The sequence below is a fragment of the Pongo pygmaeus genome, chromosome 13 (genome assembly GCF_028885625.2).
Source record: "Pongo pygmaeus isolate AG05252 chromosome 13, NHGRI_mPonPyg2-v2.0_pri, whole genome shotgun sequence".
NCBI classification, from domain to species: Eukaryota; Metazoa; Chordata; class Mammalia; order Primates; family Hominidae; genus Pongo; species Pongo pygmaeus.
The window spans coordinates 91,828,235-91,895,640 of NC_072386.2; the positions used below are offsets into that span (position 1 = coordinate 91,828,235).

Here is a 67,406-nt window from a genome sequence, read left to right on the forward strand (position 1 = left end):
TTTCCTGCATCCCACTTCAGCACCCTTTAGGAATGAAGAATGCCAGCCTGACCAAATCCAGAACTACACTTTCCTGGAAGCCTGGCTAAAAGCCTCAGACTGGCAAGGGGCAAGCAGCCAGCAGTGTGTGCGGGTGGCAGGCCTGTCTGTGGCCACCTCAGTGCCACCTGCTCTCACACAAAGTGAAGAATGGAGCCACTCCGCTTCCCAGGTTATTAATCCAGTCACCTACAAATTCAACTCTCTGCCCTTCAGAAGGTTCAGCTATAAACCTTCTTGGAGTGTCAATATAATTTAGTTATTAAGAATGTGGACTTTGAAGTCAGATCAAACTTGTTTCAAATTCCAGCCCAGAGCTTTCCGGCTGGGTTACTTTGGAAAAGTTATCTAACCTTTCTGAACCTCAGTTTCCTCCTCAGCAAAAATAATAATAAAACGTACCCTACAACACTATTGGAGGATTGGGTTGAATAATGAATCAAAGCGTTAAGCATATACCTAGCAAAGGTAAGTACCACATAAATAACATGTCCTGTGATGATCATTGTCACTATGCCTTTCTCCTTTCCACATTCTCCACATTCTTCTCTCCCTCTCTGTCACCAAAGAGAAGTCCTTTCAAAACTTTTGCTCCCACAGTATTCAATCTCATTATCTCCTGTGTCCTTCATCTGGAATCTTCCATCCCACTTCCATCCTCAAAAGATTTCTCCATTTATTATGTAGAAAATGAAGCTGGACGCTGGGTTCATCTCAGAGGTTGTATACCCACATTCAAGAAGAGTACCCCTGTAGAAGGCAGTGGGGAGCTATAAATAAAGAAAGACTTCATCCCCTGTTACATAAACCAAAGGTGGGTATAACTTACATTCAGAAAAGATGGAGAGAAGCAGAAGCAGGTTTGAGGAAAATAGAGAAAATGGCAATATTATTTGTGGAAAGTGTAAAAAGGAATGAAGGAGGGAAGATAAATAAAGAGATAAGTCCTTGCACCCATGTTTCCTGAGTTAGAAGCAGATCAGGCAGCTGGAAGACCCAACCTTCCAGGCAGGCAGATAGCTGACCTCGTTAGCACCCCTCCGCCACATCATTCAAGGTGTGTGGCTGGCCTGCACCAGAGCACGCCTGTCCTCCGTGGCACAGCTGACTCTTAGGCGTGCTAGATCCCCCACTGGGGTGCCAGATGGAGGTGTAAATAAGAGGCCGGAACAAGTTATCTCTATGGCAGGGAGCCCAGGAAAATTCGTCCAATTGCTGGCACTCCAGCAGGAGGCTGCATGCTCAGTGATCATGACCAGGCAGCAGATGTCCTGGCTTCCCTGGAGGGGAGAAAAGGAGGGTATTCATGCTCTTGCAATTTATTTCCTACCCAGTCCCAGGGCAGGCCTGCCCTTTTTGCCACTCTGTTTAATGGCTCTTCTTTGGGTCATTTGCCAAGTGAGAACAGAGATCCTCTGATCCTAGGGAGGAATGGAAAAGCTGTCAGTTAAAAAAAAAAAAAAATGGGAAGAATAGAAAGGCAGTCATTTATTACAAAGTAATTATGTTTTTTACCATATGACCCAGGAATTCCACTCCTGGGTATCTACCCAAGAGAAATAAAAACATACATCCACATAAACACGCACCCTAGTATGCGCAGCAGTATCATCCTTAACAGCCAAAAAGAGGAAACAACCCAAATGTTCATCAACTGGCAAATGGATAAGCAAAATGTGATATATCCATACCATGGAACATTATTGAGTCATAAAGAGGAATGACGTACTGATACAAGATACAACATGGATGAACCTTGAACACATTATGCTAAGTGAGAAAAGCCAGGCACAAAAACTCACATATTGTATGATTCCATTTATATACAATATCTAAAATACACAAATCCACAGAGGCAGAAAATATATTAGTATTGCCTAGATCAGTTAGGGCAGAGGGAATGGGGAGTAACTGCTAATGCACATTGGGTTTCTTTTGGAATGACAACATTTTTCTAAAATTAGATAGTGGAGATGCTTGCTCAACTTTGTAAATCTGCTGAAGACCATTGGATTTTGCGCTTTAAATAGATGAATTTTATGATACGCAAATTATGCCTCATACAGCTATTAAGTAAATGAATAAGTAAAAATATAATAATTATATTCTGGGATGTTGTGGTCAGAGAAAACAAGCAGCTACCTCTTGCTCACAGTGTGTGAAGGTAAATTTGCCAGTCATTTCTCCAGTGCCCTCTCCCCTCCTCCAACCCCAAAGGCACAGTCTCTGACATCTTCTTCCTCAACGTGCATGTACTCCCTTATCCATCCTGGACCTAGGAGGGAAACTGCCTATAGAGATTCTGCAAAAGTGAGGGTCCCTTTTGACTCAGGTCTAATAGGGAAGAGAAAGCAGGATCACACATAGGTATGTACAGCTCAGATCTCAGCTGGGCTCTCCTTGCCTTTTTAGATCCAGAAAGGGCTGGCTCAAATCTTCATTCTACAACTTCCAGAAAGTTCAACGCCTTCCCCTAATTTGGGCGAACTTCCCAAGGGAGTTATGATATTAATGTCACTTTGGCTCAGAGCTTCTCATTTCACTGACTCAGTTCAGTCAAGTACCTGGCTCGTCACAGCAGACCCATGTACCAGCCCTGCCAGGACCGTGATGGGAAATTTGGTTTCCTTTATTTGATTTCCATAAAACCCCAAAACAAACAAACAAACAAAAATTTCACTTTCAAAAAGCCTTTATGTAGACATAACTAAAAGTTTACAAAGAGAAATGGGAATTACACGGTGGCAATAGATCAATTTAAAATTGAGCCTTAATCCTGTCAACTGATCATAGGAAGAGAAAAAGAAGAAAGAAAATAAACAAAATTGAGCATCAGTCATCCTTATTTGTAGAAGTCATTTGAAATACCCCACCACGTATGAGATACCATGTATGGTGTATTCCATTCACTGCTTCAAACTCTGCTTCTCTTCTCCCCTTTCTCATCTCTCCTCATCTATTTCCTCACAGATTCCACTCAGAGATCTGAGTTACTTTTTCTCCCTTGGGCAACAGTCTTCAACTCACCTTTAAACTTTATATTTCCAAACAGATCAATGTACTGGCCTATTCGACAGGGCTATCTGCTCTGCTAGCAACAATTTGACTCACAAAAACCGTTTTCTTCCTTTAAAATGTTCCATATTCTTTAAATGGCACTTCTGGTATTGCATCACAATTTTAGTTTCTCTTTTAAGTATATTCCAAGATTGTGTTGTGAGGCCACAGGCAAGGCAAAGGGGAATGCTATAAATAAGTTCAGAGAAAAGGCAGTCTCTTTTCCTCTGATACTGCGGGGAAGAATCAAAATAAGGAAACTGCAAACAGGTTGGAAATGTGTAGAGTGTTTCTGCTCCGAGACAGAACTCACAGTGTGTTTGCTTGTATGAAATGGAGGATGGAGTTGGATGCTGAGCTGTGATGAGAAGCAGTCCTTCTACGTATCTGTTTTCTCCCCTGCCCCTTTGCCCTGTGACTTTGGGAGTGAAATAGACAAGAAAACGCCAGAGAAGAATTAACAAAGGACAAGCATTCCTTTATACTCAGATGATGTAATTTCATTTTCTTGAGCTAGACATGACCAGAACAGACACTGGCCTTGTTAGCTAATCGTTGCCAGGAAGAAAGGCAAGGGAAGATACAGGAGATTTTGAACCTGAAACTATTTTTTAAATAGACATCCATCCTCTTTAAACTGGGTTATACAACTCAAAGCCCACACAAGAAAAGACACTTACACATTTGCTTGCTAAATTCAAGAATAACACTGCTTAAAATTAGGTATGTATCAACGTTTTTATCACAGGCATGCAGGAAATCTAGGCAAGACTAGAGCTACTTGGTTAGTAATATACAGACTATAAGTATCTGGTGTTTTAGGCACTCATTTGAAATAAAGTAAAGACAGTTTTTGAAATGGAGTAAAACAATGCTTGTATCAGCTTCCACACGTGTGTGGTTGTCTGCTGAGTAGAGGCTGAATGGTCTTAGGGGAGAATCTGAGCTTCACATTCAAGAAAGGCTTTGTGTTTATCTGTTTGGGTTGTGTATTAGTCTGTTCTCACGCTGCTAATAAAGACACATCCAAGACTGGGCAATTTATAAAGAAAAGAAGTTTAATGGACTTAGAGTTCAGCATGGCTAAGGAGGCCTCAGGAAACTTACAATCATGGCAGAAGGAAGAGCAAACATGTCCTTCTTCACATGGTGGCAGCCACAAGTGCCAAGCAAAAGGGGGAAAAGCCCCTTATAAAACCATCAGATCTCATGGGAATGCACTCACTATCATGAGAATAGTGCATGGAGGTAGCCACCCCCATGATTCAATTACCTCCTACCAGGTCTTTCCCATGACAGATGGGGATTATGGGAACTACAATTCAAGATGAGATTTGAGTGGTGACACAGCTAAAAGGAATTGCTACAAAGGAGTATCTGAGACTGGGTAATTTATAAAGAAAAGAGGTTTATTTCAGCTGACAGTTCCGCAGACTGTACAGGCATGGCACCAACATCAGCTTAGCTTCTGGTGAGGGCCTCAGGAAGCTTTGTAGTCATAATAGAAGGCAAACGGGGAGCCAGCATACCACATGGCAAGAGGGAGCAAGAGAGAGCAGGGGGAGGTCCCAGACTCTTAAATAACCAGATCTTGAGTGAACTAACTGAACGAGAACTCACTCATCACCAAGGGAGTGGTGCTAAGCTATTCATGAGGGATCTACCCCCATGATTTAATACCTCCCACCTGGCCCCACCTTCAGCATCACAGATCACATTTCAACAGGAAATTGGGAGGGGTCACACATCCAAATCATATCAGGCCTAAAATTCATTTTGGATGTTATCACCAAATGAGTTTTACACACAGTTATTGCTTCATGCATGGATTCAAAGCATTACTTTACTAAATGTATAAATCCAATTTATACCACAAGTTTTGGTAACTCTGGTTTTGCCATTTCTTCACTTTTATTATATTTACTGGAAACATAAAAGTATGGAAGTAGCCTGTGTGTCCCTTGGCCTTTGAAAGGCCCTGTCTTTCACCTATCTTGACTGTTTATATACATACGTATCTTATATATGAATCACACACAGACACACACACATATATATGTATATACACACATATCTTTATTCTATAGCAAAGGAAAATAAACTTGGCCTCAAGTTCCCTAATGATTTAGCAAACAATCATTGCAAAGAAATATTAGGGGAGGATTGCTTGAAGAAGATGCAGTCCATCTAGTTTGAAGGATCTCAGAGGTATCAAGAATGAGAACCTTATATGCTTGTGCCTACACCTTTCCTATTGGAATCATTTTGGAGGAATAGCGCTTGTGTGCTTTTGGTATGACACCATCTGATTTGTCTGAAGGTCATCATCAGAAAAAGGTCTATTCAACTTACTCTCGGGCTATTGTCCAGTAATCTCTTCATAGGCTATGCTCTTTATGAAGTGCTCAGAGATCCCCATCTGATTAGAAAATTAAGAATAGTTGTGCTATTCTTAACACTGTTTTATTGATTGTAGCTTTATGATGCATTTAGACATCTGAAAGAATATATTCCTCACAATCTCCTTCCAATATTTCTTGCTCTTATTACCTCTTAATTTTTTAAACAGTTTAGAATGATTTCATGAAGTTCCCAATTTGATATTTTGATTGAAATTATACTAAACTTATAAACAAATTAGGAAATAATTGATATGTTAGTGAAACTTGCCATCAAGAAAAATAATATGCTTCTCTATTCACATCTTAATTTTTATAATTCACTAAATGTTTGTAGTTCTTTTGACAACTGGCCTTGTGCACTTCTTAAGTGTGTTTTAAGAAGATTTCTGTTATGTTAAATTGGACATTTTCTTATTATATTTTTAACCTATTAATGCTGTTGGAAAATCTATTTTTTTATTATAGGAAAGCTTGAGCCTAGGAGTTTGAGACCAGCCTGGGGAACATGATGAAACCCTGTCTCTACTAAAAATGCAAAAATTAGCCAGGCGTGGTGGCACATGCCTGTAGTCCCAGCTACTCGGAGGCTGAGGCAGGAGAATCGCTTGAGCCCGGGAGGTGTGGCTGCAGTGAGCCAAGCTCACGCCTTTGCACTCCAGTCTAGGCAACGGAGTGAGACTCTGTCTCAAAACAAACAAACAAACAAACAAACAGGAAAGAACAAAAAAAGAAAGAAAAAAGATACAAAGGAAGGAAGGAGAGAGCAAGGGAGAGAAAGAAAGGGCAAACAAACAAGAAAGAAGAAAGAAAGAAAAAGAAAGAGAGAGAAAGAAAAAGAAAGAAAGGAAGAAAGAGAAAGAAGAAAGTTGAAAGGAAGGAAGAAAGAAAGACGGGAAGGAAGGAAGAAAGGAAAGAAAGAGAAAGAAAGAGAGAGAGAAAGAAAGAAGAAAGAGGAAAGCAAGAAAGATAAAGAAAAGAAAAGAAAGAAAGAAAAAAGAAAAGAAGGCAGGTGAGCGGGCGGGCGGGCGCGCGGGCAGGCAGGCAGGCGACTGACAGTTTTAAAACATTAATAATCGCTGAACCGCTGTGGAGGCAGCTGCTCCGGCCGGTGCGAGGCCGCGGCGCCGGGCGCCTGCAGGAGGTGCTGGCGGCCCAGGTTGGAGGCGGGGACACCGTCAGAGCCGGGTGGGGCATGCAGGGCCGAGCTGGGCTATCTGTTTAGGCCGGGACGGGGGTGCAGGTCTAGCGCGGGGACCCTGTCCCGACCGGGTCACTCTCGTGGGAAGAGGGCGGCCACTGTGTCCGGCAGTCAGGAACAAGCGGCTGCGAAAGAGAAACGAAGCGCACAGAACCGAGAGCTCCACAGGGAGCGGACTGACCCTTTCCTAGTCCCCGATGCCCGCACTAAACCCGTCACAAGGCGGCGCACGGCTACCTGGTGGCCGAAGAGGCAGCGGTGTCCGGTGAGTTGGATTCTGGAGGCGGCGGGAGCCAACACTTGCTGCGCATCAGTGAGCAGAGCTACAGTCAAATCCATGTGAACTTCCAAGAGCAAGCACAATTGTCCTGTGCAAATCCCAAACGGATGTTCCAGAAAAGAGAAATAGCAACATAAAAACCATATGTCTCCAGGCAGCTTAGTAAAAAGTATAGTTCATAAGTAACCATAATTCTGGGCAACAGCACAGTCTGCTGAACTAACCTTACAATAAAATGTGTCATCTTAGCGTATTAAAGCAACATATTACCAGGCAAAGAACAGGTGCTCAGACATATATAAATATCTCCAATGACAAACGGAAAATGCATCTTTATAAAAATCATTTCCAACATCATCAAACAGCATAAAATATTTATAAGTAAACCTAGCAAATAGGTAAGATCTCTATGGAGAAAATTAGAAAATCATTTTAATTTTAAAACTTAAATATAATTAAAAATGTAGTACCATAGTCACTCTAATCTCATTTCAAGTGCTTACTAGGCATGTGTTGCTAGTGGCAAGAGTGTTGTGCAGTGCAGTATTAGACCTCTAAGGTTATAGAAAACTAAGGAAGTTTTTTAGTTTGCTGCAGAGAAGTATGATATGGTTATCAATAAAACTTCCAAGCCTAAAAATATATTACATTTACATAAAGTTCTGTGAGGGCTATGGAACCGAATAATGTAAATGTTCTGAACTTTAACACATAATTTTCTTTAATGGGTATTTAATCATTATCTTGTTTAAGATTCCATGATTTGTACTTAAAAGGGTCACCAGTGTTAAAACATACTGGATATGACAGCCTTTGGAATTATTTACATTTATAATGAAACATAGATACTCATTTAAAATGCAAAAGTGTATATAGTCTCTCAAAATTATTTTTGAGAAGAATGCAGGTTTTTTTGTTTTTGTTTTTGTTTTTTGCTTTTTGTTTTTTTTTTTAGAGATGGGGGCTTGCTGTGTTGCTCAGGTTGGAGTGCAGTGGCTATTCACAGACACAGTCATTGTGCACTACAGCCCCAAACTCCTGGGCTCAGGAGTGATCCTGAGTGATCCTCTTGCATCAGGCTCTGGAGTAGCTAGGACTACAGGCTCAGGCCACCACTCCCAGCCTGAAGACTGCCGTCTTAAGGGTACTTAATAATTTTTTTTCAGTGGATATATATATCTTAAATGTTTCATCTGTCAAAAAGAGAAAAAGAACAGATGTTGAGTATTATCAAAGTCTTTGGGGCCATTACAAATAATTTTTTTGTTTTTCACTGCTAATATGAAGATTTTGATATCATTAATTACTTTATATCATTTGTATCCTTGGAATATTACTTGATGATAAACCAAAGTCCCATGGAATTCAGTCCTGCCATGAACACATGCAAAGTCATGTAATCAAAAGTAATGAAAAAATAATTTAAAAGCATATTTGTGTTTCTCAAGGTACATTAACAAAGATCAGATTCATAAGTACAGTAACACTTCTTTATACCCACTTTTCTTTGATTTTTCACTCCATAAATACTCCAGAGTCTCTCACTATCTCACGCCCTCCCTTTCGTCTCTCCCAAAGGTCACCCAGATAAGTCTTTAGAACAGATTATTTTCGGTACTCCTTCCCTGTGCCACACCACATCTCTTTTCCACAGGAAATTGAAGCCAACACTAGTATTTCTGCTCACAAGCTGCACCAGGGCTCCTGAAAACAGCTAGAGGACATAGAAGCTCTATGCCTCCATTTGTCTGTAATTCTTTACAGAGAGAAGTTAAGACCCTCTAAGAAATGTAGTTGTTGTCTCACTCTGGCTGCTTTTCTCAAAAAATCCTCTTGGAAAATTCCTTAAGAATAGAACCATCTATCTTTTTGCTGGACTGAAATTTCCTTGGCCATGCTGTACTATCATCTCTATATATTTATATCATATATATGAGATGATATATATAATTATATATACATAGATATGCACACACACACACACACACACACACAGATATGTTTTCACTGTGTGCCCACCCAAATCTCCTCTTGAATTCCCACATGTGGGAAGGACCTGATGGGAGGTTATTGAATCATGGGGGCAGGTCTTTCCCATGCTGTTCTCATAGTAGCGAATAAGTCTCATGATAGCTGATGGTTATCTAAGGGGCAGTTTTCCTGCACAAGCTCTCTCTTTGCCTTCTGCCATCCATGTAAGACGTGACTTGCTCCTCCTTGCCTTCTGCCATGATTGTGAGGCCTCTCCAGCCACATGGAACTGTAAGTCCATTAAACCTCTTTCTTGTATAAATTACCTAGTCTCGGGTATGTCTTTATCAGCAGTGTGAAAATGGACTAATACTGTAAATTGATACCAGTAGAGTGGGGCGCTGCTGAAAACATACCTGAAAATGTGGAAATGACTTTGGAACTGGGTAACAGGCAGAGATTGGAACACTTTGGAGGGCTCAGAAAAGACACGAAAATGTGGGAAAGTGTGGAATTCCCTAGAGACTTGTCGAATGGCTTTGACAAAAATGCTGGTAATGAGATGGACAATGAGATCCAGGCTAAGGTGGTCTCAGATGGAGGTGAAGAACTTTTTGAGAACTGGAGCAAAGGTGACTCTTGTTATGTTTTAGCAAAGTGACTAGCAGCATTTTGCCCCTGCCCTAGAGAGAGATTCATGGAACTTTGAACTTGAGAGAGATGATTTAGGGTATCTGGCAGAAGAAATTTATAAGCAGCAAAGCATTCAAGAGGTGACTTGGGTAAGGTTAAAGGCATTCAGTTTTAAAAGGGAAACAGGGCATAGAAGTTCAGAAAATTTGCAGCCTGATAATGTGGTAGAAAAGAAAATCCCATTTTCTGAGGAGAAATTCAAGCCAGCTGCAGAAATTTGCATAAGTAACGAGGAGTCAAATGTTAATCACCAAGACAAAGGGAAAATGTCTCGAGGGCATGTCAGAGGTCTTCACGGCAGCCCCTCCCATCACAGGTCGGGAGGCCTAGGAAGAAAAGATGGTTTCATTGGCTGGGTCCAGGGCCCCCCTGCCCTGTGCAGCCTAGGGACTTGGTACCCTGCATTCTAGCCACTCCATCCATGGCTAAAAGGGGCCAATGTACAGCTTGGGCTGTTGCCTCAGACTGTGGAAGCCACAAGCCTTGGCAGTTTCCATGTGGTGTTGAGCCTGCAGGTGCACAGAAGTGAAGAATTGGGGTTTGGGAACCTCTGCCTAGATTTCAAAAGATGTATAGAAATGCCTGGATGCCAGGCAGAAGTTTGCGGCAGGGGTGGGGCCCTCATGGAGAACCTCTGCTAGGGCAGTGCAGTAGGGAAATGTGGGGTCAGAGTCCCCACACAGAGTCCCTACTGGACAGCTCAAGTGGAGCTGTGAGAAAGGGCCACCATCCTCCGGACCCCAGAACGGTAGATCCACTGACAGCTTACACAGTGCGCCTGGAAAAACTGCAGACATTCAACATCAGCCAATGAAGGCAGCCAGGAGGGAGGCTGTACCCTGCAAAGCTACAGGGGCAGAGCTGCCCAAGACCATGGGAACTCATCTCTTACATTAGTTTGACCCAGATGTGAGACATGAAGTCAAAGGAGATCATTTTGGAGCTTTAAGATTTGACTGACCTGCTGGATTTCGGACTTGCATGGGGCCTGTAGCCCCAATGTTTTCGCCAGTTTGGAATGGCTGTATTTACCCAATGCCTGTACCCCCATTGTATCTAGGAAGTAACTAACTTGCTTTTGATTTTACAGGCTCATAGGCAGAAGGGATTTGCCTTGTTTCAGATGAGACCTTGAACTGTGGACTTTTGAGTTAATGCTGAAGTGAGTTAAGACTTTGGAGGACTGTTGGGAAGGCATGATTGGTTTTGAAATGTGAGGACATGAGACTTGGGAGGGGCCAGGGTGGAATGATATGGTTTGGCTCCATCCCCACCCAAATCTCATCTTGAATTTCCATGTGTTGTGGGAGGGACCTGTTAGGAGGTAATTGAATCATGGGGGCAAGTCTTTCCCATGCTGTTCTTGTGCTAGTGAATAAGTCTCACAAGATCTGATAGTTTAAAAAGGGGAATTTCTCTGCACAAGTTCTTTCTTCTCTTGTCTGCTGCCATGTGAGACGTCCTTTTACCTTCTGCCATAATTGTGAGGCCTCCCCAGCCATGCAGAAATTTAAGTCCAATAAACCTCTTTCTTCTGTAAATTGCCCAGTTTGGGGTATGTCTTTATCAGCAGTGTGAAAATGGACTAATACACACACACACTCACACACACATATATACACACACACACACATACAGTTTATGTCACTATTATACCTCATTGTAAATGAATAGCTAGTCTTCTGGATCTATGTTTTTATCTTATGATCCTGGTTAAGATGATTCACTCGAGAAATGTATCTGTTCTGAGCCTATAAATAAAATCCAGATATGATGCTGCAGGGCTGTAGTTCAAACCACATGCCATGAGAAATTTACCCTGTGAGGCCTGTAGTCTTGTCCTTTTGATTCCTGAATAAACCCAGACACTACCCCCATAGTTGAAAAAGTGCCACTAAATTGCATTATATGTAGGGTTTTGCTTTCTGCTTTTTTGTGTTCCATTACATCTTGAGCATTTTCCTATGACATAATCATAGAAAAACCATATCTGAGAATGTAATTTTTAATAGGTCTATAATATTCTAAGAGATATATATATATATATGTATATATGCCTTTATTTATTTGACTGGTAGTGTGACAAGTCCTCCACCAGGATACTTAAGGGTATATGTCTGCTGCCTGAACCCTGAAGACTGAGCAGTGACTCACAGTCATGATGCCCTGCAGAGAACTAAACAAGTGTCCCTGAAAACCCAAATAACCCGGAGAGTATCTGAGAACCTACCAAGAAAAACAGTCTCATTGTTCAAACACAGCAGGCAAAGAGCCAGAAATTAGCTTAAAAGCAGTTTAGAGATGGGAGGTGGTGCGGATCTCTAGATCTGTCCCGCCACCATCCAGGACTGCCCTGTGCATAAGTCCTAATAAACTCATCTACTCGTTAAGCTGGACTCGTTCAAGTCATTCTTTGGTCTCTTCATTCCTTCTCAGTTTGGAGGGGACATTAAAGTTCCAAGTTTTTCTTGTAACAAACCAACTTCTGTTATTGGAAGTCTGCCTATTTCGAATTGTTTGTTGTTATTATACATAAAGATGCAATAAATAACCTTATAGGTAAAGCTTTTTATACACCTCTGCTTTTTTCATTCATAAAATTCTAGGACCAGAAATATTAGATCAAACTGAATTAATTCTGTGGCCAACTGCAAATTGTTCCCCAATATCCATTTTCCCCTTCTAAAGTAGTAGAATTTTAGCTGGGTCTATAGCTACTTCGTTAATGATATTTCTATATAGCCAGCCTGGCAGCTAGATGTGCCTGTGTGACAGGTCTGGCTAGTGGGATGTGAGTGTAATGAAATGATGTGGGCCCATTAAAGAATTATGCTTTGCCAGGCATGGTGGCTCATGTCTGTAATCCCAGCACTTTGGGAGGCTGAGGTGGGAGGATCATGAGGTCAGGAGTTCAAGACCAGCCTGACCAACACGGCGAAACCCCATCTCTACTAAAAATATAAAAATTAGCCCGGCGTGATGGTGCGCACCTGTAGTCCCAGCTACTCAGGAGGCTCAGGCAGGAGAATCGCTTGAACCCAGGAGGCGAGGTTGCAGTGAGCAGAGATTGTGCCACTACACTCCAGCCTGGGTGATAGAGCGAGACTCTGTCTCAAAAAACAAAAACAAACAAACAACAAAAACAGCATGCCCAATTCAAAATGCCCCAAACCAAACTCATCTCTCCTCCAATATCAAACACAGACACAAATGCAACTAATATTTATTTAGCTTTTAACATGTACCAAGCATTTTGCAGGCTTATTTCATTTATTAGGTATCATCATTCATTGTAGCCATTTTCCAGATGAGGAAATGGAAGCTTATGTAACTTACTGAACGTAATACTGAGCTATGATTCTAGTGTTTATGGTTCCAAAGCCTATGAGCATAACCACTTCTCTCTCCTTTTCTATGAAGGCAAGATAATTCCTAAAACAATGGTGGTGTGATTCGGAAAAGAAATGTTTTTCTTTACATCTTGCAGTAAATCAATGTCTACAATAAATTCAGAATTCTAGTATCCTGTCAGATCACTCTGTTCCCATCATTTCTACCATTGCCAACACACCCTGAAAACTAGTGTATTCACCTGGGAGAGTTTGCTCAGGGAAGCAGAGGGTTTTTTTTTAATCCCCCTGGTGACCTCTTGTGGCTGATGGACACCCTGCTGAGACCCTGCCTCTGGAATCTACCTGGCTTGCTGCTTCATGTTCATCCCTCCCTGGGCTACAGAAAAAGGGCTCCAAGGAAATCAGAGTTAGGAAATGGGTCGTCCCTGGTTTAAACAAAGGGCATCATTCCAATATGTGTCCAAAATAAGCTCAGAAAATTTGTAAGAGAGACGGGTTTTCTGTTTCCTGGACTTGCCTTTCATATCTTTTTTTTTCTTTCTTTCTTGCATCCTCTCTCATTTTTCTTAATTTAGGTGAGGAGAAAATGTTGTAATAACATGTTAATCAGATTAGATAAATAATGATGCTGTAACAAGCCTGGTGGCATAATAGTATATACGAAGGTGTTTACTGAAGTAGTGATTTTAACAGAAAATCTATCTATCTATCTATCTATCTATCTATCTATCTATCTATCTATCATCTGGAGGAGATTTTAAGTGATTGTATTACCTTTATACAATGAAATACTATAAAGCCATTAAAATGTATATATGAGTACACACTACAGACGTACAGACATACACATACAGGTGAGGAAAAGGGTGCAGGTAAAGAAACTAAGTTACAAAACAACTTGCATGTTATCCCTTTTTTGTAGCACTGAATGTATGCTTCAATGTAAAGAGAAGATAAATTCACCAAAATATTAACTATGGTGATCTTCTCAGAGTGGTGGAATTACAGATTTTTTTTTGAGACTGAGTCTTGCTCTATCGCCCGGGCTGGAATGCAGTGGCATGATCTCGGCTCACTGCAACCTCCGTCTCCCTGGTTCAAGCAATTCTCCTGCCTCAGCCTCCTGAGTAGCTGGGATTACAGGCGCGCACTACCATGCCCGGCTAATTTTTGTATGTTTTAGTAGAGACAGGGTTTCACGATGTTGGCCAGGCTGGTCTCAAATTCCTGACCTCAAGTGATCTGCCCGCCTTGGTCTCCCAAAGTGCTGGAATTACAGGCATGAGCCACCGCACCCGGCCAAGGAATTGCAGATTTTTAAAAAATTATTTACAGTTTTCTGTATTGCAGTGGTTCTCAACTTAGTACATTAACAACCTATGAAAAATCTGAATGCTCAGCCCACTCTAGACAAATTAAGTCAGAACTACTGGAAGTGAACCCAGGTTCTAGTAATTTTTAAAATTACCCAGATGATTCAGTGTGCAATCAAGCTTGAGAATGAGTATATTGTTTGAATGCTTTACAATCAGTGATCATTTTATAAAGCAGGAAGAAGGGAGAGCCAGAAGAAGTTATCTTCATTTTGCTAATTTATGTGCAGTGTGCATGTGTGTATAGTGTGTATGCAGTGTGCGTGTGTGGCGGTTGCAGACAAACTAAGGCTAAAGCTGGTAAAAATCCAAAGGAACACAGTAAAGTCACCTAGTTGATCATGAAATCTGGTCAGAAAAACCTGGCTTTGTTTCTTTGTTCTAATACTTCCTGGCTATGTTACTTTAAGCAGCTCACTTCACCTGTTTGAATGTCGGTTTTCTTTTCCAGTAAGAGCAAAAGGGAAATTCTATTCCCATAGAATTGTAGGATTCAGTGTCATATTGCATGAACAAGGGCTATGTAAGTTGCTAGTTATAATATGTGGTAGAATAAAGAAGTAGAAAAGAAAGCAGGAGAAATAACTGAGCACTGAAAGACAAAATATTAACATTCCAGGAATGTTAATATTTTTTGCTTCTCATGAATGCTTTCATTTCCCTAACAAACATAGTTGCTGAGGGCCCGCTTTGCACCAGACACCATTTTAAGGGATAGAAGAGAAAACCTAATGACAGTCTGATTGCCGTCAAGAGGCTCACATGTGTAAGGGAATGATGAGCTGCAACAAATAGCACAATGTGGTAAGTGCTGTAAAGAGGTATGCCCAAGGCAGTAAGAGGCGCCAGTGCCTCTTTCAGAAAAGGGGAGGCAAGACTTGTGAAGCCTACAGAGAGCTAAGATCAGGAAGTACTGACTACATGTTTTGTTCTCTAGGGGGAGCTCAAGGCTTTCTCCTTTGATATCTGAATGGAATCAGTACTTCCAGTGAGAAGGGTGTAGATAGATATGTTGAACTGGGTTAGGATAAATGCTCCAATGCCACTTAGTCTTGGAGTTCTCTCTTGTTAGGTATTTTCTATTGAATGGCTTCTTCCTTTGTTCCCGTGAAGCTGGTGCTATGGAAAGACATTGGGTTATCCCTCCCAGTTAAAAATGTTGCTCCCTCCACTTAGAAGACTAAGGAAGAACCAGAGTGAAGGAAGCCCCATGGGCAGGAAGAGGACTCATTTGGGCTCAAGACATTCAGTCCAGCCTAGCTCACAAGGATGGATGAGATCATGATTCGGGACCATAACTTGTCACTTGTGCACATACTCTAAACGGTGGCATTTTTCAAGGTATTGAAAGGAGGTGGCGGGACAGGATTAAGAAATTTGACCCAGACAGGCTTATCAAACTCACTACAACCAACGTATGGTTCTAGATTTTTTAAAAATTAATGTTTCATGACTATGTGCTCTCTATTTGAAGTTTCAAGGTCCTCTTGAAGTTTGTTTTTTTAGTTTTTTTAGACAGGGTCTTGCTCTGTCACCCAGTGCAGTGGTGTGATCATCGTGGCTCACTGCAGCCTCTTACTCCTGGGCTCAAGTGATCCTCCCACTTCAGCCTCCCAAAGCATTGGGATTACAAGCATGAGCCACACACACCTGTCTCAAAGTCCTCTTGAATCTGGCAAAAATTTGATTCGGAATTTTCCAAAATTTCTCTTATTTGTTGTAGCAACTGTATTTCATGGGAAGATATTTCTCTGATAGATTGATGCTTTTCTTTTTTATCTCTTTGTATCACCTATAAATGCTCCCGTTTGCACACTCTTAAAGAAGTAAGCTTAGGATAGTTTCTGATTGCCTCACATGGAAAGTTAAAATGTAATCTCTCAGAATTTTTGTGATGTCTAAATGAAAGCTATATAGACAATTTTGATTTTTAAGTTGTTTTTCTTTGCTACTTTTGGAATCAAACTGGGGACAGTGTGGAAACCACCAGTTCCTGAGGTAGTTGTGGCTAGGAAATTCACTTGTATACTAAAAAGCTTCATTTTTTTGTTTGCTGTGTAATTAGAAAGTAACTGGGTCTATGCCTTTATTCTTTGCATGGCAAGGTTTGCCTTGTTAGATACCAGCCAAGGTAGCACCCTGGATATTTGCCAGGCATATTTATCTTTGTCAAAGGCACATTGGCAGTAAATGACACTGAAGGATCCTGCTTGGTATGACTTCCGGTATCAAATAAACTGTTCCAGAGTTGTTGAGGGGATCCAGATATACCCCCAGATCATCTCTTGCTTCACCCTCATCTCTGACCCTAGCCCCTGAGTAAATAGGTGGGTTCTGCTGGGGTCCACTTCTTGGTTAGCTGTTCCTTCTTGTGACTGAGTTGTAATATATAGGACTGGCCACTTTTTCAAACTAATCCCATCTGTATTGCATCTTGCAAAAATTCCCCTGTCTGTAGCATGTGACTGTCCCTTTTCGTTGATTTCTAGCACAGTATAGTGTTCTTCGTACTTTTATCTTTTGTGGCTGATAGAGGGAATCTAACCGTTTGCAGTAGAGGAGATTAGATAAGACTGCTGATGTCAATATTGTGCTCAGAAGATGATTCTTCTGAATCTCAGTTGGGGGGGGCGGTCAGAAACTTGTCACCTCTCCAATAGCTTCCCATCACACTGAGAATAAAATGCCAGCTCCTAACTGTGACCTAAAAGAGCTTCCTTCTCCCACTTCATCTCTGACCACTCCCTCTTTCTCTTTGTACCCCAGCCATACTGACCTTAGTGCTCCTTAAACAGGCCAAGGTATGTCCTCCTGAGGAACTTATGCTACTTGCTGTGCTTTCTTCCTGGAATGCTACACTCTAGATTTTTACATAGTTTAAGTATTCATATCATTCATATCCCTGCCTAACTGTCATTTCAGAGAAGTCTTTATAACACCTTATCAGAAATAACCCACACAAGTTCTACATCCTTAAGCAGCTTTGCTTTTCCTTATAGCACTTATCACAATCTGAAATCATATTGTGTTTTTTGTTTTGGTTTTGTTTGAGATGGAGTCTCACTCTGTCACCCAGGCTGGAGAGCAATGGCACGATCTCCGCTCACTGCAACCTCCACCTCCTGGGTTCAAGTGATTCTCCTGCCTCAGCCTCCTAAGTAGCTGGGATTACAGGTGTGCACCACCATGTCTGGCTAATTTTTGTATTTTTAGTAGAGACGGGGTTTCACCATGTTGGACAGGCTGGTCTCGAACTCCTGACCTCAGGTGATCCACCTGCCTTGGCCTTCCAAAGTGCTGGGATTATAGGCGTGAGCCACCATGCCCGACCCATATTGTGTTTTATCTGTATACTTTTTAAACATTTGTTTTCTTGCTAGAATGTAAGCTCTATGGGGTCAGGGACTCTTGTCTGTCTTGTTTCTTACTCTGTCCCCAGACTCTAGAATAGTGCCAGGTGCCCAATAAGTTTTTGTTGAGTGAATAAATAAATGAATGAAAGTTAGCTTAAATTCTTAAGAGTTAAATGGGATTTTGGCTATAACCTCACCATCTACAAAGCCTGGGAAAAGAAAAAAAAAAACTAGTGCTGAATCCAATGTTTAGGGTTTTAGTGTATTGCTTCTTCTTTAAAGGAAGGAGATGGTGCCTGAGACTAGCCAGGGTGCTGAGACCACAACTCAGGCAGTTTAAGTTTATGAAGGCCGATCCCACCCACCCCTTTCCAAAACTCTAGGACTACTTGCTGGAATGTCTATTCTAAAACCATACTTCTGAATATTTTTGAAATTGAAGTGCGTCTTATAATAAGTATACTCTTATTTCTTTTGCTTTTTTCCCCTAAAAAGCTGTTAAGGAAAGCTAGGGATATGGTGTGTCTTTTATAATTGAAGGCTTCTTCAGTTAAAAAAGACAGTATTTTACAAAATTCCTCATTTATAGAATCTTAGATTGATAATGTTACAGCTAGTAGGCATTAAAGAGCCAGTGAATTTTAAAGCCTTTTCCATTTTTTCCCCCCCTTAAGCCTGGTCTTTTTGGAAAGGAATCTTTAGAGAAACCATAAACAAACCAGTGGATAAAAGCACATGGGGGTGATAGGTGACTCAGCACGCTCACCCCTCCGCTATGCTGACCTACACTTTCAAGGGAGATTCCGGGAGAGTAATTTGAAACTTAATGGAAAGATACAAGCCTGTTCCTTCATCTTTGGCTGGTGCAAAAACCACTGTTAAAAGTCTTTTATTAAACAACAACTTTATGAGATATAATTGACATAATAAAGTGCATATATGTAAATATAACATTTGGTAAGTTTCAACATGTGTATACACTCACGAAGCCATCACTGCAATCAAGACATTGAACATATTCATCATCCTGAAAAGTTTTCTTATGCACCTTTGTAAATTCTTCCTCCTTACCTCACCTCACCTCATCCCCATCTCCAGGCAACCCTTATTTGCTTCATGTCACTATAGTGATTCGTTTGCATTTTCTACAATTTTACATGAATGACATCATACACACATTTTTTTAATCTGGCTTCTTTCAATTAGCATAATTATTTTGAGATTTATCTATATTGCTGCACATATAAATAGTTTTTTTCCTTTCATTGCTGAATAGTATTCCGTGGTATGGGTATTCTCAATCTGTTTGTCCATTTGCTGCAGATGGACATTTGAATGGTTTCCAGTTTTGGGCTATTACAAATGAAGCTCTATGAATATTCCTGTATGAGTCTTAATATGGACACATGTTTTCTTTCATTGTTTTTGTGTAAATACCTAGAAGCCGAATGACTGGATCTGATCAAATGGTAGGTATATGTTTAACTTTTCAAGCAATTGTCTACTTGTCTTTCAAAGTGGCTGTACTGTACAATAGTTTCAGTGGCTACATAATCTCACCAACACTCAGTATGTTCAGTTTCCTAGAAGTTTAGCCATTCTAATGAATGTGTGGTAGTATCTCATTGTGGTTTTAATTTTCATTTCCCTTATGACTAATAATGTTAAGCATCCTTTAATGTACTTATTTGCCGTTGTTACTGAGCAAAAGAGGCTTGTTTCCCAATGTGCTAGAAGCCAATGCTATGATGATACTGGGTTTTTGAGAAAAGAATAACTTTTTAACTTTTTTTTTTTTTGAGACAGAGTTTCGCTCTTGTAGCCCAGTCTGGAGTACAATGGCATGATTGATCAATCAATGGCATGATTGATCTCGGCTCACTGAAACCTCCGCCTCCCGGGTTCAAGTGATTCTTCTGCCTCAGCCTCTCTAGTGGCTGGGATTACAGGCACCCACCACCACGGCCAGCTAATTTTTTGTATTTTCAGTAGAGATGGGGTTTCACAATGTTGGCCAGGCTGGTCTCAAACTCCCAGCCTCAGGTGATCCACCCGCCTCAGCCTCCCAAAGTACTGGGATAACAGGCGTGAGCCACCGTGCCCAGCTAAGAATAACTTTTGATTGCAGGTCGACCAACAAGGAGACAGGAGTCCAACTCAAATCTATCTCCTCATGCTGGCTATAAGGCAATACTTTTATTAAGGTTTAGGGGATGGATTCTGGGATTTACCCCTGATTGGTAGAAGGAAAGGGGAGGTCTGGAAAGTCCTCTGGCATGCAGTTATCTCTTCATGCTACCTCATGGAATACATGTACAAATTTGGGGGAAGTTAGTATGAAACATGCAGTGGAAATTCAGGCTGTGATGTCAGCAAGTTTGTTCTACACAGACTCCAGCTGGCCATAATGGTTCCAACCGATTTCAGTCAGTTGTTATTCTACAAGTAGAGAGAGTTTTCGTGTTTCAGCGAGTTGTTCCTTTTCTTATCTGCCATCCTGAAAACTGAAGAATTTCTGTGTTATTTGTCTCTTTAATCGTTTGAGACACTGTTCCACAATCTTCTCTGGTGGCGTGTTTGTAATCACTACTTATGTTTTTAATTGCCCTCATTTTTGTTTTCGTTTTTAAGATTCTGCAGTAATGACAATTTTTTGAAGCATTGTCTATGCTATTTGTCTATTCTAAAATTTTGTTGACAGAACTACTAAATAAATAGCACAGTTAATGGGAAACGAAGGAGAACTGTGTTAATCTAACAGATAACTATCACAATAGGTTATTTATGGCACAGACAGAAGCTGTTTACACTTATTCAGGCTGGCAGAAGTGACGGTGAATGGGGGGAAATAATGGCATATTATTGGGAGGCAATGGGAGATAGTGAAAGAAGCCAGAAAGGGGAATATTGATTTTTGCCCCAACCAAAGTCTCCCCTCCCACACTGCCTATATTATGCCAACCCTTCGTAGTCGTCCCCCATCTCCCCAATTTTTTCATTATTATGGATTTTTTATTTTATAGCAAATATGTTAAGGAGATGAAGACTAGCTTAGCAGCAGAATCTAGCTATTGGCTATTCATTGTGATAAGCTTGCCAAGAATTTTCAATAGTGGACCACATGATCAGAAAGAAATCTATGTGTTGGCAAAATAAAGTTTATATTGATTTCAGTATTAGTGTGTAGCAAGTTTCATATTAAAAATAAGAAGAACTTTATACAAAAGTGTGGTTATAAACCTAGAGTTTGAACTTGTCCTCTAGGAAGCACATAGTAGAGTGAGGACACTGACCTAGGTTGGGGACAAAACTGTCATTTTGTCATGGAGTAGAATGAATGTGATCCTGGGGAAAGGACTGAAGGGCTTGGGCAAAGGGGAAGTGAAGATTACATTCAAGATGAATAAGAAGAGCAGAAGCCAGCTCTCCTCCCACTTCCACTTTGGTCTGGAGAGGAAGAGGCGTTTCTGCCACCCCCGTCCCCTCTGTCTTCCTTACTTTTTAGCTTCTTCCAGAGGGAGGAGGAATTACTCAAGTACTCAAAGCACAAGGCAATTACCAAACCACATTTCACTAGAGGGCAGGGTCTCTAAGCTGATGTTCCCTCATTGGCAATTACAGTCCCCTTATGGCAGCACATTGGGAAAGGGCGTGGCCGTTCTCTGTCCTGTGCATATGTACTATGTGCATAAATTGTATTTGGTCTGTTCCAGACCTTTTCATCACCCAGGGTGGAAGTGAGGGAAACCTTCCTTAGGTTTCCAAACCTACATGGTATAATCTGATTTGGTTTAACAAAGATCTCTGCCCTGGGAGAGAAATGGGCACTTAGTTAATAAAAAGGTATTTTATTTTCTATTTGGTATTATTCTCATGTGCATATTCCTTAATTAGAAATCCCTGAATGGTAGGATTTCAGCTCCTAAACTGAACCCCTGACACTAACATAATTAATCTTAAACAAAATTTCTATCCAAAGGGAGCCAAAAAAAGAGGCAATCTTTTTCTAAGCTTGTATCTAAGCCAGAAGGACTACAACTAGGGTCAAGGTAACAGGTCAAGTTCACAGGGTAGATAGTGAAACCAGGTTCCCTTCATTGCATCATCTATGGATAGAGAGGATCATCATTTATCCATTCACCCTCTCATCAACCAATCCATTCTTTCATCCATTCAGTCATTAACACACTTCTGAATTCCAGGCACTGGGCTAAGACTCCATAATACAGTAATAAACAAGTTGGTTATTGTTTGAAGGAGGATGGAAAAAAATGGGGAAAGAGGGTGTATGTAAATTTGTCATGAAATATATATATATATATGAGTCAGAGAGACTGGCTCATGGCTCATACATATATTATATATTATATATATATAATGACTCATATATATAATGACACACACACACACACACACACACACACACACACACGTCAGATAGAATGGGAAAGATGGCACAGCATTTTCTTCCACCCTTGACCTATGTTGGAGCCTACAATAGAGTGTACTTATGAGAAAGTTTTTGAGATTCTGGATGTAAGCCGTACTGATTGGAAGATCAAGTGACAAAACAAAGCAACAGTTAGAAAGAGGGTCATTGTTTCCACTTTCCCCCAGGACCAAGTACTGACCTGTAAAGTAGATATCACTAGTATTCACCAAAATCTGTTCTTCTCCCTTTTCATATACATGAACCACTCTGCACTTTTTAGCCCTCTTGCAGTTAAAGTAGAGCCATATTGATTAGTTCCAGCATTTGCAGCCTGAAGCAAAGAGCTAGTGAGTAACCACCATCAAGTTATCAGTTTAAACCTGCTTAGTTGACCAGGGAGGCTTCATGGAAAACAGCTATCCTGAAGGGTTGCCCAGATCTCTGTTAGATTTTGTGCCAGCGAGAAATAAACTTCTATCATGGTAAGCCACCGAGAAGACACTGGGTCTTGCTGCACCAGTCTACTGTAGCCTGGAGAACTGATATTTGGGGAAGCATTAAAAAATAGTACCCCTGGCATAGGCACTGGTGGTTTCAAAATAGCTACTATAAGTGGGGGTAAAAGAGAGGCCTTTCGAGTTACTTTGCAAGGCAGTGTGGAGCCAGAACAGGAAAGGAAAGATAAAATAGATGCTCTGTAATGACTGTAGCTAGCAGACTTCTTTGTGCGTACATACATGTAAGGTAGCTTTTTGCAGACTCCAAGAAATATTTAGTAGGACTTTTGGGGCTTGAGAAAGAGTGTTATCAACAAAGGAAACTCTGCATTATTTAATCTTAACATGACTGCTTACATCCAAAGACTGGCGACACATGGTGTCTTTAGGTGCTGAGCTGTGGGATCGATTTCATTAGGGAGAAGTCACATTCTGTTTCTAGTTGGCAGGAATGATTTTAGTTCCTATCTTCATCCTTACTCCTTTCTTGAAGAGTAAAGTGTCACACATTGCTCAAATCTCTAGAAATTTCAGGATCTCCTGGGATTCATGTCAGACCCCTCTATATCTTTTCTGGGATACTGTGTTTTTTTGAGAACATAATTTAATTTCATTATCATAGTTTTTCTCCTGGAAACTGAATACAGACAGGAAAATACTTTCTGATGCAGTTGTATTAACATTTGCATTCCAAAAAGAGCTTCAGAAATTTACAGCATGGTTTACACTATACATCAAAATCCATATGACTACTTTCTAAAATTGTGAATTTATTTTCAGAAAAATAAAAAGCTCTTCATGGGCCCCAAATCAACAATTCAAGACAATTCCACAATATGTTGAAAATAAGCACAAGCTTCCGTTGCTATCCGGTCAATCCCATGTCCAATCTGAATTTGATTATCTGTACTTCCTTGAAAGTAGCAACAATGATCTTATTGTTTCCATGATGTTTCATGTTCAGCTGTTCAGATGTCCTATCATGTGAGAAAGAAAATGCAATCTTACAGGCCGCCAGGAATCTAAGAAGCTATGCCTCTCAAAGCCCTTTGATATCTTCAAACAATTAATCTTGTAGCAGCTAGAATATATTTTCAGTAATGTGCCTAACTTAACTATATGACTATATTAAAATAAATCTCCCTGTTACTTCAATTTCTAAATAAAATGGCATGAGCAGAAAGGACATTAAAAATCTTGATCACTTCCCCCAGCAACAGAGCAGTTGCTGTTCACATTTTACCCAAGAGCTATCTATGTGCCTCTTCTTCCTAGCCAACAAAAGCCCCATCTTGTTTAGGTGGTGGGTAGGGAGCCACTGAGATCATAGAAGATGGGCCCCTATCCAAGCCCCAAGAGAATTAATTGTAACTGGGCTTGTTCTGTTTTCCTTTGTCTGTGATTGGTCTAGGAGTGGGCATGTGGCCTATTTCTGGCCCTATGAAGCAAAAGGAGAGGTCTGCTGGGAGACTTCCTGAAACTGCTCTTCCTGGAAGGAGGAAAACAAACAAAACAACAACCAAAGAACTTTACAAGAGAAAGCTTTTTATCCCAGCCCCTTCCTACTCCCATTGAATGCAGCTCTGTGAGGACACGATATTTGAAGCTGCAGTAGCTGAGGTGGCAAAAGATGGCAGAACAGAAGAGCAGACAGAATCTGGGTCCTAGATGACTTCATTGCACTGCTGCAACTGCCTTCTCCAGACCTCTTGCCAGGTGAGAAAATTAAATGTCATTATTGCTTAAGCCCCTGGGGGACTAGATTCTGTTACTTGCCATTGAATGCATCCTAATGCTGTAACCATCTCTTGCACTGAAACCAACTTGCAAAATTTACAGCACAAACTCTGCCCATGTATGAAGAGAATGTATAAAAGCATTCCAAACATCTCTTTTGGGAAAATAAATGGATAACACCGTTTTTTCTTTTCATTTGAGTTGTCCTGTCTTTAGCAAGTGAAAGCTGAAAAGCAGAATTTTCACATATAAATCAAATTTCCCCATTTCCCTCCTGTCAAGGGGTAAGAAACTCTTAGCCCATACATGCTTTGTAATTAGTTAAGAATTGGATTTCAAGCCCTACTCTTATTGTTTGGTTTATTCTGCTTTGTTCATTCAGATAAGAGAGTCCTTGAAGGTAAGGTTTAGGGTAGTCAAACAGTTATGAACAATGGTTGTGAATTATGACATATTCCAGCATTTTGGAGCAGCAGCTTAGTCAGCTATCCTCAGAGCCAGTCTAAGGACTGGCCAATACCAGTCTGGGTTGTCTAAACAAATTAATTTTTAAAAGTAAGGAATGTGTCTTTTCAGGCCTGTGGGTCCCTATGGAAACACTGACAAGAACAGGTGGAATAAATATGTGGTCTTCGGTTAAAAACTCTGCAGGGTTCAAAGAAGGGCACTCTCATATCATGTGATGGGTGAGCTGTAGTCATTCTGTGAGGGGAACTCCAGCAGACTGGATCCAACTCGCAATCAGCTATAGTGAAGTTATGATATGAGAAGCACTGACTTGGCACAAGACTTGGGAAAGGCAATGAGGCAGCAGGCAAGCTTTAAGGGATGACACTTACCTTGAGGGAGCAAGGACAAGTTGTGACCTTCCCAGTCCTCTCTCCATTTGCAAATCAGCAAGCTTCTGTCAGCAAGGAGGGGTGGACAAAGAAACTGTTTGGGTTCAGCTTGATTTGTTTTTTGAGACAGGTGTGGCAAGGGGCTGCCATCAAGGTAAGTCACCTTTGGACAAGCCAAGTGCTTTGGGAGACAATTGTTTCTGAAAATAAGTGTTTGTGTCAAACATTCTCTTTGTTAGTAGGAGACATTTTTGTTGGATCATGTTGTCCTCAGCAAAAGAGGTTGCAGAGAAGCTAAGAAAGTTGGGATAACTTAGAGTCTCAGTGCTTTGGGGCAATTTACAGACAGCACTGTGTGATCCTGCCATCTCAGGACTTACATCATGTTGCTAACTCCCCCACCGGGGGCCAAGGTTCTGAAAGGAAGAAAGCATATCTTATTCACTCACGTTTGAATCTCCAGCACTGAGCACAGCACCTGTCACTCAGTAGGCACTCAATAAATGTAAATTGATATGAAACATGACACGTGGTGCCTTTTACAGAACAAAAATTAATTTGTCCTAAAGGCCTCCTGGGATGCAATTCTGAATTTTAGTATGTGTCTACCTTGGGGTTGAGGTTAATGTTTAAGTGTGACAGGAAGGGGTTAGTTTGGCTGAAATAGTTCTTCCTGTGGTATTAACTGGTAAAATGAAATATAATGTCATTCTAATCTCTTCCAAGCCTCTCCTGATTCAAACATGGAAATGTGTTTCTGCAGATTGGGGCGTTTCAGCTAAAAGTTCAACAAGATTAAAAAGGAGAAAGCTTGAGTCGTTTGAGTCAATATCGCAAACAGTGTTTAGGTATTCATTAAGATAAGGATAAACTGCTAAATTTAGGTTTACTCATGATTAATTTGTTTGATGTATTTCCTTACAGAATAATACATGAACTAGATTTTGAATGTGATACAGACACACACCACTTTTTACAATATATAGCTTTTAAAATTTAGATGTATTCTATGTGTACAATCCAGAAAGGAGATGAAATCCTGCCTCCTCTTTTATAAACTTATTTGGAGGGGGAGCTAAATGGAAGCCAAATTTTTGCTGAACTCAAATTGGCCATGGATTCTGGATACACTGGGGCTAGAGAAGGGTATGGTTGAGAAGGACAAGAGGCATTGCACAAAGACATTCCTGGAAATAAATCTACACAGACTGGTTGACTTGAAAACTGGTTAATCAGAAATTTTGCCCTGCTTGGGGTAAAGCTAGAAACATTGAATCCCAACCTCTGTGAGTAACATGCCTAATAGGAAAACTGAAAATTCTGTGTATTTCTTTTCCAAAATTAAATGGCAGCCAACATTTGCAGAAAAAGAAAAAAACCCACAATGGGGAATTAGATTACAGCTGTTTGCTTAAAAATTGATAACTGATTTTGTTTTTTCTGTAATGGAAACATTTGTATTGTGCATTCTTGTTGTTGTTTGAAGAAAAATGGTGAGAATATTACAGTGCAACTGCAGAATACAAGTTTGATAGAACTAATCTGATTTACCTTAGATACACTCCTCATTTGGGAGAATTTATTTAACTGGTAATTTAATTTAGGTGGAGAGGCACTTTAATTGGAGTTGATTACTGTGGGATTTTTACATACAGTACGATGCACTCTTGAGTTACAGCACCACATGATGTAAAATTGGGTAATTTTAAGCCACTGGATATTTTTATCCCAACTATAATAGAATTTGCTGAAAAATGCTTATTAACTGAAACTGTTTTCTAGGTTGGATACTATTTGGAAAATCTTTGGGACTATGTCAAAGATGGTTGGAAATTTAATAAAGCTAGCAGACCAAAAAACAAAACAAAACAAAACAAAACAAAAAGACTTAATTTATTAGGACTGCAGTGGTGATGTGTTGTCACTTCAGGATACCCCACTACCTGAATTGCAGCAGTGTTGCGAATCATCACTCTGCAGTGAATGGGAATTTTTGGTTTAGAGTTTAACAGATTTTCCTGGTCTTTGTCCTAGCAACTGACACAGAAATATGAAAGAATAAAATGATTCCAAAAAAAAAACACCTACGTCAACCATTTGGGGGTAAAAATGATGAAAATGTAAAGGCAAATGATGAATTTATAAAAGAGAATGAAGGAACAGATAGCGTATGTATGTAGGAACACAGTAGCTTTAAAATATCAGAAAGATGAAGGACAGAAATGCCAAGTGAAGCAGAGGGTTTCTACATTTGTCATCTGCTCTTGCATGTCCCACGTTCCCTTATGTAATAGATCTTTAATGGATTCCCTACTGTCACAGAACCTTTATAAGACCAGCCTGTGGAGAATGCAAAGGAACTAAATAATGGACAGTTAACGTTCTGGAAAAGCAATTTATTATCTTGCTAGGAGCTGGCTTCTCATTGCATTTTGAATAAACTTTAAACAGCGATATCATCTTCCAGGCCTGATATGATCTGGCCCCTGCAAACTTACCTTCCCGTCTTCCCACTCCCATGCTCATTCTTCAAGCTCTAGCTACACTGGCTTTTTTTTCATCCTTGGACTTTTTACACTGGTTCTTTCTGCAAGGTCTTTGCACTGCCATGCTCTCTCTCTGGAATGCTTTTCCTTTGGCTAAATTTTTCCATGTAATTTAGGTCTTAGTTCAATTTTAATCTCCCCCAAGAGATTTTCCATCCTATCTAAAGCAGTCTATGCCCTTCCCTATCCCTAGGTCCTGCAATCACATTACCTAGTTAGATTTCCTTCAAACCTCTTGAAATTCCCTTATTTATTCTTTTGAGTTTTTTTCTGCTTCACCTTCCCCATAGAACATGAGCTCCTCAGTGTCAGGGGTCTTCTGTTTCATTCACTGCTATATCCCCAACACCTAGAATAGAACATGACACATAGTGAGCAATGAATGAATGAGAAAGAGTACAGGACTCACAGTGGAACTGCCTATGAACAAAAGGAATACTGGACAAAAAGAAATGGACTAGGGAAGAAAATCAGGAAGAAGAGGAACAAAGAATGGGATCTAGGGACTGAGAATTGGTTATAGTGTACAATTTTAGCCCCTATAAGAAAGTTTTTTACATGCATTCCAAGCAGAAGGAATGGCAAGTGCTAAGAGGAAGTCTTTCCATCACCACACACAGCTGTTTTTTACTTTGTTGTTGTTAGTGGTTTTGTTTTCAGTGTGTGTGTTGGGAGTGGGGGGAGGATGGGTGTGAGGGATCTCTGTGTGTTTCTCTCAGGGGAAGGCTGGGATTTCTCTTTCAGCCTACAGGTGTTGCTGCATGTTCTTGGAGTTGCCAATGGAGCACTAGACAGGAATACCACCCATGGCAGCTCTACAACTTATTCTAAGACTTTTAGGCCAAGAGGCAGGAAACAGTGAAGGAATGATCATCACACTGTACCAGGGGTATACTGGTGAGAGGTAAGATGATCGGGGTGGTAGCAGTGACCCCCAATTTTTTTACCCAGAAAAAGATGGATAAATGCTCTGACATTGCTGTGACCCAGGGATCTGTGGCCACGGTTGCTTGTGCAGGCAGCAGCCAATACTTCTGAATGGCTCCCTTGGGACTACAAAACTCTGTGTGGAGGCAGGGAGCCCATACTATTTGCCGCATCAGAAAAATCCATTCATGAAAAAGAAAGACAGAGAATGATAAAAGTCTTCTCAGAAAGCCTTAGCAAAATGGGTGCTTTTATTTTCACAGACATGTCTATGCAATACACTCAGTCACGAGAGAGCTTCTTAAGCCTGACCATAATTTGAACTCTGAAAGGTGAGTTAGCCTGTTAAGAGACCTCCACCCTTCTAGTAACTTATGTCCCTTGATATGGGAAGGATATCTTAGTTCTCCCTAGCCCCTTGCTTAGGATTAAATGAGAGACTTCAGCTTTGGTGTAAAGCTGTCAGCTGCCCTAATCAAGGACAATACATAAAAATTAGACTCCTTATAAGAATAAGGGATTAAATGGAGGGAGATCTAGAAGTGGATGGGAACAAAAGTGCAGAACTGAGCCTGCATCTGCAGAAAATGTCCAAAGACAACTGGCAGAGTTCAGCTCCATGGGGAAAAGGCATGTTAGTGTGTAGGTAGAGAAACTGGACAAGGAAGGATGGCCTTAGCCTTCCATAATGGAGAAGTCAGGGGAGGGGATGTCTGCATGCAATAGACAACTGAATTAGAAAGAGCAGAAATGTAAACCAGCAGTGCTTCCCTATCTTGGGCCTGGCTAGCTTAAAGTGGCTCCACTGTCATTGGTCAAAAAGGATCTCATTGAGGAAATCCAATCACTAATGCAACAAACTCTAATGAGTTCTAAGCTGGAGAGAGTTCAGTTCTAAAGCTTGCGGGTAGACAGGTCACTGAGAGAGAAGGAATGAAGGAGTGGGATCTGAACAGTGTAATAAGTCATCTAGTAGCTCTGATCACTTTGGACATTGCTGGGGGATACATAACAGCACACTATAACATTACAACACATACTTATATCTGTTTGTTCCTCCAAACTAACATGACAATGTGTTTCTGCCATCGTAGCTTACAGAGACATGATTTAGTCCAGGTTATACTCAGATTTTACAAAAGAGACTTTGACCACATAGATATTCATAAAATTAATGTGGTTGAGAAAAAAGTGCAGGGGCTTGAAGTCAGAAGAGCTCTGTTCCCATTCTGGCTATGCTGCTGTTCAGGTTTGTGACCTGGAGAGCAGTTTAGCATCTCTGGGTCTCAATCTGTTCATCTGTAGAGCATGGGTGATCAACATTTATGTAATCCTTCTGTGTTGAGTGGGTCTCAAGATAGAAGTTCACTGTGGGAATTTAAAAGCAAACTGTGGCATCGAAACAAACTGGACAATTGCTTGAACTCTAATATCATCATCCATCCTCATTAAAGGAACTTGTTGATCACTAGTCTGATAGTACTGTTAAAAGACACTTATTTGTAACTTTTGAGAAAAGTAATTTTCAGACTCTGATTTTAGAATAAGCTCATGAGGAGTCTCATTTCCAAGCTGGAGATCATTTCCAGTTTGAATGAACAATTCTTCTTTTTGGCTTGGCTGAAGGTGGGGATAGATGAAAGCTGAGCTGCACATCCTTCACAGGTCACAATGAAAAGTCAGTCTTTATTCTAGCAGGGCTTGGTCATCTGGAATAGCTGGTACATAGGTGGCAGCCCCATGCCCTATCTCATACTTTAAACAACATCACCAATATCTTTTTCCGAAATAAGCTTGAGTTGTATATGTTTATCACAGGAGAGAAAAGTTTGCCAAGTGTCTTCTATGGACTAAACACTTCCTAGGTGTTTTACATATACTCTGCCATTTAATCCTCAAGGCAACTTTAACAGGTAAGTATTACTGTCCTCATTTTACAGGTGAAGAAATTGAGACCCAGAGTGATTATATGACCTGCCCAAGGTGGTCACGTTGTTAGGGCATGGCAGAGATCTGAAATAAAAGTTCAGGTCTTCTGACTTCAGTCCATGCTTTTTTTTTTTTTTTTTTCTATAACATCATGCTACCTAGAAGAAAAAGAAATGAGGGTAAGCAGGCAGCCAGGAAGGTCAGGAAAAATGATATGCTACTTTTAAAGAGGTCCCCTATACTGTATCATTCTGAAATGTCCAATTTTCAAAGAGTCAGAGTAGTAGAGAAATGTTCAATGTTAAATCACTACTCAACGTAAGCAATCTGACTTTGATGGTTCAGAAGCTCTTCCAGATCTTGTCGTGCCTTAAAGTTCTCACTAACAATATCAATTATCAGTGCACTACAGATATATAGGAAAAGAAAATGCCAGGTAACAGAAAAGCCAGATCACCTGCCTCCAAGATGGCGGGCACTGCATGGCTTTTATCAGTTTTTATTACATCAGGTCAAGGAAACAAATGGAATCTATCCACATGGTCCTGCCTCGTTGGGCATATATTCTAAACATACATCCATTTTCATACCCAATGAGAAAGAACTCAATTCCAAAGGATCTCACCTTTCACAGAATTCTACCCTTAAGATCCTAAAACAGTCATATCACTGTGCACAAAATTTTTGGCAGTCACAAGCTCTATCACAAAGCAGAGCTTAAAAACAAATGGAGAATATAATCAGTGTTCAAATGCACCCTCACTGGGTGGGTCAGACTGCATGAGGCAGTGTGGCTGTGTGGAGGGAGAGGTCCGGACCTGTGGCAAACTGCTGCTCCTGCCAGGAGGCTACCAAAGCCAAAGCTCTTACTTACTGATGTTCCTCAGCTGCCCCAGTGCCTATATCTCTAACAACAGTAAACTGTGAAATACCTGCAGGCAACCATGTCTAAATAAAGAGATCAATGTTTGAATCTTCAAGAAGTGGCCAACTTCAGAAAGGCATCTCTTGGCACCCTAGAGGAGACTGGGATGAAAGTTGTACCGGAGACTGGAGAAGAGCCCAATGTGTTTCACGAGGTTCGGCTCCACTACATAGGCCCTCTCTCCCTTGGCCCTCAACAGCGAGTACAGTGCCATGTCCTTGCCAAAGCCCTTGTGGCAGTATACTTGGGACAGGTAGGTGAGGGTCCGGCGGGCCGCAGGTGCCGGGAAGAGCATGGCTGGGGTGCAACACTGAGAGGCAGGAACCACACTGTACAGGGAAGGACTCAGCCGCCGCAGTTCCAGGAAATAGTGCCGACCCACCAGCTCCACCAGACCCATGCTATACAGGGAGAAGAAGAGCATTACAGGCCAGCTAAACCCTGGGCGGCTGGCAAACCTCATGTATATCCAGGTTAGTAAGGGCCCCAGCAACATGCCTACACCAACCCACTCCAGGATCCGCATGGGCTCTGGGTTGATGTAGTGCTGGAGCCTCTCGGGGTGATAGAGCTTGAGATAAAGGGCATCTCTGAGATGTGGCTCAGAGAAGCGAGCCCGCAGAAGGTGCTCCAAGACTGGGAAGATCTGCTCTTCTGGAACAGCATCGTCTTCTACCATCAGGACGTAGTCTGGGTTGTAGGTCTGCAGGGATGACTCCAGGCAATAGACATAGTCCTGCTTCTCTTTCTCAAACGAGTTGGTCGAAGGGTCATCACCATAATCATCCTCAGTGCCCTCATAGCGATTGGCCACAGGGACGTACTTGGAGAGCAACTTGGCATCAAAATGGCTCACACTACGCTCCACGTTGCACAGGAAGAGTTGGTGCCCCTCGCACTGGGGGCCACATTGCTGAAGAAGCCGGTGGAACTGGGACACCACCTGCAGGACGTAGTGGAAGCCAGGCTGCCTGTCCACAGTGATGATGGTGATCACCAGCCAGGGCCGGGGGGTGGCCTGCCAGACAATAGGCACTGAGCCATTGGCAGAGGGAAGCTCCTCAAAATAGTGGAGGGCAGCCTCACCCTCTTTCAAGCTTTGCTGCAGGAACTCTTGGCTCATTTGGTTCAGATGCCAGTGGCGCAGGTAGAAGTAAGAGTGTAGAAGTCGGTGACAGGCCAGGGGGGCCAGCAGGCCAAATGTCACCACTGTTAGGATGAAGAGCTGGACAGCAGTGCTGCCCCAGGAGAGTCGCCGCAGCCTCCGGAGGAGCATGGCAGCTGGAGAGGTTGAAGTGCTCATGAGGTCAACTTTTGTTCATGTCTGGTCCCAAGAAAAAACCATCCTGGAACTCAGGCCAGAGTCATCAGAAATCAAACCTAAAGAGAGAGGAAGTAGGGAATGGTAAGAGTAACTTAAAAAAACAAACAACAACAACAAAAAAACCAAAGGGACAAGAACTGAACTCAGCACATATCAAACCAGAAATTATAATTCCAGGCCCTGTAGCTTCTAGAGACTTTAAAGTATTTTCTGCAGTAAACCGTTCTTTGGTTGTGTCTGCTAACAACCTCTGGGATGTTTTTATTATTTCTATGAGTAATACGATCTCGGTGCATCCAATCAAGTCTCCCTGCCTAAAGATACTTAGTTAGGTTTACAATGTGCCAGAAAATCTCCAGGTAGGCTGTTAGGATCATTATTTCTATTCGCCAGCTACACAGACAATGGGTTCTTAAAACGGGGGCAAAAAAGCAAGGCTTGGCACAAAAGAAATATACACATTTAGAGCAAGTTCCAGCATAAGGGCCCAGAAAATACTTGTCGATTAACTGTGCATATAGCAATTTCCAAAAAAAACTTGTCCAACAAGAGAAGGAATACTTAGGATTCTCTGAAGTATCTTTGTTATTTAATGTCATTTTCCATTCATATGCTTCTAATCTCAGACAACTATACTTAACATTGCACATTAATTTAATCCTGATTGTTCTCCCATTTTATTTTTATAGATCATGGGAACCAATGAGAGGAAGTATGTCCCATAAGCAAGCAAACTCTAGAGCCCCAGGCTTGGGGAGGGAGGAAACATCTGGAGGAAGATCCATGAGTAGCTTTTCAATGAGGGAGTCGGGGGAAAGGCAGAGGTGAATATGGAAGAGACAGTTGCCTTCAGTTTGGTCCAGGAAAAAATGCTGTGTGATATGATGATTCAGAGCATGGGCCTGAGGCCAGGCTCATATTGGTGTGAATCCTAGCTCTTCCTCTCACTTGGTGGGAAGTCAGTTTACCTCTCCATATCTTATATTTCTTAGCTCTAAAATGGAAATAATAATACCTGTCTCATAGGGTTACTGTGAATATTAAATGTGTTAGAAAGCAAAATAATGCAGAGTAAAAATGCCATTAAAATCTATCCATGTGTTCAAACTCACAAAAATATTTTAGAAGTAAGCAGGTCTAATGTTCTGATGGAAAACAGACTAGTGCCAAAAAACAGAATTAAAAGGGCAAAACCAGCATAAAATAATAATTGCTAGTAAGGTCAATGCAAAACTAAATGGTGTCTGCAGTACAGAAAGTAAATCTCTTGCCTCAGAAGCATAATAAGGTTTACACACATTTGGAGGAAAACTGTGTAGTTTGTGAGTTATTGCAAAGGGAGGATTGCCCAGGAACCATACGAGGCTGCTGTGGAGCAGACTCAGCCAGTGCTCTCATATCCACGGTCTCCCCTTGGGTACACAGAAAGACCTCATTTCCTAGTTTGCCTTCTCCAGGTGGAGTCATGTGACTAGGGCTTGTCAGCAAAGTGACAGGTGTGACACCTGGGACAAGGTAGTTGAGAACAGATGTGCCATCTCGACTTTCTCTTTCCCCATCTGCCAGCTGAATGGAGAGCCCTGGTGGATCTAGAGGAGGTACAGTCACCAGATGGCAGAAGCCTGGGTCCTTGAATCCTTTACATACATATCCCAGTGTTGGGACGGCATGGAACAGATGTCACTTCCACTGCCCACCTCCCAGTACCCTCCCAAACTAGAGTGGACTGTGTTGTGAGCAATACATAAACCACTGTGTCTAGACACCAATAATTTTTGGACTTTATTACAGCAGTTAGCCTACTCTGCCCTCTACAGTTGTGTAGAATACCAAATGTGCAGTGACATGGTTAATTTCTCAAGTAGAGAAACAAGTTTCCTTTCAGCCACAGAAGCAGATTGTACTATGGGACTCCAAAGGTGAGACAGACTATCCTAGAACTAAGAGATCTGGATAGTACCCAAAGAGGGAACAAAGCAAGGAGAGGTTTGAATTATGCAACCCTAGTCTTGATGGTTTGTGAACATCCAGCATATTGCAGACTGGTTGCTTCTTCCTCTGCTCTGCTCAGCGCAATGGAGTTAACAAACCATGTGGTTGCACGTGATTGAACGTGGCCTCACCATTTCCACATCACTGCTAATGGAAGCCAAATACTAGAATTGGGCTGATCTCACACTCCTGCAGTATTGGCCTTGGAAAAGGAGGCATTTGAGTGGCTTTCTGCTCATACTATTATCGCTGCCTTTGTTATTACCACAAGGGAGCTGGATCAATCTAGAGGAGGGAACTAGAGAAAATGAAATAGGACAGGCAGTTTGGAAAATGCCAGACACATAGTAAAGGCTATTACTTACTATGATATGTTAAGGGGGAAAGAAATGGAAACACCTAGAACTGACATCAAGAGAACCTTTGGTCCCAGGGAATTTATCCTACTGGGGACAATAAAATCATTAACATCTCACATAGTCCTTTACTTTAAAACTACGTCTGTGAGACTGCTGTTCTACTGACAATCAGGAAAAGAGAGGGATTCGGTTCAGAGGACACATGGTCCCTACCTATATTGATCAGCTTTGCTGGGGTGATTAACAGCCTCAAATGTTTATAACTTAGAGTAATAACATGTATTTCTTGCATACGGCTGTGTGGATAGCTGTGGCTCAGTTGGGGTCAGCTCCAGAATGTAGGTCAGAATTAGTTCATGCCACATGCCCCTCCTTCTAGATCAAGCTGCAGAGGAAACAGCCACCTGGGGCGTGTTCTTACGTCGCCTGGAAGCTGCACAAGAGGCCAAGTCAGAACATGCAGGTACATTTACATCCTTGTTTCAGTGTGCCACAAATCAAGTCCACTCATCATCCATTGGCCAAAACAATGGGACAGGAAGATTTACTCCTCCCACAGAGCAGAAGGAGGGGAAAATGAAGATTCAATAGAAAAAAAAAAAAAAAGCAACAGGCCAATGTCTAAATCCTCAGGAGAAAAGAAAGCATCTAGCAATCTGCTCAGGGAGTATGGAAACTATTTTTAGAATGCTCACAGGGCTTCAGACCCAGCCCCCAACCCCAATCATTACACACTGCACGAATAAGGACAGGCTTCAGTAATGATCCCCAAAATCTCAGTGGCTGATAAGAACTAAGGTTTAATTCTTGCTCATATTACTTGTCCTTTATAGGTCAATTGTGCCTCTGTTGCCTGTTGTTTGTACTCTAGGACCCAGGCAGATAGAACTGTTTTTTTGTTTGTTTGTTTTGTTTTTTTTTTTAACGTTGCTGGTTTTGTGGTAGAGAGAAAAAAGGGGAATAGTGCACCACAAGCTGGCTCTCAAAGCCACTGCTCAAAAGTGACACAGATCACTTCCACTCACATTTCACTGACTGGAACAAGTCACGTAATAACTCAAGTTCAACAGAGCAGAGTTATGTCATTTTCCTGCAAGAAGGGAGTACCAAAAGATACATGGCCACACCTGATGCCAATGACTGGAGAAATATATGTATTCCAGGGAGGGGCAGAAAGTGTACTCCAGGGAGGGGCATTTTGAACAGTAATGCAATCTACCACACCCACCTAGGACACAGGAGCTGGGATCAGATCCTTCATTCAAGATTAGATGACTGCTTTGCTGAAAATCCAACCACATGGAGTTATGTAGTCATTCAGGAGTATGTTCTTGTTTACTTTTTAAAATATTTTCTTAAAAGATTTAACCAATTGTTGCACAGTAGGCTGTGGTGTCCAGTGCCACCTATAATTTATTTCACCTTACTGATCTGGTTTTAAGAAGAATGGCCAGCTGGATGCAGTGGCTCAAGCCTGTAATCCCAGCACTTTAGGAGGCTGAGGCAGGTGGATGGCTTGAGCCTAGGAGATTGAGACGAGCCTGGCAACATGGCAAAACTTAGTCTCAACAAAAGATACAAAAATTAGCCAGACATGGTAGCATGTTACTGTAGTCCTAGCTACTCAGCAGGCCGAGGCAGGAGGATTGCCTGAGCCCCAGCAGGTCGAGGCTGCAGTGAGCTGTGATCGCACCACCGCACTCCAACCTGGGTGACAGAGAAAAACCCTGTCTCAAACAAAAACAAACAAACAAACAAACAGACAAAAGATAAAAGATAAATGGCCTTAGGGGAACAGATATAAAAACATAGGATTTTTCACTGCTAGTTTGGGGAAGGAGTTTTTTTACTCCCAGCCCAATCATAAAGGTGAGACAAGAGGGCTATGTCTATGTTACCACTCTGATTGTCTTTTTCCAGAATTCCAGTTGCCCATGATGTCACAGGCTGAGGCCCACACTCCAGAGACACTGTGGACTGACTGGCACCTATGAGCTGACCTAATAACAGTCGCACCATTACAGCTCCAATTCTACAGAACAATACATACCCAGTTCTTATCTCTGCTTTGCATGTGCTCTTTGAAACACAACCCTTCCCTAAACAGAATTCTCTACCGGTTACCATGTCTAGAGTGTAGGGCTCAGGGAAGACAGTAAAGGGCACAGACTCTGAGAAATGAACATGAACTAGGGCTTAGATGAATAAATGGAGCGACAACAACGGTTATATTTTAGTGCAACTTCTGAAAATTAAACTAAAGGATCCACCGGTGTGGAAGACACAATACCAGGGTGTGAGTCACGGGATGAGTGCTCAAGAATGTTCTATGTTTCCCAAATCCACTATATGAATGGCATGACCACTTTCCCAGGCAACTCAGTCTAAAACACTAGTTAGTTCTAACTTCTCACCTCCATGCGGTCACTTCCTAATCCCACCTCTTTTATTATGCCTCTCTTTTCTCGTCCCCTTCCCCCCGTCAAGCCTTCCTCCCTGCCACACTCTAGTTCCTCCTCAGCACCTCCAAGCCAGCTGATTGCAACAGGCTCCTAACAGAGCTTCTGACCTCCAGAATGAGCAACACAAGCCAAAAGATCTAGGTCCGGTTCTCGTCCCAACACTCACTAATTTGATCAATTTGTATAAAAAAATCATTTATCTCTCTGAGCCTATTTTATTTCTCTGTGAAACAGGAAAACAAAAGATACTTCAGCTAGGTGCAGTGGCTCACACCGCTAACCCCACCACTTTGGGACGCCGAGGCAGGCGGATCACGAGGTCAGGAGATCGAGACCATCCTGGCAAACATGGTGAAACCCCGTCTCTACTAAAAATACAATAATTAGCTGGGTGTGGTGGCACGTGCCTGTAATCCCAGCTACTCAGGAGGCTGAGGCAGGAGAATCGCTTGAACCAGGTAGTCGGAGGTTGCAGTGAGCCAGATTACGCCACTGCACTCCAGCCTGGCAACACAGTGAGACTGTGATGATGAAGAGACAACAGCTATGATAGCCCTTTGTCAGGCATAGGACACTGTGCAAATGACGGTGATGTTTTACCTGATCAGCATCCATCTGACACTCTGAAGCATAAGTCAGAACAGAGTCTTTTCTGTAAAACTATTCAATGATTCCCCCATGACTGTAGAATAAAGTCCAAATTATTTGCCAAGATTCTTCACAATCCAGTTCCAACTATCTTCCCAGCTGCATTTTTGCTCCTCACACTGTCTAACTCAACCATCAAGAATCAGCTCAAAAGGTACCTCTTCCAAAACACAACCCTGACCTTTCCAACCAGAAAGAATCTCTTTTATTCCCCTCAAGTACTGGGGCCCTTTCTATGAACTTTTCCTCCAGGGCATTCATTTGTCACTTTCTACTTCAGATTCATCTATTTATAGCTACCGCTTATTAAGGCCATACTACATATCCCAATGTTGTGCTAGACTCTTGCATCTATTTCTTCTGAACAAAATAGCAACTCTCAAATAGCAATGGAATTAATCCCATTTAGTTGACAAAACTGATGCTACCAAGTTGCAAGCAGGAAATTCAAGCACAAGGATAAATTTCAAAGCTCATATTTTTCTATAATGCCTGTTGTCTTCCATAGCCTTGTTTATGGCCCTTGACTTATGATCTGATTGGACTCTTGAATCCTTTTTTAGTAGATTCAGTCTGATTTGTCTTTGGTATCCCTCACAGACCCAGCACAGAACTATGCATAGAAGATGCTCAATGCTTGTTGAGCAAATAAATGGCCTCTTTTGACCTCTATGGGTCTCAGGTCCTCAGCTATAAAATTGGTAGTATCAAAGAGCTGGTCATATACTGTGTAGAGATCGACTTATTTGTAAATGTTTGCAGAACACTTATGTGCCAGGCACTGTTCTAAGCATCTCATCTATCGATCCTCATAAAAAGCCTCTGAGAAGTATGACTATTAAGCCCATTTTATACTTTAAAAAACTAAGTTTTTAAGCAGGGTGACAAAACTTGAACCCAGGCAGACTGTGTTCAGAACCCACATTCTCAACCAATATGCACTACTGCCTATATAAATTTGGAGCCCAGGAAAATCAACTGAAAAACCATTAGAAATGGCAATAGACTCAAAACATGGTTGGTACCAGAATTAATATGTAAAAATAATATATAATATACATAGCAAGTATATATACACATGTACTATATATATGCATTACATATCCATATCTGTATCTATATTATCTATATTATAGTGATTGCTTTCATGTAAATGATCACCAATGAACTAAGGGAACAAAAGATCCCAGTCAAAAGGGAAAAAAATAAGCAACTCAAATATCTAGAACTAAATTTCAGAAATATGCAGAATATACACACATACTACAAAATTCTACCAAAGGGTAATTAAAAAGTCATTAATAAACAGAAAAATAATGCTTAGGTGGAAAGACTTGGTAATAGAGCTCCCTTTCTCCATAATTAATCTCTATATTTAACATCTGAATTTAATTTACTTCAAGGGGGAGTGTCACAGTTCAACAACTAGGCACTTTAATATAAATTGGTGCAATCTTTGGAGGAAATGTTGGGGTGTTGGGGCAGTATCTATAAAAATTTTATAAGTGCATCCCCTTTGACAAACGGTCCTACTTCTAGGAATCTACTCTGCAGAAATGCCAACACATGCTACCAAAGCTGGATAAGAAATGTTGAGTGCTGTTTTGTATGCAGTAGGAAGAAAAAGAGAGAAAGAGGGGCAGAGGAATGGAGGGAGAAAGGGAAGAAAGGAAGGAAGGAAGAAAAAGGAAAGAAGACAGAAAGAGAGAGGGAGAGAGTGAGGAAGAGGGTGGGAGGGTGGAAGGAAGAAAGGAAGAACTGCAGGCAAATGAAATGCCTAGCAAAGGGAACAGATTTTTAGAGAATCATAAAAGGGTATGCTGTGGAAATGTTAAGAAGAGAAAGGTTTAAATATGTTGACATAAAAGAAATCTTAGCTAGGTTTGTGCTTTGGACTGAATGTTTGTCCTCCTCCTGCCCAGCCAAAATTCGTGTTATAAATCCTAATCGCCAATATGATGGTATTTGGAGATGGGGTCTTTGGAAGGTAATCAGGTCATAAGGGTGCAGACCTCAGTAATGCATGCCCTTTATTAGTGTCCTTATAAGAAAAGACAGGAGAGATCACTTCTTTTCTCTGCCCTTTCACATGTAAACCAGAAAGAGGGCCCTCACCAAAACTTGACCATGCTGGCACCCTGATCTGGAACTTCCAGCTTTCAGAATTTTGAGAAATAAATGTGTCTGTTGTTTAAGCCACCTAGTCTTTGAGAATGTGTTACAGCAGCTCAAGTAGACTAAGACCAGAAGGGAGAAATGCAAACTATATCAGTGCAAATTACAGAAAAATGTACAGAGATATGACCATTTTATTTTTAATGTGGAGTATAATTTAGTGAAGGAGAAAGGAAGGGTATGGGGATGGCAATTTCCTGTTTTGATATCTACACTTCTGCAACGAGCATTACTTTTATAATCATAATTAAGCATTTGATTCAACATTGAGTTTTGTGTTAGACACTGGGAAGGTGAACATGACAGTCAGGGCACCTGTTAAGTCCATTTTTTTATTTGTGATTTAAGTTGCTATAGCTATAATAAATTAAATTACATATATCTATCTGTTTGTGGATTTTGGCATCTATCTATCTCTGCATTGCGGTGCCAGGGCCATGTTATTTTCATTATGAAAACTTTATAACAGGTTTTAATATCTGACTAGGCAGATTCTCTCTCATTACCCAAGATTATAATTTTCTAGGCCTTTAAAAATTAATTTTATTGAGGTACTGTTTACATATAGTACAATGCACCACTTAAATATATATATTTCGATGAGTTTTGTCAAATCTATATGCCCATATAACCATCAAAATAAAAAATTGACCTAAGTATCCAAAAGATCATTTGGAATTAGAACTAGTAAAAATTAACAGAAAATACTCGCTATAGTGCAACACGTGACAAAGAATTACTACTTCAATGTGTAATACATATAAAGTGTTTAAAAATCAGGAAGAGAAAGATACTCCAACTGAAAAATGGGCAGAAGAATTAACAATCAACTCACCTACAGAAATGCAAAAGGCTGCTACACAGAGGAAAAAGTATTAATTCCCATGGGTAATCAAAGACATGCAAATTAAGACAAGATACCATTTTTTGGTCCACACTTTTGATTTAAAACTTCAAATGTGTATATATAGAGAAAATTTTAAGATATGCAGAAAATCTAAACCATCTAGAAGTTGAAGTTTTAAATTATTTTTATTTTGTTTCTCCTTTGGATTTTTGTTTCCTGGATGTTTTCTAATAGTGTATCCTTACAACATTCTAATAATTCTAATAATGTTGATTTTCTCTTCTTACCTCATAAAGTACCTAGTGCAGTGCATTCTAGAAATTCACCCCTAAAAAAAAAGCTATTTCCCCTATAGAAGGATTAGTTTTCTTGGAGAAACACACACATGCACGCGCACACACACCTGCATGTGTTGCTAATGGTCCGCATGGTGAGATCATCATTAGGGCCGCCCTGCGGTCCCCCGGAGAGAGCGTGGGCTGAGCAGGGGATGCGGGTCACAACGACCCTGCAGGAGCTCACGCCCCAAGACACCGCGAGCGCAGTGCGACACTGGCGACGCCCGAGCTAAGGGCCAGAAAGAGGGCGAGACACACCCAGGTGGACCTAACTAACCCTCCCTCTTGGAAAAAGAATGGGGGACGATGTCCAGGGCCCTGGATGTAGTGTCTGTCGCTGACCTTGGGCAGTCCCTGCCACGCTTGAGCCTCAGTTTCCCACCCGTAGGCCCAGCTGACCGTCTCCATCGCTGCGCTCCTTCCCTTCTGCTGGTTTTTCCTGGTGCTGGGAGGGAAGCCTTCCTCTGCCCAGTCGCCCTCCCCCAGCCCTTGGCTGCGAGGTCGCCCGCAGAAACTCAACACTGCGGCCACGCTCTCGGCGCGCCCGGCGAACCTAAGGTGTGGACGCGCCGCGAGGGTCCCCTGCTTGCGGGCGGCCATTAGGCGCCAGGCCCCTTGGCGCTTCGGCCCTGCTAGGCTCGGCGAGGGTCTTACCCAGACTGGCACGCGCCCCGCTCGCTTCCTTCTGCTGACCTGTCAGCGCAGCTGGCGCAGGCAAGGGCCAGGGAGGCGCCCCCGCTACACTCAACCATCCCCGCACTGATGTGGGCCCCTGCCGCGCCGGGGACCGCAATCCTCCGGCAGGAAGCGGTCGGAGCTGCGGGCAGGGCCGCTAGGCAACCCGCCTGCCCGAGGCGCACTGCCCGGGGCACAGGCCCTCTGCGACGCCTCTCCCCAACCCCCAGCTGCCCTGCTTGTGCCAGCTGTGGCCACCCCTAATCCTTGTCCCCTGGCTCTACTGTCCGGGGCTCCGACCACCGCACCAGAAGGGCTGGGCAGATCGTGCGCAACAGAAACCTACCCGGTTGGGGCGATCAGCTCGGTCCCCTGCGCGCGCCGAGGGCCGCCTCTGGTATTGCCCAGGCTGGCTAGCTCATCCCGGTGGAGGCGCCATCGCCGGGGCCCGGAAGGAGCGGGCGCAGCGCGGTTTGGGTGTGCGCCGGAGCCTCACCTCCTCCCGCCTCGCAGCTCAGGCGCAGGGCTCCCCTTGCTCAGGCGGGCCATGTGACCCGCGAGCTGCGGAGAGACCGCGGCCCCCAAAGCGGCTTGGGGAAAAAGGATGGCAAAAGGCGCCAACTGATGGGCAGCCAGGGAAAAGCAGGAGTCGCCCCCAAGTCACGCAAACAGGAAGCCTGTTTCTTTTGTGAGGGGACTAGAAACCAGCATTATATTTGATCAGGTGTGTATATAGAGACTTATTCACACCAATGGGACGATATCTCTCAATGCGTGTAAACGCTTCATGAGAAAGCTGTTACTTTGGGTCTTGAATGTTTTTCAGTCTTCCCCAAACCCTCAATTTAAACACAAATGGCCACGAGAGACATAACGCCTGAGGTGTGAGAAAGTATGCACATTGAGAACAATCCCGGCAAAGCAAATAGGAAAAAAGATACGGAATGATCCGGGGGAGGAAAAATGTGGGGGTCAAAAGAAAAGTAACAGCCTCCTACATTCCACCCTGGACTTTCCCTTCTGAATGGGTTTTCACCACACAATTGTACGGCCTTACTCAGTGCTTGTTCTAATCCTAGGTTTGCCTGTCTAGGCCACAGGTTAGCAACTACAGCTTGCTGACTGTTCTTGTACAGCCCACAAGCTAAGAATGTTTTTTGCAATATTTCATGGTTAAAAATGGAAGAATATTTCAGGGCTACGAAAATTATATGAATTCAGAATTTGATGATCATAAACAAAGTTTTATTGCAACGTGGTCATCATTTACATATTGTCTATGGCTGCTACCATGCAAGAACAGCAGAGTTGGATGATTGTGACAGAGACCTTATGACCTACAAAGCCTAAAATATTTACTGCCTGATTTGCCAACACCTGCTCTAAAAGGTCTGTTCAGTGGTCACAAGACAAAGCATTAAAGCCAGTAAATGCTCATATGATTTCTTCTTGTGTAAGTAAAATTGATACTAGATATTAACTTCCTTTAGAACCTTACAAACATCCACCTGAGAACCCATTCATCATCTACTCTTTCAGCCAGCATTTACTGAAGAATGGTTCTGACATAGTGCCATCACTATAGATGACAATGAAGTAAGAATGAGGTGTGGATCCTTCACTCAAGGAATTTGTCATTAGGAATGTTGGAAAATCTATATCTGAGGCTGGGAAGTATGAGAGCTGGATATAGCACAGAAAGGGAGCTTGGGAAGGTAGTATCATTTCCTGGGAGAAAAACTGGGAGTCTGATATTCCGAAATTGGAGGATTGTAACCAACCTGAGTCGAATTCAGTTCACTGTCATTGGCTCAGTGCTGGGGTCTAATCTATTTACTGGCTATGACAAATTAACTCCTCTGTGCCTCAATGTTGTCATCTATATATTGGGGACAGTGACATTTCCCTCATAGGTTTGTTGAGAGGTTTACATGAGATAATATACATAAAGTGCTTAGCATTCTACCTGTCAAAATATCTAGCTTTCTATAAATGGTTGGTAGTTATTCACTTGTTTAACAAAAATTCGTTGAGTACCAGTTATGATGTTCCAGGCAATGTCTGTGCTGTCCAATCTCATGGTCACTAGTCACATGTAACTACTTAAATTTTAATTAATTAAAATTAAATAAAATGTAATAATCAGTCCCTCAGTAGCACTAGCCACATTTGAAATGCTCAGTACCTACATGTGGTTAGTGCTACTGTATTAGATAGTACAGCTATAGAACATCCCATCATCACAGAAAGTTCTATGAGATAGTGCTTTTCTAGAGAGTAAGGATTCAGCTACGAACAAAACCAAATCTCTGCCTTTAGGGAGCTTACATTTGGGTGGACAATAGTTAATAAGCAAATAAATGCATACTATATCAAGTATTGATAAATATTTTAAATAGTAAGATCAAACACTTCCCTAGTACTTTCTATGCCTGATACTGTCCTGAGTGCTTTTTACTAACTCTTAATCACTCCAACAACCCCATGAGACAGGTAAGCTAAGTAACTTACCCAAAGTCAAACTGCTAGAAAGAGGAAAAGCCAAAATCCAAACTGATGAAATCTGGCTTCAGAGTCCATTCTCTTAATCAACGTGCTATATTTTTTCTCAAAGCAAAGCAAAAATAGAAAAAAATAATAATAATAAAATAAGAGGTTAGAGAGTAGTAGTGGGTACTATTACAATTATTATAGTAAACATCTTAACCTCTATGCAAGTAGGGTATTTTATTGGTTAGGCTTTGGCCAGAAATAACACACTACAACAGGATAATGCAAAAAATCTATTCTCAAAGGTGTGGGTGAAATTAAAGAAAACCAATAAGGCATAGTGCAGTGCATACCCTAGGGCTTGATACAAAGGAACTATTACTAATCCTAGGCCTGATGAGCAAAGTAAGGAAACAGTTATTAAAACAACAAAAGAATAATTGTAAAAAGGGAGACATCCTATAGGACCTGTCACTAATAGAATGAGGCAGTGAACCTATGGTGACCCATCAGGGAAAGAGCCAGGAGAATAAATAGCATAACTCTACTTTCTTCTGCCATCTTATCTCCTGCTAGTGTCTCCCATTGGCTGAACCCAACCAGAAATCAGAGGGCAAGAGAGCCCTTGATGCAATCCATGTAACTCAAATTCCCAGGACACAGAGCTGACTGGATGACCAGGAGGCATAAACAGAAGATATCCAGTAAAGTCTTCTTACTCTAAACATCTTCTCTTGTACTTTGTTCATATAAAAATTGAACACACCTTTTGGGACAAAAAAAGTTCCAGTAACTATGGTGTCATAATAGAGTAATTGAATTTGAACATATACCTGAGACATAAAATATTAATCATTACTATTACCCTTCCTAATGGGAAGAGTGGGGATGGAGGACAAACAGTGTGAAACATAACTGTTAGAATCCCTACTTCTATGGTTGGTCATGAAATTTAAGTTGAGAATCACAGCTTTCTTCTTCCACTACCCATTGCATATTCCCCTTTCTGCCAGCACTTCACTGTATGAGCCTCTTTACAGAGTGACCCAAACTTTTTTATTTTATTTTATTTTTTTAATTTATTTTTTGAGACATAGTCTCAGTCTGTCGCCGAGGCTGGAGTGCAGTGACGCAATCTCAGCTCACTGCAACCTTCACCTCCCAAGTTCCAGCAATTCTCATGCCTCAGCCTCCTGAGTAGCTGGGATTACAGGCACGTACCACCACGCCCAGCTAATTTTTGTATTTTTAGTAGAGCTGGGGTTTCACCATTTTGGCCAGGCTGGTCTCAAACTCCTGACCTCAAGTGATCTGCCCGCCTCAGCCTCCCAAAGTGCTGGGATTACAGGCGTGAGCCACTGCGCTTGGCCCAAACTTTTGATCCTACAAAATTTAGGTTCTTGGTGCATCTCTTGTTACTGAGTTCCTTCAGTCTTCCACTGATCAGGACCATTGGATATGTGTGTACTCACATGGACTTGTTAGTGAACTTCTAGGTTCTAGATATAGTCCTCCTTGACTTGATTGTATAGCAGCAACTAATTTCCCATTGGTATTGTAATCAATTACCTAAGGCTGTATAGTGGTGCCTTTCTTCTTGTCCCAGTTTCCAGCTCAATAGGCTGTGAATTCCCTGGTGGAAGTACTTCTTCTTTGGATATTAGAGTTTCCAAATCTGCTAAGTTTGTGGGGCTTGGAAGAAAAAATATCTCTGTAGTAAGTTTTTTGCTGTAATAGTGAGAAGAATATATCTTTGCTTCCTGGATGTCTCAATTCTGGCTATAGGCAAATTATGCCACATGTTGGCTATTGGTTTAAGGAATATGCTGCATTCTTGAGGATAGCACCTCAACTTCTCATGGTGCTGTCTCACAGCTGGTGTCATAACTGAGCCTTCAGAAGACCATTACACCATTTAATAATACCAGCTTCTTCTGTTTGATGGGATCCGTGGTAAGACCACTGAATTCCAAAGATATTAGTTAATTGTCATACTTCCTTTGCTGTAAAATGGGTCCCCTGGGCAAAAAGTAATATGTGGTAGAGCAAGGCAATGGTACGCTTATTCTGTAAGTTCATGAATAGTGGTATTAGCAGAAGTGCTGTGGCCTAGGAAAGAAAATTGGTACCCAGAAATCTCTACAGAGGACAAATGATTATTCCCCCCATGATAATAGAAGTGCAGTATAACCAACCTGGCACCAGGTAACTTGTTGGTTCTTCTGGGAAATAATGCCATATCACAGAACCAGCATTTGATCATTGCTGTTGACAGTTTGAGCACTTAACATGAGCGGTAGCAAAATCAGCATATTATTGAAATTGATCAGTACCATTATTGAAATCATTCAGAATCTGTCCCTACTGACATGGCCATTTTGTACATAGGCCCATTAAACAAGCACTACTTGACTAAAGAAGCTGATTCACATCTACCAGACAGGTCATATTGACTACCTGATTCAGATCAAAATATTTTCAATTTTTCCTTGTAATTTATTCTTTATGCATGTTATTCAGACATGTATTTTTAAATTTTCGAATATTTGGGGCTTATCTAGGTATTTTTATTGATTTCTAATTCTATTCTTTTAATATATATAAAATACATTAACTATATGTATAAACTCAAAGAATATATATTAAATATTAAAGGATATATAAATATTTTTAAAGAATGAAATCTTAAAGGATATATATATATATTCTTTTAAAATCTGTTGGGACATTTTTTTAGTGGCCCAGAATATAGCCTGTCTTGGGGAATATTTCATATGCACTTAAAAAGATGATGCGTTCTGCAATTGTTGGGGGTAGTCTTCTTTAATCATGAGCTAAGATCTGTGTAGGAAATAATGTCATTTACATCTTCTTCTGTACTGATTTTTTTCAGTTCTATCAATTATAGGAAAAGTCTGTTAAACACATAATTGTGAATTTGTCTATTTCTGTTTTTAGTTGTATAAGTTTTTGTGTCATATGTTTTTTACTTTGGCACATATACGTTTATGATTGTGATATCTTTTATCATTATGAAATAACTGTTTCTGGCAGTAATTTTTTTTTTTTTGAGATGGAGTCTCACTCTGTTGCCCAGGCTGGAGTGCAGTGGCACGATCTCGGCTCACTGAAACCTCTGCCTCCCGGGTTCAAGCGATTCTCCTGCCTCAGCCTCCTGAGTAGCTGGGACTAAGGCGCATACCACCATGCTCAGCTAATTTTTTGTACTTTTAGTAGAGACCGGGTTTCACTGTGTTAGCCAGGATGGTCTTGATATCCTGACCTCGTGATCCACCCGCCCGTCTGGCAGTAATTTTTGTCTTAAAGTCTCTGATATTAACATAGCGTTTCTAGCACTCCCATGCTTCTTTTTCTTTGCACATCTAATAAATTTGGTTAAGACTGGACATTGTAATGTATTGTAGCAACTCTGAATTCTGTTACATTTTCCTGAAGATTGTTGGGTTTTTGTTCTAGTAGGCAGTTTGACTTGCCTGGTCTCAAATTTCAATTTTCAAACCATATGTCTCCTGTAGCTGCTACTATCTCTGTTGGTTTTTCTTTCTTCCCTCAGCTTCTGATTTATTAGACTGTTGCCCTAAGTATCTTTCCTGTGACTGAGTAGATTAGTCATTAGTCAAGCATTTGGGCAGAAATTATGCTCAGATTCTGGGCTTATTCTCTCTGTCTTTTTGCTTCTGGAGTTTTCTCCCTTAACTCCCCCTTAAACTGTTCTTCCAGTTTTAAGCTGCTCTCTGATACCTCAAGCAAGTAAGGCTTCTGCTTTCTGCTGCCTGAGCTGTCCACATTTAGTTTTAAAAAATCGTAAACTTAAGGCTGGGCATGGTGGCTCACACCTGTAATCCCAGCACTTTGGGAGGCTGAAGTGGGTGGATCACGAGGTCAAGAGATCGAGACCATCCTGGCCAACATGGTGAAACCCCGTCTCTACTAAAAATACAAACAATTAGCCTGGTGTGGTGGCAGGCGCCTGTAGTCCCAGCTACTCAGGAGGCTGAGGCAGGAGAATCACTTGAACCCGGGAGGCGGAGGTTGCAGTGAGCCAAGATTGTGCCACCGCACTCCAGCCTGGTGACAGAGCGAGACTCCATCTCGAAAAAAATAAATAAATAAAAAATAAAAAAAATAGTAAACTTATAAATCTCACTAAGTGCAGTCTTATCTTTCAAAGGTAGACTCTCTTCTGATTTTTCTCTGCTCTTTTTTTGTTGGCCTCCCTTGGATGTTACCCACAGGTGAGTAGTTTAGCAGTCAGCCATGGATTTGGGCAGAGTTTATACTCAGATTGATCATTACACATTCTATGCATGCAACAAAATATCATTCTATGCATGCAACAAAATTTTACCATGAATATGTAAAATTTTTTTTTCAGTTTAACTAATGGATACTAAATGATTTCTTAGGTTAGGTTTTGTGAAATTACCAGCAGAAGCCATTGATTGTGAAATTTTAATTAAACTATGATCTTGCCAAGTGAGAAAGGTAGCGTTAAGGGGACATAAGTTTCATTATGATATGAAATCTTATTTAATGTCTTGGTCAAAGCTGTTTACAGCATGGAAACATTAACTTTTCTTTTTGATTTGTACTTTGAATGTCTCTGGTCATGACATTGGGCAGCTTGGTGAACTTTTGTGTGGTCCATATCTTAGGCATGAGGCTTGTTTCTTAAAATCCATTTAGTTTTAGTTTATAGAGCTTTAGGAATAAGGCAGTTTTTGTTTTGAGTTGGAGAGTTGTAGCCAAATATTGGGGGAGATTGGGAGAATGTAGGATCTAATTCAGTCCATAGGTAGATAACAAGATCTTGAAAACAATGTACAGGGATATAATCTAGTAACAGGTGTATCATAGGGTTTTTTTTAAGAAATATAATTTTATTTTTTAAAATATTGATCATATAAGAACTTTAGATTTAAAAACTGTTTGAGGCTTGGAAGCCAGAAGAAGGCCAACTTTAGATTTTATTTATAGTCTTAAGTTCTTGAGCCTGACAGGAAGTGACAATTTTTATTTACTCATTTTAAGGCTGAGAATTCTTGAAGATAGGCATTTTATGTATATTTAAAAATGTGACATTTTAGTTAAAGCCTTGTTAATATAACCAAAGTTTTAAAGTGTATTTTGTTTATAAAGAGAGAGAGCAGATTTTAATTGAAATTATTTAAATAAAAATAAAAATACTTATGAATGGTTTTTACATTTTTGGAGAATCAACTAGGGAGAAAAAGCAAATGTTTTCATCTTTGTTTACAAAAGTATACTTTCCCAAGTTTTTGTAAACTACAGATAGGTTATGAGAGAAAATTTTCTTAAATCTGGAAATAAAAACATTTAAGTAAAGAGCCAACAATTCTTTAAATAAAAGTCATAAGAACATTATTTGTATCAATTATTCAATTTCATGTAATTAATTTTTTGTTTTGTTTAATCCTGATTAGTAGTTTTATAAGTCCATTAGTTTTTTATTAGAGTTATGGAAATTTTTATTTAGTTCATTGATTTAAAACTTATCAGAAATCTGTGTGAGTACTTATTAGAGTTCATTGCTTTTCCATGAAAAGCAATTTTAGACTATAGCTGATTGCAAAAACTTTTAAAGGATTTAAAGCAATAACTGTGGATAACAAGGACTCAGAATAGCCATGGTCAAAATTTGATGAAAGTTTTCAGTTGACAAGGAAACTAGTTATTTTTACTGTATGTAGCATTTTAAGATAACCAGAATCAGGACTGACAGCATTACACCAGGACCATTAGACTTTTATAAATTTTATATATTTTTTCAATTAGTTACTGAATAGCATATTTATATAAATATAACTTTAGAAAAGATTAATATAACAATCAAATGATCACTGATAACATTAGATTTTTATGAATTTATATAATTTTTGGAACATTTATATCAATACCATATCCCTAAACGTAACTGAAAGAAGATTTACTATCATTTATTATTTGACAATGTCTTTTCTGCAATTTATCAAATGCCTAATTATTTACTATTTCTATAAGATTTTATATATATAATATACATATTTTATATATACGATATATATATTTTATATATATAATATGTATATATTTTTTATATATATATAGGCTTTCTGTGGCTCAACTGGAAAATTTTAAAGTTAATTTTAGGTCAGAAAGACCTAATTTAGGATTTTGAACCTAGGGAAACCTACCAAAGATGTCAAAAGGTTTAAAACACTTGTTTAAAACAGAATTACAGGTCATGGCTAAATAAAATTTATTTATTTAACCAGAATGATAACCAAAACACTTAAAAAAAATAGAGTTTTAAAGTGGTTAAAAGGGTTTTTTTTACATCCATGTAGCTTTCTTTATTACTTTTAAAGTAATCCAAAACCTAGTAAATTCAATGCAGCAATTATCTTAATAAAACATAAAATCTTTGAGTTTTTTTTTAAGGCCAGTTACAAAAAGGTAAAAAAACCAAACCAAAACAAAACAAAAAAATCCTCCCATAGTGTGATTACGTTTCCTTATGTGAAGCTCATTTAAATAACTGGAAGTCAAATCTGAGGAAATGGGTACTTGAATTTAATCAGACACCAGAAAAGTGTGTTCAGACACCAGAAAAGTGAGTGAATTATATTATAGAGGAATGTAAACAGGAAAATGCCTTGAGCAGGGAAATACATTGGCTCTTACTAACAGCATGGAAAGTTTTGGTTATATGGAATAATTTAGGCATGTCAAGAAAAGCCAAGACTAAAGAATCAAGTTACACTGGAGCAAAACAGTGTTTTTTTAGAAACTTATGGCAACATCTCAGCATTATGCCAGAAGAGCAGGGTTAAAACCAGAGAAAGAAAAGTTACAGGAGTTGACAAAGGTTGAGAGAGAGAGTTATCACCTCAACTAAGAAAAAAGATAAATCTTTTTTTAAGGGGAGAAAGAACTGAAGGCAATGATGTGTGATCTGCAAATCATGTGCAGCGAAGTACAGCAAAAGTTGAGCTTTTGAGATGTAAATCTGAGAAGTTTAAAAATATATATTTTAGAATTAAAAATCAAAACTTGTAATTTTAGTAAGAGCAAATTAATATTTTAAGAAAACTTTATTGTTTCAATGTAGAAGACCATAATTTTTAGTTTTGTTTTGGTGTATTTTTAATATCAAAGCTTAATCTTTAGAGAGACTTTTAAATAATTTCTAAAAAGTTATAATATCACTTGATCACCCACAAAAATTTTTAAATACATTTTTAATGAACTTTATTAGAACTTGTATACACCATCGATTACATGTTTAGATATTTTGCTTTGTCTTACATGTTCTTTAAAAAAACAAAAATAGTTATTTTAGTTTAGGACACAAATTTACCATACAAAATTTTTTTAATACAAAGTTATTGCTTTAGCTGTTATTTTTACCAAAAATACATTTTTATAACATGTTTTACATTCTTTGAATTTATTGGTTTGTTTTTATTGTTTTTTAATCTATATTTTGAAACAAATTTAAAATGACCTTCAAATTAGACAAAATTATTTTTTCAATAAAGAATGTTTTTTCATAATTTTTTAATATTAAAAACATTTTTTGTACACTTTACGTACAGAATTATATATTAATTAGAATTTTTAACTGTTAGTAACTTTAAATTTGAGTGAAAACTTAGAAAGCAAGAAATCTGGAATCACCTATCTCATTTATAGATGAGAACTATTTTATAATTTTTAGAAACATTTTTCTATAACAATTTTTAAATTTTATTTGGAAATAACTCAGACATTTAATGAATATCTATTATTTAATTTAACAAAACTTTAAGATTTTAAGTTCTATGAAAAGTTTATTTATAAGCATTTATTTCATTTATATTTACTTAATTTATTTTTAACAGTTTACCTAGATTATTTATAAGAACTGAGATATTAGACAAAGATAGCCACTACTTTAAGTTACTTTTTTTGTTAACAATTTTTATAACATGTAAACATTAGGTGTTCACCTAAGTGAGAACCTTAAAGTTAAATATATGAGTATTATCCCAATAACTTAGAAGAGTTAGCTGTTGCTTTAAACCAACAATATTAATTTAGTTTTATTTATCAAAATATTACACAAAGGTCATTTTGTTTTAGGCTGGGTTAATCGTTTCATAACTCTCATGCCAAACCCTGACACCTTAATATATATAAACATATACGTGTGTGTGTGTGTATCTATCTATGTAAGCAAAAAATATAAATCTGTCTGACCAGTAAATCCAGGCAAAAATGTATGTTGACAATTTTGGAGACATTTTTATTTTTATTTTATCAATAATTTAAAAACCAGTTTATTTATTAAAGATTTACTTAAGTCATGAACTAAGAAGCATTTGGGTTAATAACTATATATTCGATATTTTATATGAGTGCCCATTTATCTAAATAAAAATTTTTAAGGGAATTTGGGTCAACTAAGCCAGATTTTGCCAAGTAGACACAACATACAACACAATACATGTACATATGTATAAATTTATTTAAACACATACATACACAAACAAAGAGCTTATAGTTTTTATTTTAGAATTTTAGTTAGGGGATAGTAATATAAACTCATCAGTTTGTAAAAGATAGTTGGATCCAAATTATATTTTTGACAAAATTGGAACCTGTTTATATGGCTAAACCTTATTTGCCCCAGTAGGTAAGACTGTGGACCAAAATTTTGAGTAAAGCATTTTTCAGGGCAGTTTGATTTTTAAAAACCTCTTTTACTACTTTTTGCCCAGTTTTAGATGAGTTTAGATTTAAACTTTTAATATTTGCATTATGGTGAGGACTAGCTGAATTGTATGAGAAAAACGTCTCCCAAGTTGCTTTGAATTAGTAACAAATCTGTCTTTTGTTTGCCAGTCTGATTTGTTTGATTAGCGCATGAGGGCAGGGAAGCATTTTAATAGTTTCTTTTTAGATTATTAATTTTTGAATTAAATGTTTTATTATTGTACACAATTGCTAATCAGGCAAACCTAAATTTATATTTTTGGAAGGTGTCCATGTTGTTAGTTACTGTGGAGCTGTTGTAATTTGTAAAGCCATTAATATGGTAGCCCTTTAAGAATTTTTTTTTTTTTTAAATCTTGGCTGGAATGCCAGAGCAGTGAGATAGCAGTGAGTTTTATTTCACCACTAGCAGAAAAGCCAACACATTTAAAGTAGGAAGAAAAAAATCGAGAGACATAGAACTTAAAAGACTACATGTTCACTGTATAGTTGCAGATTTTTAAAATAATGGCCATTTACGTAGCCAGCTGGAGGCCCAGGAAACCTGGCATGCCTTAATATTTGAGAATTCCATTCTGTTTCTTATTAATCCCTTAAGAGCAACAAAACTATAAATCCTATAAATCCAGGGAATATCGGGGGTTTAAATTGGTGTTTTAGATGGTGGTGACTGCTCTGGTGGCTTTTAATTAGCCATCTTGTGTCTACTGTTTAGAATGTTTATTTTTTTCTTCCCAGAAGATTTTCAGAAATAATAAGGGAAAGGAGTCAAACGTAATCAAAAGAAACCAAGGTAAGAGTGTTCACAAAATTTTAACCAGGTGTGCAGATCAAATGAAATACTAAACTACACATGGAACCCAGAGAAGACGTGCCTCACAGACCAAATGTAAATTCTCTAGAAAGCAAGAGTACTCAATCGAAAAAGACTTGTCTTTATACCAGGACTTACCAGAAAAGACTGGAAAAAAAAAGTATTTTATAGCCCAGAAGGGATGTAAGATTTCTTATTAAAGTGGCCTTATTTAAACTAGATCCCAAATAAAGTAAAAAAGCCCCTGTCAAAAGGAGAGAGGCTCAGCTCATAAGGGCCAAAATGGTGAGCTGTGGAAGTGGAGGGATCAAAGGGCTCAAGTGAGTACTGCACACTGGTTCCAAAAGCCATCAATTTCTTCCAATAGTGACCTTTTTCATATCCCACTTCTGATATCATATATGTCAACCTAAATAACAAACAGTCTCTCAAAAAGAAAAAAAATTGCGTATTTGAGAATAGAACATTGCAGTGGGAATATGCATGCCATAGTAAACTATGTTTGTACTCAAGGAGGTAAAGGAAGGCTAAGGTTTTTAAAGAAAAAAAAAGGAGGCTTTCATAATTGTTTTGAAGTAATTATTCTTGACTACTAAGATCTGTAACAAGCACAACACCATTTTGAGGTTGGACAGGCAGTTGCTGGACAGATGTCTGTGCAGAAATATTTTTTGCATAAGGTTGCAATGGCCTTTGTGCAAAGTTGTGATTTTTGTAGTCTTTTGTGTTATCAGGCATACAAATGTGAGAACTCTCTCTTCATGGCCTTCCGTGGCTTTATTTGTTGGAATTTTCTTGACATCAGTGACTCCATTTTTATTCTGACAACTTTCACAATATTTGTGTGTGCATAAGGGGGTGACTACTTGAGATTAAGTTGCAGACACAATGTTCCTTTATCTCTAACTAGCTCCATGTCTATTTTATAAGCACAAAGACATTCTAGACATTATATACAACCCTAATTTAATTTTCAAAATTGAGAAATTAATATGAATAAAATATATTATCTAATATATAGCCCTTGTTTAAATTTCATCATTTGTCTCACTAATATACTTTTTACCCGAAGAAAAAAGTTTAGTTCAAGATCAAATCCAGAATTACGTTTTGCATGTATTTGTTTTGCCTCTTTAATCTCCTTTAATCTGGAACTGTTTCTTGGTCTTTTTACTAGTTTCCTACTTCAGCTATAAAAATTATCGCAACTTTAATGTCTTAAAAACACACAAATTTATTATCTTAGAAGTCCGAAGTCAGTCCCAGTAATCCAAAGTCATGGTGTCAACAGAGCTGGTTCCTTCCTGAGACTCAGAAGAGAGAATCCATTTTCTTGTCTTTTTTAGTTTTTAGGACTCTCACACATTTCTTGGATCATTGAGCCTCTTCCTCGCATTACTGTAACCTTTTACATACATCACCACATCTGTGACTACTATCTCTGACTCTCCTGCCTCCTTCTTACAAGGACACTTGTGACTATAATGGGCCTACCCGGATAATCCAGATAATCGCTGCATGTCAAGGTTCTTAATTTAATCACATTTGCAAAGACTTTTTTTTTTTTTTTAACTATGTATGGTAACATATTCACAGGTTTCAGGGATTAGGAAATAGGTATCTTTGGGGGGCATTAGTCAGCCCACCAGAGTGCTCATGATACAGTATGTTTTTGAAAGTCATTGTGAGTCCCTTTGAAAATAAGGTAGATGGAAATGAAGACAGAAAACCAGGGAGAAGAAGATAATGAGTGGGAAATTAAAAGAAGCTCAGGAAAGGGAGGAGACAGGAAGATACACCTATTAGTTTGCATTTCTGGTTTGGCAAACTGATGAAGATCTAGATCCCCTTCTTGATAGAAGTAAGGAAAAAGGCAATATGCCCTTTTCTGGACCTATTTTTTAAGTGCTTAAAGTTTGGGAAAAAGTTGATGTCTGATGTCTGTGGTGGGGGACTGTCATGAGAAAAAGTGATTTCTGATTCCTTAAATTCTATCAGTGTATAGACTATAAATTTCAAAAAATATACACAGCTATACACCTGTGGAATTATTTTTCTGCAAGTAGATACATTTCACGACTTCACAACTCATTGTAAAAAAGTACTTGGTTTGCTTTATGTGAAATAGAAGTTGGAGCTTAAAAAGAAAGTCAACCTTTCCTCTCTCCAGGATATCCAGCATGAAGCCACATTACCATTCCTCCCTTTTGCACATACACATCTGACATTTTCCTGGGCCTACAGAATGCAGTTTGATTCTTCTTTGCATTTCCCAATTTGTGCTATAACTGCTACCATAGTGATGCTGTAGCCACAACAGAAAAACTTACCCTTAGAATTAGCAATGATTCAGAATATGAGCTGAGCTGGATCTGATGGCTGAACAACATGGTACCACGGAAAGTGAATTCCATTGACAAGCAGGAAGAAGAGCCGCATGAAAAGAGGAAGGTGATATTTCAGATTTCCAGACTCCAGTTTTCTGACTATCAAGTTGGAGAATAACTTTTTTTTCAAGTTTCAGTTATTTATTAATCAGTGTAATCTCCCCAGTAGATTACATCAACATGATTTCATGCATTTAGAGGAGAAATATTTCCTGGTTAAGTGGAAAATTGTGTGGATTGCTTCTGGAAGACCTTCATTCTAAAGCAGCTTTATAATGAAACATTTCATTTAGAAATCTGGACCTTCTTTCTTCAGTTTGCTGTAATCCACATTCACTGAGTAGAACTTGTATAGATCATTGGGACCCAGTTGGATCCAGGGCTCTGGGTTATTCTTTCTGTCCCAACTAACATCTGGATTGAACAATGCCAGACACTAGAGATACTCTAGTACCTCCAGCTCCAGTAAATACAAAAAGGGGATCCCTTTTTGCAGCTCCAGATACACAAGTGCTGCTCTAGTACCTCCAGCTCCAGTAAATACAAAAAGGGGGATCAAGCTCAGATGTATCTTGGCCTGACTGATGATCTGGCGGATCATGTTTGCGGCAGAGGTCTCCGATTGGAAAGGAAGGAACCAGCATAGCCACCAGCCCCTGGGCTAAGTAGTATCTGCTGGATAATAACTTTTAACATCACAAAAGACACCTACACAGATAAAACAAGGTTTTCCTTTCTCTATCCTCTCTCATCACCAAATGTCCAGCTTATAGTTGCCCTCTTTCAAAAATACCAAACACATCTCAGGGTAGGTCATTTCCTGTGGTCCCCAGTGTGGGTAAAATCCTTGGCTCTACAGATACATTTCAAATGGATTTGTTTTGGAGGCATCTTCCTCTCTAAATCCTAAATACTCTGTTGACACTTTTAATCTGGAAATTTTTGAGGGGTAGAAAAGGGAAGTGCGATCTGAAATGTTATCCCAGTTTCATGTTTGAACTTGCTAAGAAAATACCTCTGTCCTCAGTGAAGTACTCTTTTGGGTTTGGATGTGGTATCCTAGAAGTTCCAAATGATGAAAACTTTAAATGGATGAGTTCTTATGGGGATAATTTCTAAATACTTAAGCAGTTAAAACTAAAGCTATGCCTCTGTGATTCCAGTGATGAGACTCTTCCCCCTCACCCAGCCAAATACCTCCAATGACAGACATTGAGATTTATACTATAAAACAAAATGTCGCCCCACCATCCTGATACCAAAAATCTGATCTTATGGTAGAGCATTAGGAAAACCATGAGGAGCCCAAAAGAAGAATACATTGTGTACCTTTACATTTCCTGTTTGGGCATCCTTCCATCCCCAGATAACTAGTTTTGGATGTCCCTTGCTCTGGTCTCTGTGCTATCTCCTAGAGGCCTGGCCACACCTGCAGCATTTTGCAGGTCAGAGATCAGAAGAACATGAATCCTGGCTCTGTCAGATTCTTCAGAAAAGAACATCTATAAGAAAGACATCTTTTTCTTGTCACTTCTCATAATCATAACTTTGAAGCACTTTGGGTGGAAAGTTCCTTTTTTTCATGAGGAATGGAGGTGAGTGAGGGAAGAATAAAGATGTGGGTTGATAAAAATATTTTTCAGTGTTGAGCAGCATTTGTGCATGAAGCATGTGGCACAAGATTGCCAGGTGTCAATCCAGTAGCAAATACTCCTTTTCATCCTTTGTGATAGATTCTAGAGCAGTGTGCCCGAATGAAAAACTACATTTCTCTCTCACTTCTCAGGGTTGGGGTGTGAATGAGATATAAGCTGAAATAGTTGGGTGAGTTTTCCAGGAAAGCTTCTCCTGCTGTCTGGAATGCAGACGTGAAGCTTGGAACTCTTACAGCCATCTTGGACTAAAAAGCGGTCTTGCAAAAAAAAAGTTTCAAGTTAAAGATGGCAAAGCAAATGAAGGAAGTCTCAGATCCTTGATCACCGTGGAGCCTCAATCTTGGTCCTCCTTCTTCCAGACATCTTTCACTTGAGAAGGTTAACTATATTTTTTTTCAAGTTATTGTTACTTTGTCTTACTATATGCTATTAAACAATCCAATATGGGTTATGAAGAGGAATACCCAGTTATCTGAAGTTGTTTCATACTCAGTTTGTTAAAATCACAAGGTTATAATTTTCATGTTGGGTGGTAGTTTCAAGAATGTTTATTATTATAATTTTATACGATTATTGTTATGCATAGATAATAATAATTACATTCTCTACCACAGGGAGCCACTTTTTTTCAGATTAGAACCCCAAATTGAAAAGCCATCAAGGTCTTTTATAAAAGAAAATGAATTGAAAAGTTCTGGGGTGGGAGGTGGAGGTAAGAGAGGTGGTAATCTGGGAAAGCCCGGAAAAAGTCCTGGGAAGACAAGCTTATAGCATCCTGGTTCCCCTCTGGAAATCCCCCTTTTTGGTTCTACCCTAATCTTCTCCCCTCCCCAAATCATTCACTGGGTACCGATTGTAGTAGGAAGAGTTTGCTATGTTTCCCCATTCTTTTGTTCTGTTCTGCTTTTAAAAAAATTGGACTTTCGGCGTTGTTAAATAAAATTTATAGGAGGCCATTGTTTTGGACTGAGCTCCTGCACTAGACCCGAATGGACCAAACCAAAATGTAGTCCATGCTAAGTACCACATGATCAAACTGAAACTCAAAGGAAGGAAGACAATCCCCCAAAAGGCCAGTTTTTTTTCTAAAAAAGTGGGAGATTCACAGCAAACAATCAGAAAGGGACCAATCAACCTGAGCCAGCATGATAAGGAAGTCCTCTCTACTTTATCCCTTACTACGAAAGTAACCTGATATTAACCAATCTACTTTCTGTTTTTTATTTGTTTGTTTGTGTGTGTGTGTGTGTGTGTGTGTGTGTGTGTGTATGGGTGGGTGGGTGTTTTTGGTTGGTTTCTTGGTTCTTGTATTACTCTCTTTTCTTTTTCCTGTTTAATCTACCTTACAAAAAAACCACTGCTCTGTTATGTTCAGTGGAGCTTCCCTGTATTTCTAGGTGGGATGCTGCCTGGTTCATGAGTCACTAATAAAAGCCAATTACATCTTTAAATTAAATTTGTTGAAATTTTATTTTTAACAATTCTGGCTACCACAAAGGGACCCAAAGGAAAGACTGCTGATACCTTTAAAGTCTACTGTCTTCTTCATAGAGCCTGGAAGTCATGAGCAACTTTCTCTCTCTTTCTGTCTCTCTCCGTTTCTCTCAGGTCCAAGCTCTGCTGTCTCTTACATTTGAGCACCCTGATCTCTTTGGATTTTTTGTCCCAAGAGTTTGTTTGTGCTGTCATAGGGCATATGATTTTGGGTGTTAACAGTGATCAGCGGGCTTTAGTTTTAAAGGTAACTGAGAGCAATTGCAGTAAATGGCAATTACTTCCAGAAGGTGACTCCATCTTTCACAAGTTTTCAGAAATTTGGGTTTTCTTCTCTTCGTTGCTTTTATTCTTACGGGCTAAGGTAAGGAAAAATCACTGGCTAAGTTGGTCAAGGGAATCTGAGAGCCAAGCCGCAACTTGGCTGGTGGGCATTGTGTTGGGCACCAAAAAGCTGCCAGTGGACCCTGTCACCTACAAAAAGACTCCTGTGTTAGGATAAGTTGGTCATAGGTGGGTTAGATGATGCTAGGTCACCCGCCAACCTCAAGAAAATGTCTATGCAATGAAGAACACGATGAAAATAGCACACAACTGAACCCTATGACATTTCCTCCTTAAGCTTTTATCTCAGCTCCGAGAGACCCCAAGATTCAATGTAAAAATGGGATCCTACTATCTAAAGGACTGAGTACTCCACTTCGCAGTATGCCTATCTTTTTCACATATGAAAATTATGGCTCCAGAAGCTGTGAATACTTACAAAAGTGGCAATTTTTTTACCAAAGATAATTCAGAATTACAATAGCCATATGTGGAACATTCCAAATGGAGAAGATTATTCATCTAAAAGGGGTACTTGAAACCCAGGTTTCCTGAATTAGGAAGACAGAATAGGATGCATATTTTAATTGACGGATAGAAGCTTCTAAGAGATTACAAGATTCTAAAATGGATATTTTAGATTTATTGCAAAAAGCTAATGAAAAATTGAAAATACAAGCTATCTCCCACACCAAGGATGGTATGATTGATGGGAATCCTACTGCCCCTCTCTATTCTCCTTTTCCTGGGTATTTCCAGCTTACTGACCCTCTGTCTGAATTACCTTTCTTTTCTGGAAAAAAAAAAAAAAAATGGTTATATAGTTTCCTTATAAGAAACAACCACCTGAGAATTCAGGAGATAGTCCTCGAGTGACTTATGATCTTTGGACAAAAAATGAGCTTAGGACTATAGTTAAAGAATTTTCAGGCCGGGCGCGGTGGCTCACGCCTGTAATCCCAGCACTTTGGGAGGCTGAGGCGGGCGGATCATGAGGTCAGGAGATGGAGACCATCCTGGCTAACACGGTGAAACCCCGTCTCTACTAAAAATACAAAAAGAAATTAGCCGGGCATAGTGGCGGGTGCCTGTAGTCCCAGCTACTCTGGAGGCTGAGGCAGGAGAATGGCGTGAACCTGGGAGGCGGAGCTTGCCCTGAGCTGAGATCATGCCACTGCACTCCAGCCTGGGCGACAGAGCAAGATTCCGTCTCAAAAAAAAAAAAAAAAAAAAAGAAAGAATTTTCTAAACCCAGGGAAGCTCTTTTCTTTAGCATTCTGCCTTCTACACAGTGGATAATACAACCCAACCAAACCTACCCACCCCTTTTGTAAATGGACTCTCCCCTGAAATTATCTGGTTCGTAAAAACACAAAAGATAGGGTAGGAGGCTACAGGTTTGGCTGAATTAGTGATTATAGCTGAATATTTTGAAAGGACCTTAGAATAAGATAAGAAACAAAGAGCTTCCAAATATTGGTTTTGCAATTTCAGCAACTCCATAGCATCAACAATTTAAATGACCTTTGGACCTACCACGGTGCTTTCTTAAGAAGTTACCCTTAAAAAAGCAGTTTCCAATAAAATGTTGCCATTTGTGCAAACACCTGGGACATTGGAATAGGAACTGTCCTCAAAGATTTCAAAGGAGGCCTCTAAACACAGACTGCCCACCCTCCAGAAGTAATCTCCATGTTACCCACTAGGACTGATGGGCCTCTGTGGAAAACTATGGTAAGCCACTACCAGTTATGCATTTGAATAGTCAGGAGCAGACAAAGATAAAAATCTATGGGAGGTCTCACCCAATTTTGGTAGACACTCGGGGCACTCTTTCTACTTTACACCCCACTTTTACAAGATAGGCTTTCTCTTGGAACAAAAAGGAAATGTTAGCTGTGGAGGTATGAAATCAAATTCAAGAAGAATTTGCTTCTCAACCTATACAAATGGCTCAAGGCCTTTTTCTGAAAAACATTGTATTTTGCTGTGTAACACAACCCTGGTCAAGTTATTGGGCAGAGACCTTCTGTCTGAGCTAAAAGGCCTGATATGATTTGCCTCTAACGGAGACTTGACTCTGAAATTTCCTGACTCACCTGAGTCAGATCTCCTGTACACTTGACCATCTGTCCTAGATACAGAGGAAGAGAACAGTCCACAAAATGCTCCTGACTTAACTGAGAAACTCAGCGGCATATTGCCCATGTCTAATACTAGTATTGAAAGAATAAAAAGTGCAGAGCCTATTAAAATTTAAATAGACCCCACTAAGCCTCTTCCCAAATTCCCTTAACATCCGCTAAAGCTGGAGGCCATACAAAGTCTTGAGCCAATAATAGAAGACTCAGTTGCTCAGAGATTAATTATATCATGTACCAATCCTTGTAACTCCCCAATCTTCCCTGTAAAAACCTAACAGTCAAAGGTAGCAATTTGTTCAGGATTTACAAACCATTAACAGGATAGTTATTTCCCGTTTGCCAGTGGTTCCAAACCCTACTCTTTTGTCACAGGTTCTCCCAAATTCTAAATGGTTTACGGTGGTATACCTATGATTAACCTTCTTTAGCATTCTAGTTGACCCCAACAGTCAATATCTGTTTGCTTTCACCTGGAATAGTCAATAATATACCTGAATGGTCGTGCCTCAGGAGTTCACTGAAGGCCCCTCCTATTCCTCTCAAGTGCTTGAGACTTGAGTGCTCTCCATTTCCTAGAGGCTTGACTCTCTCTTGCAATATGTGGATGGCCTCTTACTGTGTTTACTGACTAAGGAGGTATCCCAACAGGACTCTATCTATCTGTTACAATGGTTAGTAAAGAAGGGACATAAGATTTCCCAAGACAAATTATAGTTATCATCAGATACTGTTCACTATTTGGGACATGATCTAAGTGCTGCAAGTCTCCAACTGTCTCCTAATAAAGTTAGGCTTATCCAAGATTTGCCCAGACCTGTAAATAGGAGACAACTTTGCAGGTGTTTAGGTTTAGTTGGATATTGCTATCTGTGAGTCCCTAGTATTTTCCTATTAACATTTATGAAGTCTAAAAGCTTGGTTCTTGAACCCCTAAAAGCTCAGTTCTTGAACCCCTTCCTTGGGAAGAAAAAACACGAGACAGCCTTTGTAGGATAATAAGGGCATTACAAAATAACAAATCTCCCCTGCTTTGGGATTGCTCAGTTATTCAACACCTTCCACCCTGTTTGTGCAAGAGAGTAATAACCAGACTTTGGGAATGGTTACACAGCTACATGGTGGAAAGCTTGGGCCGTAGATTATTACAGTGCTTAATTAAACTCAGTCACTAGGGCATACTCAAATTGCCTTAAAGCCAGATGCAGTGGAAAAACTGGTTGTAGCTTCTGGAAATCTGATCTTAGGTAATGCTGTGTATCCCCACACACCACTTGCAGTAGAGTCTTCTCAATTCTAGCTGTGTCCAACATCTTTCTGTGAGCAGACTAATCTCATATGAAATCCTTTTAATCTCACTGTTTAATCTTCATTTGAAATGCTATAATGCTCCCAATCCTACTTTGTTGCCCTTATCTGTTGAAGGTCAACCACATGACTGTAAAATGGTAACCTCTCAATCAGTCATTATTTCCCATCTTGATTTGCAGGACATTCCTTTTCAAAATCCTTTTTGAGCATTTTTTTTTTTTGGATGGATCTTAGTGTTAAAGATCAGGAAGAAAACTTTTGTGCTGGATATGCATTCACCATCCAATATGAGCTCATTGAAAGTGGCAAACTTTCCTACTTGAAGTCCGCTCAACAGGCAGAGCTTTGTGCACTTGCCCGTGCCTGTATTTTATCTAAAAACCAGTCTGACTGACAGTTGCTATGCCTTTGTGGTGGTTCATAACTTCGGAATGCTTTGGAAACAAAAAGATTTCTTCACATCTGCAGGCACGTCAATAAAAAATGACCCATAAGTTGATGAGTTCCTTACTGCTATACTGCTGTCTAAAGAGATTGCTGTCATAAAAAAGAAGTTCCTACAAAAAGCCTCTATTGCTATCAGGGAGATGCTCTACCCAGCTTTCATGCCAAAACTATTACTCCACCCTGTGAGGTCTGTTATCTAAACCCTTCAGCTAAAAAGAAAAACTATAAAGCAACGGTCCTCAACCTTTTTGGTGACTGGCTTCATAGAAGACAGTTTTTCCACAGACGGGGTCGGGGGATGGTTTCAGAATGATTCAAGTGCATTACATTTATTGTGCGCTTTATTTCTATTATTATTACCTTGTAATACATAACGAAATAATTATAGAACTCACCATAATGCAGAATCTATGGGAGCCCTGAGCTCGTTTTCCTGCAATTAGATGGCCCTATCTGAGGGTGATGAAAGACCATGACACCCGAAATGTGTTGCTTACATTCAGTCTACTCTGTAAACTCGTTTTATTTGCTGTCACTGCAGAAAACCCTGCTTCACAAAGGTAAGGTGTTAGAAATGGAAACAGGTTTTTCAGCACTTTTGTGGCAATTGCTGGATATTCCACCTTGACAATTAGGATTTGAAGTTGTCTTAAACATACTTTTAAGGCCACTGTCACTTGCAGTGTCAAGCAGTTGATCCTCTTCGAGCATGGACAAAGTCAATTCACCTGGCTTATTCACAAATGGGTTGTGGATCCATTCCTTTCCAGTTTGGGGGTCTTTTGTGGTTGGGAAGTAATGCTCAGACTCTTTTGAAAGCTGAAATAGGTGATCATCCACCAGCTGAAAGAAAGAAGGCCCTGGCTCAGTCTCTCTCAAAATCTCTCCTAATGTTTGAAACATGTCAGAAATCCCCATGTTCACTCGTGGCCCCCATAATTTTAGTTTGGCTTTGAATGCTGCCACTTTATCTGCCAACTTGAACCCAGTTGTCATTCTCCCCCGAAGTGACAGATTGAATTTGTTGAGCAGGTTGAATATGTCACACAAGTAAGCAAGTTTTGTGACCCATACTGTGTCACTGAAGTGTTCTGCCAGTGGTGACTGTTTTTCTAAAAGAAATCTTAGGAGTGGCTCTTGTAATTCAAAAACTCTGGCCAGCAATCTACCTTTAGAAAGCTATCTCACTTCTGTATATAAGAGAAGGCCTGTGTGCTCTGCATACATCTCCTCACGGAGCTGCACAAACAGACATCAGTTAAGGGCATGTACTTTGATGTGGTTGATCATTTTAATCACATGCTGCAAAATGTTGTTAAGTTCAGGTGATGTTTCTCAGCTAGCAAGCATTTCTCTATGGATGACACGGTGCATAGACTCACATTCGGAAGCAACCTCTTGGACCCTAGTAGTGAAACCAGAAAGCCGTCCAGTCATGGCAGCCACTCCATCTATGCATATTTGACACGAGATGACCATTTCAGTTTTCCTGATATGTAATCATTCAAAGACTTGAATAGTTCTGCAGCCATTGTGTTGGTTGGCAACGAAAAGTGCACATAACACATCCTCATGCACATCCTTCTGAAAAATATAGTGCACAAAAACAAGCATTGTTGCCTTGTTGTCAACATCAGTAGGCTCACCAACCTGGATTGTGTACCACAGAGACTCATTCATCCTCTCTAATAGTTGTGCCTCAGTATCCTCTGCTATTTCATCAATTCATCTAGTTATGGTGCTAGCTGAAAGAGGAACACATGCCACCTTTTGAACTGCAGTCTGTCCTAAAGTTCATGACACATTTCCTTAGCAATAGGCAGGATCAATTCTTCACCAATAGTAAAGGGCTTCTTAGCTTTAGCAGTGCAGTTAGCCAGTAAGAATTATTCTGAGTGCAGACACATTTGATGAAGTGGTGTCCTTCAATAATTGCTTCTGTTTGTTATGTTCATGTTTTTTTTTTCTTTTGAAAAACTGCAGAGGCTTACCTTTTAATGCAGGGTGCTTTGTCTCTATGTGGTGAAGCAGTTTTGAAGTTTCCATGGCTTTGTTGGATAGCCAGTTGCCATATATTATACATAGTGGGCTTGGAGAATGTGACTCACCTGTTGCAATAAACCTGTAATTTAAGTAGGACTCTTGGTATTTTCTTTTAAATGCAGCTTTCTTTTTGCTCACAGTTTTAGTCTTCTGCTGTTTCATCATTGGGTATTTCCCCCTTTTCAAAGAAGCTCTCCATTGACATTTGTTTTTTACTCATTTTGGCTATGGTTAGCATGTGGGCTTACCAAAACCGTGACTGTGACAAGTACACAATGCGGGAAAGAGTCACGGACAGCAGTAGTGAATAAAATAATGGGCAGGCCACACATGGACTAAAATAAGTCTCAGATTGTGACTTAAAGCCTGCCAACAGATGCAGCTATACAATTGAAGTACCTCAACTTACTTTCCACTATAAAGCCTGCCACCAGATGCAGCTTAATTGTCACTTGCCCCTCTCCGATAGGGATTTGATATGAGTCTGCAAGCGATTGATTAATTATGGTCTCTGGGCAGTCAAACCTCTCTGCTAATGTTAATCTGTATTTGCAGCTGCTCCCCAGCGCGAGCATCACTGCCTCAGTTCCACCTTAGATCATCAGGCATTAGATTCTCATAAGGAGCATGAAACCTAGATCCCTCACATGTGCAGTTCACGATAGGGTTCTTACTCCTATGAGAATCTAATGCTGCTGCTGATCTGACAGGAGGCAGAGCTCAAGTGGTGATGCAAGTGATGGGGAGTGGCTTTAAATACAGATAAAGCTTCACTTGCTCACCTGCCACTCACCTCCTGCTGTATGGCCCAGTTCCTAACAGGCCAAGGACCAGTTACCAGTCCAGGTAGCAGGGAGCATGCTTTATAGCAGGGGTCTCCAAACCCCAGGCCACAGACCAGTTAAGCAGGGGCTGGGGATCCCTGCTATAAAGCACATTCCCTGCTACCTGACTTTGCCTCCTTAAACCTAGACACTATTGCCTATGGACAACAAAGTGCTTCTAAGGATGAAAAGGAATATTGGCAATGAGTGAGATGCTATTTTAATTTCCTTTCCTAACTGTGGGAAAATGGAGGGTTACATGGTGTTCCCAGGCTTCCTTAAGGGACCTTTGTTAGGCTCCTTACATTTCTTTACCCATAATGGTAT

The 67,406-nt window shown here is 40.1% G+C and overlaps 1 protein-coding gene, 1 long non-coding RNA gene and 1 pseudogene across 4 annotated transcripts; 1 reads left to right on the plus strand and 2 right to left on the minus strand.

The window, feature by feature from the left end:
* Positions 1-24,194: 24,194 nt before the first annotated feature.
* Positions 24,195-37,289, plus strand: LOC129043431 (uncharacterized). 3 transcript variants are annotated; one of them, XR_010123349.1, is made up of 4 exons: positions 24,195-24,364; positions 30,638-30,805; positions 35,606-35,689; positions 37,147-37,289. It is a non-coding gene; the product is annotated as an uncharacterized LOC129043431 (long non-coding RNA). The 3 variants fall into 3 exon arrangements; XR_010123350.1 differs by lacking the exon at positions 30,638-30,805; XR_008504463.1 differs by lacking the exons at positions 24,195-24,364; positions 30,638-30,805 and adding an exon at positions 25,076-25,378.
* Positions 31,066-43,033, minus strand: PGAP4 (post-GPI attachment to proteins GalNAc transferase 4). Its single transcript, XM_054500131.2, has 2 exons — positions 42,718-43,033; positions 31,066-32,931 (listed from the first exon to the last, which is right to left on the minus strand). Exon 2 carries the CDS (start codon positions 32,852-32,854, stop codon positions 31,643-31,645), a length of 1,212 nt encoding a protein of 403 aa, XP_054356106.1. The 5' UTR covers positions 32,855-32,931; positions 42,718-43,033; the 3' UTR covers positions 31,066-31,642.
* Positions 43,034-57,085: 14,052 nt separating this feature from the next.
* Positions 57,086-57,441, minus strand: LOC129043432 (cytochrome c oxidase subunit NDUFA4-like; annotated as a pseudogene).
* Between the last annotated feature and the right edge of the window lie 9,965 nt (positions 57,442-67,406).

Coding starts and splice junctions, on each gene's coding strand:
- PGAP4 (XM_054500131.2), bottom strand. CDS start 32,854: ATGAGCACTTCAACCTCTCCAGCTGCCATGCTCCTCCGGAGGCTGCGG.